Source organism: Mesoplodon mirus (assembly GCF_964341445.2).
Source record: "Mesoplodon mirus genome assembly, chromosome: 1".
NCBI classification, from domain to species: Eukaryota; Metazoa; Chordata; class Mammalia; order Artiodactyla; family Ziphiidae; genus Mesoplodon; species Mesoplodon mirus.
In genome coordinates, this window is record NC_138976.1 from 49,208,260 (window position 1) to 49,280,348 (window position 72,089).

Sequence of the window (72,089 nt, forward strand, 5' to 3'; positions counted from 1 at the left end):
TCGTATTCTATTTTATTTAAAAAATTGTTGCCTAACCCCCTAACTTGATCTCATGACCCACTACTCCATCATAACCCATAATGGGTCAGTTCACAGTTTGAAAAACACTGCTGTAAGGCTCCTAGGTTTCCATATTAAAAAGTAACGCTTGAGGGTCTAGATAAAAATACAGCTAGAGAGCTTCCCTGGTGGCACAGTGGTTGAGGCTTCGCCTGCCGACGCAGGGGACACGGGTTCGTGCCCCGGTCCAGGAGGATCCCACATGCCGCGGAGCGGCTGGGCCCATGAGCCATGGCCGCTGAGCCTGCGCGTCCGGAGCCTGTACTCCGCAATGGGAGAGGCCACAACAGTGAGAGGCCTGCGTACCGCAAAAAAAAAGAAAAAGAAAAGAAAAAAAAATACAGCTAAAAACTGCTATGACATAAGGAATTAGGTATATCTTAGTTGTGTTAAAGTTATAATTCCTAAAAAAGCAAAAAACAAAACCAACCAAACAAACAAAAAATACACAGGGAAAGAGGAGAAACCATTACCACAAAACAAAAGGCAGTCACACTATCCATTTATGTATCTGTCTGCCTATATATCTGTCTATGTGGAGAGAATTATATTCATCAATTTCAAGGAAAATTATGAAATCATTTTATAATATGGTGTATTAAAAATACCCAATAGATACATATTTTTCAAGTAGAGCTTTGTCTAATTCCAGTTCCTGAGCTATTCTATTGTTACCATATGTTTAATTTTATGTCTTAAATTCATTATCTTCTCAAACTCAAAAAGAAATAAAGATATGTGTGAATTAAAACCAATTTATTTTTACCACTAGTTTATTTCTTAATTTTATGCGTTTCTAAACACAGCAGTTTCATTCCCTTGTTTCAAAATAGAAGGAATCAAAAGCATGTAAGATGCAGAGTCAATCCTGTTTTCATTCATTCACCTTGCTACAAGGTATCAGGGCATACATGTTTGACAGAACTGCTGATTACATTTCTAGCTCATACCTGAAAATGGCACGAGATTATGCATCCTTGAAAGTGCCTTTGTATAATCTAATCCTGGGGCACTGCTAGTTTAAGACACAAATCACAAGACATAAGATTCAAAACTAGGTTAATATCACTCTCTTCATGTTTCTTTCTTTCTGTTAAATTCAAGGTATAAGCAGCACACTAGTGAGCAATTTTATCATTCCTGTATTCTAGTACTATATTCTATTTTAAGCAGAAATGTACAATGTATATTTTCTAAATTAATATACATATTTTCTGAAAATAAGGGCCTGGTCATATAAAAGCCTCAGAAACTTTGCATGCCAAACTCCTTTTGAATAATAACAGTGTTCAAAGATTATAAAAATTCCTGCAATCAATAAAACAAACTAATCTAGCATTTCCTAAAACATCTGGATATAGTCTCCCTCTTTTTTTGTAACAGCTCAATTAATATCATATACATATTACTTTAAACTAGAAATATAATTATTAATGTTTGAAGCCTCTGATTTTTGCTAAGTTTAATATCCTCACTAAGTATTGGTTTCCTCAGAGTTACTTCATAGTGATGATTAAACAGGAGTTCCTCTGTAAATTGTGTGGCAGGTAGCATTTTGTGACAAAGTGGATGGCCTATTTTTGTTATTGTTGTTGTTCTTTATCAGTGTATTTATTTATTATACAATTTTTAAAGGTTACATTCCATTTACAATTATTACATAATGTTGGTGATATTCCCCATGTTTTATAATATATCCTTGTAGTTTATTTTATATATAATAGTTTGTACCTCTTAATCTCCTACCCCTAAATTGCCCCTCCCCCTTCCCTCTCCTCACCGGTAACCACTAGTCTGTTCTCTATGTCTGTGAGTCTGCTTCTTTCGTTACATTCACTAGTTTGTTGTATTTTTTAGATTCCGCATACATAGTATTTGCCTTTCTATGTCTGACTTATTTCACTTCACATAATACCCTCCCAGTGCATCCATGAAGCTGCAAATGGCAAAATTGTATTCCTTTTTATGGCTGAGTAGTATTCCATTATAAAAATATGTGTGTGTGTGTGTGTGTGTGTGTGTGTATATCTCACATCTCCTTTATCCATTCGTCTGTTGAGGGATACTTAGGTTGCTTCCATATCTTGGCAATTGTAAATAATGCTTCTGTGAACATTGGAGTGCGTGTATCTTTTCAAATTAGTGTTTTTATTTTTTTCAGATGTATACCCAGGAGTGGAATTGCTGGGTAGTTCTCCTTTTAGTTTTTTGAGAAACCTCCATACTGTTTTCCATAGTGGCTGCACCAATTTACTTTCCCACCAGCAGTGTACAAGGGAGAAACCACATCTTGATTCTTCACATATTGATAATATTTTGGGCTTGAAGTCAGGTGGCTTGATGTCATCATCTGCCTCCAATTACCAGGTGTACTAACTTAAGGCTGGGGATATATCATCCCTAAGGTTAAGTTTCTTTACCTGAAGCTGTAGTTTTTAATAGTATCTATCTCAGAGAATTATTGTGAATATCTAATGGTGTGATATGTGAAAAGCACTTAGAAGTTTGCTAGCACAAAATGCAAGTTTAGTAAATGTTAGTTATCCTTATTATTTTCTTTCCCCTACCTCCTTGCTCCTCCTTCCATCCAAATAAGCTCCAGTAGTGAAGTATGTAGATATGTACCTCAGAGAATGACAGGAAAATAACATTAAATCTTACCCACTTATTTTCACACTTCACATCCAATTCTGTCAGCTCTCCTTTCACAATATATGCAGAATCTGAGGGCCGTGGTTCAAAAGGGTTATTGCAATGATCTTCTGACTGTTCTCCCTGCCTCCACCCTTGCCCCGCCATAATGAATTCTCAAAGCCAACAGCTGGGAGGTCTCACACAACCCTTCCTTGGTGGCCTCTCTGACTCAGCTCTTACTTCACTTCCCGCTGCCACTTCAGCTTATTATTCTTTGAATGTGACAAGACATGATTTTTGTCACAGGATTTACACTTGCCGTTACTTCTGCCTGGAAATTTCTTTACTCATGGTTCACAAACCCTTTGTTGTCAAGTCAGTGCTAAATATGATTTTATCAGAAAAGTCTTCCTCAAGAATATAATCAAAATACACCATCTTTCTCTCTTCCCATTACCTATCTTATTTTTCTTCTTTGAACTTATCACATCTGATAATTTCATTTTTGTCTCAGTAAAATGTAAGTTCCATGAAGAAAATAAGTAACTTTTTTTCCTCCCACTGATACATTCTTAGAACCTGCAAAAGTATTTGACACACATTGGTGCTTAATAAATATTTACTGAATGGATTCCTTTGTTGAAGCATAAGTGCTTAGATTTTGCCATTTTTTATCCATTGAAGAAGTTAGAGTGATATTTCTTAATGCTTTTAACTACCTTGCAATAAAAGAGCACAGATGGGCAGAAAAACTTAATACATGCATTGCCAGGCACTGTTATAGGCACAGAAAATGTCACACAATCTACTGAAGATAACACAGATGGAAAGGAAAAACAAAACAAATGTTCTTTTATTCAGAGAAGCCTATTTTTGCTTTATGAATGTGAACTCTTCTTGAATTTCTGACAATATAAACTAGATGTATATTTTTTCCATTTTCTATTTTCTTGAAAGTTGGTTTCTTTGTTTGGCCTTTCTGTTTTCCCTCTCTTCATTGTCCTCACATATCTAGTGATAATTCATTGTCTATTCATGTAAATAATAGTGATCAGTAATAATTAGTAATAATAAATTATCAGTATTAGAAACTAATGGGTTTCCTTATAGAGATCACTCTTTCTCTAGAAGGAAATGCAATTGCGAGTGGCAAAGCCCTGTTCTGATAAGTGGATAAGATATTTTTACAGTCTGCGAGCTGTATACACCACTTGGGAACAGACTAAAGTGACCCAAAATACCATCTTTTTTTTTTTTTTTTGTAACCCTATCCTACTTTCTAGGCGACTCCATACACAAATTCTTCATTTTGCTTTGAGTGCTGGTATTACTAGCTATACTAACCCTGTAAGCAAACCACAGTAGAGCTGGTTTTGTATGGGGGGGAAGAGGATCAGCCAATGAGTTACCATTTCAGACACCATACTGCAGACTTCAGCTAATGGCTTCTAGGAGCTGTCCAAGGCTACCTTGTTATATAAATATGCATTTCTTCAGCAGCCCTTCTATGTCTGCTGATTTCTCTGGCTATATTAGATGTGTTATTGATTTGAACAAAAGAGCTCTTTAATTTCCATAATTCTTTGATGCAACTGGTTGACTTTCCTGATTATTTGGGAGGCTATACATTTATTTAAATTTCATCTTTTCAGTATATCTTTTCAGTAAGAGTTTGGAACAAAAGCATTGCACCCCTTCCTTTCAATCAAATATGTGTTGGGTGTTTAGTAGTTTCTATGCATGTCCATGAATATAGGTGAAGGATTCATGGTTACTGGTCCAGGTTGTTCCAGCGGAGGAGACAGAAGAGATAACAGATAATGTAGTAGACTAAACACTACAGAAGTGGTAAATGTGAGATAACATATTTAGCAAACAGAAGGAGTACTAAAACCAGCCTGGGGATTTGAGATTGTTTTTAGAAGAGATGATGCTTATGCTGAGTACTGAAGAATAGGATTTAAACAGGCAGAGAGGGCTAAGGGAAAAAAGCCCAGAATCAAAAGCTTTAAAAAGAATATTCTAGGTGGGAGAATTCTAATATGATACAAAATAATACAATACAATGTAATAAAATAACCTGTAAAACATTTGCATCTTTAACACCTACTTGCTACAATTAGAATAAAATATTTCCTGGCAAAAGGAAATGGGAATTTACAAACTGGCTGCTAGACATTCTTACTTTCTTCCTCAATATTGTTTTTCATAATACAATATTTTTGTTTTCAATGAGGCAGATTGTTAGGCCAGAGTAATGCTATAATGTACCTAAAACATTTTAATGTCAATGTCCAAATAAACACAGATCCCCTGCTCTTTTGAAAGTCATTAGGCCTTACGATAATGAAAAATAGCAGCTGATTAATTTTTTGCAGTTATGTCTCTCATTTTATGACACCCCAGATGCTTCCTTTCCCTTCATTTAAACACTACACACAGTGCAAAGCATAAACATATTTGTTTTCCAATGTGCAATTAAAACTGCCCAAACTCTAGAGACCATAAGCAATATTATTTGACCTTGTGTGGTCTGTAGTTACAATATTCACTAGCCAAATGAAAATAAAACAAATAATAGGTTAATGAAATTGCTTTGCTTCTTTTAAATTTACAGTATAGTGCTAATTAAAAATGTTTGTTTCTACTTCTTTCTGTCTTTCTCATTCTGTCTCCATTTTGCCCTATATTTACATTGTCCTTCAAAGCTTCATCCAAAATTGTTTCAATTATTTTGCATTACTAACTTCCTTATATGTATATGTATATGTATGTGTTTGTTTTCTTCAAGTCTACTGCTTGTTTTTTTGTTTTTATTTTTTTGGGGTTTTTTTTTGCGATACACAGGCCTCTCATTGTTGTGGCCTCTCCCGTTGCGGAGCACAGGCTCCGGATGCGCAGGCTCAGCGGCTATGGCTCACGGGCCCAGCCGCTCCACGGCATGTGAGATCTTCCCAGACCGGGGCATGAACCCGTGTCCCCTGCATCAGCAGGCAGACTCTCAACCATTGCGCCACCAGGGAAGCCCTACTTCTTGTTTTTTGATTCTTTTTACAGTTCCTTTAAAAGAACAGATGGTTTTAATTTTAATAAAGTCCAGTTTATTAATTTGTTCTTTCATGGACTTTGTTTTTTGGTATCATATCTTAAAATGAGTTTATATAGCCCAAGGTCACAAAGGTTTTCCCTTATGCATTTTAATGGAAATTTTATAGTTAAAGGTTTTACATTGATCCATGATTCATTTTGAGTTAATTTTTATACATAGTATGAAATAAGAATCTAAGGGGTTTATTTTGTTTGTTTTACTTATAGCTGTTAAGTGTTGCAGCTACTGAAGTACTTTTTTCCCTTTTTTGTAAAAAATCCATTGCCTATATATGTACAAGAATAATTCTGGAATCTTTATTCTGTTTTGTTCCACTGATCTATTTAACGGTCTGTATGCCAATTCTGCACTGCCTTGATTATTGCGCCATTATAATAGGTATTGAAATCAGGTAGCCTTAGTCCTCCACCTTTGTTCATCTTTTACAAAATGTTTTGGCTATTCTAGGTTCTTTGCATTTCCTTGCTAATTTAAATGTAAGAATATGATTAATTTTTTAAATTAATTAATTAATGAGTAAAGATTAACTATACATAATGTTCATCTAATACCCCAGGTAAATGCTAAGTAGAAAATAAAATGTAAAGATAGGGGCTCCCCTACTTCACACTTCTTTTGAGTCACTTAAAATATTTCAAGTTAATTACAGCTAGTGAGTTGACAAAATAAATACACTGAATTGGTGCCTTGTATCTAAAATGTATATGGATTTTAAATAAATGAAGAATTCTCTTCTAGAGAGTTAGAATACCTCAGAGCTGGGAAGAATGATCTAGTTCAACTGCATCTTGAGCCTCAGGGAAGTCGGGAGGTTTGCAGAGGATTAAAACACTACTACTATGTATAGTAGGCAAAGTTAAGATTCATAGGAGGTGGGCCCTGATCAGTATATTTTATATTATGCTCATCTGTACTTTCCTCAGAGCTACTGAGAGGCTGTTTCCTGGGCTATCGTCCTCAATAAACTGAACCTCACTGCTAGCTAGCTGTAAGTAAATCTACATTCTTGAAGAAATAAATGAACCAGCCATTACTACTGCTATATTTTACTTTATGCAGTGTAACTATATCCATATCACTACTGTTAATATATAATGGAAATCTAATGCGCTTTGATCTTTGGCCATAAGGTGCATATTTCTTCATCTTCCACATCATCATCTTAATGAAGTTTATTTTACATTAAAATTCTGGTAGGCATTGCTCAGTGTCCTCTGATAGACTATCCAGCTCTGTGAATTTGGCCAAACCATTTTAGTAAATGTCTTAATTTCCCTATCTAAAAATGACAGCTTTATATATGAAGGTACATATTAGGACCCCAAATATTAAATTATATAGTATCTATTAGATATTTGAAAGCAATGGATGTGTAGAATCAGTCAGCATGTTAACAAATAGATGTATTGAAGACACAGAAACTCTGGTTCAGAAATAATTCAGGAGTGCCTGAGCAAGTGGAAGAGTAGATATGTCAAGGTGAGTGAGGATAGCTGTTATTCCTGAAATATTTGTAATTCCTATTTTAAGTTCTATATGCAAGAGAATAACACAGAGATAATGCTATTGAGTCTTCTGCATTAGGAACAAAATTGCCAACCTAGGATGCAACCAAATGATCAACCAGAGAAAGGACTGATTAAAATATACTTGCATTGGAGATTAGGTCTCATTCTCATTGCCAGTGTCTTGTTAACACTAGAATTCATTTTGTGTTCATTTGTGTTTATTAATCTTCATAGAAGGCCATTTTTTTTACAGAATATTTCAAGCATCCTATGAAAAAAGACAGTGTAAAATGTAATCATCCACTTTATACTATCTGGCTATGCTACCAACATTGGCAGGAGGTTAATGACATTCACTTCAACCTCCAAGCATCCTTAATCATTAACCCAATAATAACAAACATTGTCTCTGGTCCAAAGCTACTCTCCTGTAGCTGTCACCTTTCCTCCTAAACCCCTTCAAATGATCTTCAGGCAGTCCTGTGACAGCACTTCCCAAATTACTCTCTAACATGATTTCTAGGGTGCACTTGTCACATTGCTGAGAAATTTGGTAGCAAGAAATATATTTTTCTGAATAGCAAGCTCAGTAAGAATAAGATGGTTGCAGAACAACTCTCTAGATGATCATGTTTATGTTAACATGAGGAAAATTTGCTTTTTGCAAAATACTGTGATATTGTAATATAAATCTTGCTATGTTTTCATTGATATCACATAACAAGAAGTTAATAAAATAATATATATGATAATAAACAAATTTAGTTGCTACAACAATGGGTTTTCACCTTGTAAGTTGGTAATAACTCAAAACGTAAAAAAAATTTACATTCATGAGCAACTTTTCTGTTTTTTTCTTGACTGTTTTTATAATTCAACTATTTAAAAAAGTTTTCAGTTCCTCAGAAGAATAGGTCAGGATCATATCAAAGCTCTCTTTGAAATTTTGGAGTTCTTTACATATTGAGGCATAAAATGAATTGACTGCAACAATTCTTAAAATGTGTTATTTCACCTTTAGACTATTGTAACTTTGTCGCTAGCATCAACAGATTTTTAAAGACAGGTAAATCTAAATAATCCAGAGACCTCAGAATCATGAGTTGCTAGTTAAACGTGTTAATACTATTCAGAATAAAGCCTTGTTATCTGAAGAAAATGAAGTTAAAATTATGTTGTCTGCTGATTTTTTTCCCAAAAATTATACTGTAAATAGAAAATTTCAAATTTCCACATATACTTTGTAGTGATTGGACTCTGTCTGTTTGTAATTACCTTTACATGGGTAAATATCTATTTGAGTTACATAATTAAATCTTTTTTAAGAAAATGTATATTCACTTTATTCTTAAAGTTTCAGTAAATAATATTAAATTATACTACTGTTGTTTTAACTAAACATGGCCTTATTTAGTGTAGGCATTAAAATGTGCAAACCAGGAAGACCAAACTAAAGAACTGTTGAAACAAGAGATATAAATGCATCTTTAGACCCCTTCCCAGCATATTATATATAAAGTGATCAATACGTTTTTGTCAAGTGAAAGAATCATATGAACTGTGATGTGGGAATCTAAGTTGTCAGGATGATATTCTAGCTCTTTGTTCTGTCAGAGAGACAAAGATATTACAGAGCTCTGAAGTTCTTGGAATATTATTAAGTTTCATAAAGTTAGGTAGAAATATTAGAATATGTCATCAGATTATTTTCCTAATTTGTAAACATTCAGGTCTGAGTGATCTGAACGACTGCCTGTAACAATTAGGAGGACTTGGAAAAACAACTCAACATCTTCACACAGAAAAAAAATGAGTAAATGAGTAAATTATATCTATATATACCTGATCTAACTGCAAAGTAATAATGTCCCCCCAAATACCTACTGCTCTCAAACTCCTGCCTAGAAGTTGCCAGGGTTAACAGAGTTTTAAAAATCACTTCATCCTCAAAAACAAAAAAGAAAAAATATTCCTTCCAATTTACATTTCTCTTACTGAATTGTTTTTTTTTAACACGTTTATTGGAGTATAATTGCTTTACAATGGTGTGTTAGTTTCTGCTTATAACAAAGTGAATCAGTTATACATATACATATGTTCCCATATCTCTTCCCTCTTGCATCTCCCTCCCTCCCACCCTCCCTATCCCACCCCTCTAGGTGGTCACAGACCACCGAGCTGATCTCCCTGTGCTATGCGGCTGCTTTCCACTAGCTATCTGTTTTACCTTTGGTAGTGTATATATGTCCATGCCACTCTCTCACTTTGTCACAGCTTACCCTACCCCCTACCCATATCCTCAAGTCCATTCTCTAGTAGGTCTGTGTCTTTATTCCCATCTTACCCCTAGGTTCTTCATGACCTTTTTTTTTTTCTTAGATTCCGTCTATATGTTATTTGTTTTTCTATTTCTGACTTACTTCATTCTGTATGACAGACTCTAGGTCCATCCACCTCACTACAAATAACTCAATTTCGTTTCTTTTTATGGCTGAGTAATATTCCATTGTATATATGTGCCACATCTTCTTTATCCATTCATCTGTCCATGGACATTTAGGTTGCTTCCATGTCCTGGCTATTGTAAATAGAGCTGCAGTTTTATGTTAGTTTGGAATACATCAAATGGATTCTGTCCTTGGGCAAGTCACTCTGCCCCAAGGGGTGCTCCTTTGCTTACATTTGTGTTAAGGAGGAACATAAAGTAACTGATCTAAAATTATGGCAAGTATTTGGATCCAAGCAAATATACAGTTGCAAATGATTATAGTACATCACCAGGAAAGACTGATTGGCTATATTTTAGAATCTTCAAATTTCAAAGCAGACATCTTTATTTCATATGACCTGAAAGCTGTCAGTGCCATTTAGTATACCAAGAAGATTTCAACATCAAACAGAACTCTGTTTTTAATCCCAGGTCTGTCACTTGTTTAAAATAGTAACTTCTTATGCTAGAAAATTTTTCTTATTAACTTACTCTGGTATTTTATTTCATTTTATTATTTTATTTATTGTATTTTAATCTAAGTAATATAGCCTTAGTTTTGTAATGAAAAACAGGGAAAATATCAAAACTTGAGGTTGTTATGAAGATTAAACAATATAACTAATTAAATAATACAGTAGGATTAAATAATACAATATATAAATATAAGCAGTCTAATTCCTACCTCATTATGACCTTTGTATCCCCAGTACCTGCCTTACTAGTACCAAGAATCCAAAAATATGTATTCTTAGAAATTAACATATGAAGATGCAATAAAAATGGGAGCCTGGAGTTCCTTCCACCAAATATCCAGGGAGTCAGTCTAAAGAACACAATAAGAAAAAAGAGTGTAGGTTCTTACTATATATAAAATAGGTAGCTAATAAGGACCTACTATATAGCACAGGGAACTCTACTCAATACTCTGTAATGACCTATATAGGGAAAAGAATCTAAAAAAGAGTGTATATATGTATATGTGTAACTGATTCACTTTGCTGTACTATAGAAACTAACAAAACATTTGAAATCAACTATACTCCAATAAAAATTTTTTAAAATTTTGTAGGTTCTACTTTTTATTGAAGATTGACAGATTATTATTTAACCTTTTAGAGGAAACTTACTATATTTGTGGCCTTGAATTCCATCTTCAAAAAAATCAGAAAAGTAACTATCAAAAGAGATATATTATTAAGCTAAAAAGGGTTTTCCTTTTTTTCTATTTTTTTCTCAAACAGAATTTCATGAGATATCATGTGGATTATTACTGGGTTGTCTTTAATTTAACTGTCATATTGATTCAATATAGTATTATTTACAAACTATGAATTTAGGATCCAGGATTGGCATAAGACTAAAGAGTAATCAACATAAAAGCAAGAGGTTTCCTTTTCTTATGTTTACCATAATTTATTTTAAATACTTGTGCAGTGGTCTTTTTTTCCTGGGTAGTTTCTAAATATTTTTGAGATTAGCAATGAAATTTTTCTATTTATACTATTTGTCTGTGCCTAGTATAGTACATGACATGTAGAAAACACAAGAAATATACATTAAATTGAAAGATTAAAATGATCATAAGAGGACATAGAGGAGGTTGAGTTCCTCTTTCACATAAGGTAGTTGAATTCAGATCTATTTAAATTATGGTTGTAGAATTTGGAGTGCTTGTCAGGTATACAAGCTAATAAATTACCCTAAAAGAAGCTATACTGTGACTATCATAAGCTACACAGTAAAGTATAGCCTCATGATCTTGTCTACTAAAGAAGCCTCTAGCTTTCTTACTGCTTGAAATGGGTGGAGAAGAGAAAAATATTTCGCAACCTTACATGCTTTGGAACAAAAATTAAAATGACAAAATATTGTAATAACAACTATACTTCAGAGTTTCCAACTTGGGTAGAAACACAGCGAAGATACTTTGTAGTCATAGCCTTAGAGGTATTTGAGATATAACAGACTTTTACATTTGGTTGGACAACCAAATTTTTATGATTACCAACATGGCATATCACAATATTTTGCAGCTACCCCTCAGTATAAAGAAAAAAGGAAATGAGGGAACCACATGGCCACCTAATGATGGGTGAGTACCTTATATTCTGAGTAGAATGGATTTTTTTCTTCTGGTTTTATTGAAATATAATTGATATCCAACACTGTATAAGTTTAAGGTGTAGAGCATAATGTCTTGACTTACATATACTGTGAAACAATTACCACAATATGTTTAGTTAACATTCAACACCTCATATAGTTATAAAAAAGGTTTATTTTGTGTGTGTGTGTGATGAGAACTTTTAGGATTTACTTTCTTACCAACTTTCAAATGTACCATACAGCAGTGTTAATAGTCATCATGTTGTGTATTACATCCCCAGTACTTATTTATCCTATTTCTGGAAGTTTGTACCTTTTGACCACCTTCACCCAATTCCCCCACTCTCCACCCCTTGCCTCTGGAAACCACAAGTCTGATCTCTTTTTCTATGAGTTAAATTTCTTTAGATTCCATATCTAAAATTAAGATTATGCAGTATTTGTTTTTCTCTGTCTGACTTATTGCACTTATATAATGCTCTCAAAGCCCATCTATGTTGTCACAAAAGACAGGATGTCCTTCTTTTTAGTGGCTGAATAGCCACTATATGTACAGGTGACACTTAGACAACTCAGGGGTTGGAATGGCGAGCCTTTGCACATTTGAAAATCGATGTATAACATGTAGTCAGCCCTCCCTGTACTGGGTTTCTCATATCTGCACTCTGCATCTGTGGATTCAACCAAACTCGGATCATGTAATACATAGTATTTACTATTGAAAAAAACTCTGAGTATAGGTGGACGCATAATGTTCAGACATTTCTTGTTAAATGGTCAACTGAATATACCACAACTTCTTTATCTATTCATCTCATGACGGACACTTACATTGTCTTTGTCTTGACCATTGTAAATAATGCTGTAAGAACATTGGGTCCATATATCTTCTCAAGAAATTTTTTTTGTTTTGTTTTCTTTGGGGAAAAAACCCAGAAGTGGAATTACTGTATCATATGATAGTTCTGTTTTTAATTGTTTAAGGATCTTCTCTACTGTTTTCCATGGTAGCTATAACAGTTGACATTCACACCAACAGTACACAAACAAGGGTTCCTTTTTTTCCATATCCTTACCAGCATTTGTTATTTTTCTTTTCTTGATAATAGCCATTCTAACAGGCATGAGATGATATCTCATTGTGGTTTTGATTTTCATTTCCATGATGATTAGTGATGTTGGGCATCTTTTCATGTACTACTTGGCCATTTTAATGTATTTTTGGGAAAATGTCTATTCAGGTGCTTTGCTCATTTTTAAATTGGATGATTTGTTTATTTGCTATTCAGTTGTGTGAGTTCTTTATATATTTTGGATATTAACTCCTTATCAGGTATGTGGTTTGCAAATACATTTGCCTATTCAATAGACTGCCTTTTCACTTTGTTGATTGTTTTTCTTGCTTTGCAGGAGCTTTTTAGTTTGATGTAGTCTCATTTGTTTACTTTTATTTTGTTGCTTTTGCTTTAGGTGTCATAGCCAAAAAATTATTACCAAGACCCATGTCAAGAAACTTTTTATCTAAGTTTTCTTCTAGGAATTGCTTGGTTTCAGATCTTATATTTCCAAGTCTTTAATCAATTTCAAGTTAATTTTTGTGAGTGGTGAAACGTAGTGGTCTGTAGTCACTCTTTCACATGTGAATATCCTATTTTTCCAGAGCCATTTATTGAAGAGGCTGTCTTTTCTCCTTTGAGTATTCTTGACTCCTTTGTCAAATATTAGTTGGCCACATATGCAGGAATTTATTTACAGGCTCTCAATTCTCTTACATTGGTCTACGTGTCTGTTTGATGTCAGTACCATACTCTTTTGATTACTATAGCTCTGTAATATAGTTTAAATTTCAGGTATGGTGATGCTTCCAGCTATGTTCTTTATTCTCAATATTGCTTTGTCTAATCAGGGTCATTTGTGGTTCTACACAAATTCTAGGATTTTTTTTCTAGTTCTTTAAAAAAATGCTTTTGGAATCTTGATAGGGTTTTCAATAAATCTGCTGATGGCTTGAAAATAATGTCTTAAAAAGAAAGCCATTTCATGCAAATGTAAACTGGCAAATTTTAAGAATTTAAATGAAACTTTAATTTTCAAGTTTTTCAACTTGAGTACTAAGGAATCAGGATGCTAGGCACTAATAGAAGTATTCTTGTTATTTTGAAATATTATAATTCAAATAGAACACCTGTTGCATTTTCTGCAAATAGGATTGAGTTATACAAGAAACATTCATTTCTCTTCAGAAAAAAATGACTTTTCCAGAACAATGCTTTTAAGAATCAAGTCCACAGTGGTATAAATGGAAAATATTTAGATGTGTTCCCATGTACTTAAGGAGGTATATGTCTTTGAAGAAACAGACTTCATAATACTAAAGAAAAGGAAAATAATTCAGATTTCCTTTTTATATTTTCTTATTATCCCTAAATGAGTGAACTATTTCACTCTTTTGTTTCTATTAATTTTTTAAGCTTTTTGTTTTGGGATAGTTGTAGCATCACATGAGCTATAAGAAATAAGACAGAGAGGGCCCTATACTATAAATCACAATAAGAATATTGGCAGTTTAGAAATCCTTTGACCTTACTCAAGTCCACCAGTTTTACATGTGTTAATTGTGTGTGTTCATGTTTAGTGCTATGCTATTTTATTACATTTACATTAATGTGCCCAGCATGTAAGTCAAGATACAGAACAGTTACATCACAAGGATCACACATGTTTCTTTCTTATAATCACAGACGCCTGTCTCCACCACCACCTCCAACCCTCTTACCTCTATAATTTTGTCATTTCAAGAATGCTATATAAGCAGAATTAAATAGCATGTAACCTTTTGAAGACTGGCTTTTTATTCAGACTGAATCTACCCAGGCTGTTATGTGTATCAGTAGTCTCTCTTGATGAGTAGAATTTAAAGACATGGATGTACCACTGTTTATTTAACCATTCACCCTTTATTTTTTCTTAATTAATTAATAAATATATTTATTTTTGGCTGTGTTGGGTCTTCATTGCTGCACACGGGCTTTCTCTAGTTGCAGCAAGCGGAGGCTACTGTTCGTTGTGGTACATGGGCTTCTCATTGCGGTGGCTTCTCTTTGTTGTGGAGCACAAGCTCTAGGTGCACAGGCTTCAGTAGTTGTGGCACGTGGGCTCAGTAGTTGTAGCTCTCAGGCTCTAGAGCGCAGTCTCAGTAGTTGCAGCACATGGGTTTAGTTGCTCTGTGGCATTTGGGATCTTCCTGGACCAGGGCTCGAACTCATGTCCCCTGAATTGGCAGGCAGATTCTTAACCACTGTGACACCAAGGAAGTCCCCATTCACCATTTAAACATTGAAGTTTGTGATTCTTACAAATGGAGCTGCTATAAACATTTGTTGACACATTTTGTGTGAACATAATATTTCATTTGTTAGAAATAAATGCCCAGCAGTGCAATTGCTGGATCACATGGGAAGTGCATGTTTAGATTTTTTTTTTAAGAAACTGCAACCTGTATTTTAGAGTGGCTGGACCATTTTACATTCCTTGAAGCATTTCATGAATGATCAATTTTCTCCACATCTTTACCACCATGTAATATATCCACAATTTTTTTTCAATTTTATTTATTTTGGTAGGAGGTACTGATACCTAATTTTTGGTCTTAATTTGAATTTCCTTTATGGAAAATGATGTTGAACATATTTTTACGGGCTTATTTTCCAATCATGTAGCCTCTTCAGTGAAATGTTTGTTCATTTATTTTACCATTTTTTCATCATATTTTTGTTTTTGTTTTGTTTTGTTTTTACTGTTTTGAAAGTCTTTATACATTCTAGATGCAATTCCTTTGTCAAAATGTGCTTTGAAAATACTTTTTTCCAGTACTTAGTTTATCTTTTTATTTTCTTCACAGGGTCTTTAACAAGGCAAAATTTTTTTTTTTTTTTCATTTTGACGTAGTTTAATTTGTCAACTTTTCCTTTTTTGGATTGTGCTTTTAATTTCAATTCTAAGAACTTTTCACCTAGCCTTAGGTCCAAAAGGTTTTTCTCCAGTTTTTATTTAAACATTTTATAGGTCTACATTTTAGTTAAAATTGTTATTTAAATTATATACAGGCATGAAATTTAAGGTGAGACTAATTTAGACACCCAATTGCTTCAGCATCATTTGTTGAAAAGGTGCTCCTTCCCTTATTAAATTGCTTTGATACCCTTATAAAAAAAGTCAGTTGGACAAATATATGTTGGTCAACTTCTGGGTTCTCTATTTTTTTTCCTTTGGTCTTTTTGTCTGCTTCGTCAGTAGTACCACATTGTCTTGGTTGCTGTAGCTGTCTAATAAGCCTTGATGTTGGGTACAGAAATTTCTCCATTATATTCTTCTTTTTTCAAAATTATTTGAATAATTCTAGGACCTATACCTCTCACACAAATTTTAAAATAAGCTTGTCTGTGTCTAAAAATATATTGCTAAGATTCTGGAAGAAATTGCATTAAACATATGGATCAGCTTGGAAATAATTAAGATTATTAGTCTGTTAAATCTTCTAATCCATGAACACAGTGTTTCTCTCCATTGATTTAGAGCTTCTTTGATTTCTTTACATTTTGAAATGTTCATGTTACAGATGCTGTACCTGTTTTCTTAAATTTATACCCACGCCATTTTCTTCAGAGGATTTGTAGATATTTTTTTTTTTCTTTTTTTTCTTTTTTTTGCGGTATGCGGGCCTCTCACTGCTGTGGCCTCCCCTGTTGCGGAGCACAGGCTCCGGACGCGCAGGCCCAGCGGCCATGGCTCACGGGCCCAGCCGCTCCGCGGCATATGGGATCCTCCCAGACCGGGGCACGAACCCGTATCCCCTGCATCGGCAGGCGGACTCTCAACCACTGCGCCACCAGGGAGGCCCTGTAGATATTTTTAAATGTTTAATTTTGGTTTCCATGAGACTGTTATTAGTCTGTAGAAAGGCAATAAATTTTTGCATTTTGATAAATTGTCTGGAAAACTTGCCAAACTTACTTATTACTTTTAAGAATTTTTTTTGGTAGATTTTGGAATTTTCTAATGAGACAACAATATCACATACATGTGCAGATTAGTTTACTCAGTACTTTCCAATATATATGTCTTTTCTTTTACTTGCCCTAGTTCAGTAAATAGAACTTCCAGTATTATGTTGAATGTATTGTTGAGAGTAGATGTCCTAGAATGAGTCCAATCATAGAAAATGTTCAGCATCTCACCATTAAATATGATGTTCACTGTAGATAATCCTATTAACTTTGAGAAATTCTCCTTTATTCTTAGTTTGCTGAGGTTTTTTTAAATAAATGGGTATTGATTTTGTCAAATTATTTTTTTGTTTCCGTTAATTATGATTGCATGATTTTCTTCTATATCCTATTAATATTGTTGATTACACTGATCATATTTGAATATTGAACTAGCCTTGCATACCTGGAAGAAACTCCATTTATTCATAGTATATATATTTTTTATACATTACTGGATTTGATTTGGTAATATTGTCTTGAGGATTTTTGCATCTACGTTCCTGAGAGATATTGTTCTGTAGCTTTCCTTTTTGCACTATCTTTGTCTGATTATAGAATCAGGATAATAGTAATTTCATCAAATGAGTTGGGAAGAGTTTTCTACTGACCTATTTTCTGGGAAAGTTTTTGTAAAATTTATGGTTACTCTTCTTTAAATGTGTGCATGATTCTCTAGTGAAAGCATGTGAGCTGAGGTATATGTATCTGGAAGATTTTAAATTAGAAATTTAATTTCTTTGGAGATAATGAGTCTAGTCAGAATGTCTATTTCCTTTTGATTTTGTGAATTTGTGATTTTCAAGGAATGGAAATGGCTTAGGATCTGTTATTATATCCCCATTCCCTTCCTAATTTGAGAGTTATTACTTCATTCTTATGTTTGTTAGTCTTTCTAAAGGTTTATCAACTTTATTGATTTTTACTAAAGAACAAACCTTTGACACATTGATTTTTCTCTATTTCAGGTTTAATTTTTTGATTTCTTTTATTATTTCTTATCCCTACATTGCATTTATTTTGTTCTTCTTTTTCTAGTCTCTTGAAGTAGATTAGATTACCGATTTAAGATATTTCCTCTTTTTCTAACGTAAGTGGTATAAATTTCCCTCTCAGAAATGATATACCTGTGTCCTACATATATTGTTATCTTGTATTTTCACTCAGTTCTATGTATTTTTGTCACTAACTTTGCAACTCTTTCTTTGACTGGTAGATTATTTTAAAATGCATGATTTATTTTCCATGTGTTTGGAGATTTTCCTGCTGAATTTCTATTATTTTTTTCCCCTAATTTGATTTCACTGTGGTCAGAAATCAGGATCTATCTGATTGCAATTTATTGAAATTGGTTAAGGTTTGTTTTGTGATTAAGACATGCTCTATCTTGGATAAATTTTGAGAGGGGTGCTGAAGTCTCCAAGTATAATTCTTGATTCATCTATTTATCCTTTCAGTTTTATCTGTTTTTGCTTCGTGTATCTTTCAGTCTGTTGTTCAGTGCATATTCATTTAAAATTACTGTATCACTTTGGTAGATTGACTCATTCATCACTGTAAAATGTACCTCCCTATCCTTGGTAATTTTTTTTTTGTTATGAAGTAAATTTTACCTCATATTAACATAGCCACTCCTGCTTATTTTATTTATTTATTTTTGGCTGTGTTGGGTCTTCATTTCTGTGTGAGAGCTTTCTCTAGTTGAGGCGAGCAGGGACCACTCTTCATCGTGGTGTGCGGGCCTCTCACTGTTGAGGCCTCTCTTGTTGCGGAGCACAGGCTCCAGATGAGCAGGCTCAGTAGTTGTGGCTCACGGGCCTAGTTGCTCCATGGCATGTGGGATCTTCCCAAACCAGGGCTTGAACCCGTGTCCCCTGCATTGGCAGGCAGATTCTCAACCACTGCACCACCAGGGAAGCCCCGCTGCTTACTTTTGATTAATGATTTTATAGTATATTTTTGCCAGTATTTTCACCCTAATACCAATATCCTTAAAATGAGTTTCTTGTATAAAGTGTGTAATTAGGTCATGTGCTTTGTCCACCTGATCTCTATCTTTTAATCGATATATTTAAACAGTTTACATTTAATGTTATTATTGCTATGTTAAATTTTAATTCTGCTGTTTTTTGTTTTCTGCTTAGTATCTCTGTGTTTTTGTTGCTGTGTTTTCTATTTCCTGTTTCTCTAAAGGTCACTTAAATATTTTTTTGGATTTCATTTTTATTTATCTCCAGTATTCTTGAATATATCTCCTTACATAGCTTTGTAGTGCTTCTTCTAGTATTATGTTATATATAAATAACTTAGCACATCTACAATGTTGACATTTTACCAATTTGACTGAAGTATAGAAAACTTACCTTCTTTTATGCCTCTTTGCCCTCTTCATTTATAAAAAAAAAATGGCTTAAATATTTTCTGTACATATTTAGATAACATCAGATGGTATTATAATTTTTGCTTCAAACGTGATTTAAAAATCTCAAGAAAAGGAAAATGTAGTGTATTGCCCATATACATATTTTTTTTTCTATTTTCATTGCTATTTCTTCCTTCCTAACATTATGAAGTTTATTCTTTTATTATTTCCATTGTGTTTGTGGAACTCCTTTTAGAAATTTTTTAGGGCAGATCTGTTCACTCATACCCAAATGCTATTTTTCTAAGTATAAAATTTTGATTTGACAGTTTTCTTTCAGCACTTATAAAAATGTGTTTACTTCCTTCTGATATATATAATTTCTTTTTTTAAATTTATTTTATTGAAGTATAGTTGATTTACAGTGTTGTGTATTTTCTGCTCTACAGCAAAGTTATTCAAGTATACATATATATATATATTCTTTTTCATATTCTTTTCCATTATAGTTTATTATAGGATATTGAATGTAATCCCTGTGCTACACGGTAGGACCTTGTTGTTTCTGGTATCTATAATTTCTGATGTGAAATGAGGCCAGATCTGAATATTTTTCATCTTAATAAATAAATAGTTGTTTCTCTTTAGCTGCTTTCAAGAGATTTTGTCTTCAGTTTTCACAAGATTGGCTATGACATGTCTTGTAATTTATTTCTCTTGGTTTATCCTGTTCTAATTTTAGGTTTATGTCTTTTGCCAAATTATGGAAAATCAGCAGTTATTTCTTCAAATATTTTTTAGCCTACTCTTCTGTGACTCAGCTGCTATGATTGAGATAGACATAGATGTAGATATAGAGATTATAGTACCACAGGTCCCTGAAGCTCTTGTCATTTTTCTCTATTTTCTCTCTCTCATTCAGATTGTATAATTCTATTATTCTAGCTGCATGCTCATTGACTTTTTTATTCTTTCCATTTGCTCGTTAGTCCATCCATTTAGTAATTGTTGTTGCAGTTTTCACTACTAAAATCCAGTTTATTATTTTTTAAAAATTTCGAGTTAAATTCATATACCATAAAATCCACCATTTAACCATATTATATTGTGCAATTCAGTGATTTTAGTACATTCACATGTTGCGTGTTCATCAATGCTGATTCCTGAACATTTTCATGACCCTTTTGATAACTATAATTTATAGTAAGAAATATATATTTGATCTTTGTCCCCATCTGTGGCACACAGCTCCTAAAATGCTTGGAATTTTCTAAGTGATGAGAGTGATAAAGGTATCTTTGTTAGTTTAATGAGGTTATATTTGGAACACACCTATGGGGCTGATTGTCTTTGGAGCCAAGCATGTGGTTAGAGAGTTGGAACTTTCAGTTCCCCAAACCCTCCCACCCCACCTCAAGGGAAGGGAGAAAGGCTAGAGATTGAATCAACTGCCAATGGCCAATGATTTAATCAACCATGCCTGAGTAATTAAATCTCCTTTAAAATATAAAAGAACAAGGTTCAAAGACCTTCTGGATTGATGAACACATGGAGTTTCAGAGAGAGGGGCATACTTTGAGAGGGCATGGGAGCTCTATGCCCTTTCCCATACCTTGCCCTATGAATCTATTCCATCTGGCTTTTCCAGATGGAAACTGAAATGTTTCTCTGAGTTCTGTGAGTTGCTCTGGCAAATTAATCTTACTGACCAGGGGGTTGAAGGAACCTCTTACTTATAACCCATTGGTCAGAAACACAGGTTACAACTTGAACTTGCAACTGGTGTCTGAAATGAAGGAAGGCTTTTGTGGGACTGAGCCCTTAACCTGTGGAATTTGATGCTATGTCCAGGTAGATAGTGTCAGAATTGGCTCAAATTCTGGGATACTCAGCTGGTATAGAAGAGTTTTTGGTGGTGGTGAGAAGGCAAGTGGAAACCCCTCTAACACATTGGAATTGGGTCCAGAACCTAAATAGCCCCAAAAGAAAACCTACACCTCCCATTATCCCTTGAATAACCAATAATCTATTTTCTGTCTCCATGAATTTGTGTAATCTTGATATTTCAGCTAAACAGACTCATACAATATGCATCCTTTTCTTTCTAGCTTATTTCATTTGGCATAATGTTTTCTACATTCATTCATGTGGTAGCATGTATCCATACTCCACTCCTTTTTATGGTAGGATAATATTTCAGTGTATGGATATACCACATTTGTTTATCTGTTCATCAGCTGATGGACATTTGCATTTTTTCCACCTTTTGGCTATTATAAATAATGCTGTTATGAACATCAGTGTATAAATATTTGAGTGGTCATATATTTTAATTCTCTTGGGTAAAGACCTAGAAGCAGAATTGTTGGGTCTTATACTAATTCTGTGTTTTACTTTTGAGGAAATACCAAATCATTTGCTACACTGTTGAATCATTCTACATTCCTGCAAGCAATCTATGAGGGTTCTAACTTCTCTACATCTTTACAAACAATTGTTATCATTATTTTTATAGTCATCCTGAACAGAGTGAAATAGTGTCTAATTACAAATTTGATTTGGATTTTCCTATTAATTAATGATGATGAGCATCTTTTCCTGTGTTCACAGACAAGGGTTGGTGCTGACTCTTCTTTAAATGATTGATAGAATTCACTAGTGACACCATCTAGTCCTGGGCTTTTCTTTGATTGGAGGTATTTAATTAATAATTCAATCTCTTTTTATATATTCATATTATCTATGACTGTATGAATCAGTTTGGATATTTTGTGTGTCTCTAAGAATTTGTCCATTTCATTTAAGTTAGTGTGCTTGATGGTGCCCCACAGGTCTCTTAGAATGTGTTCACTTATCTTCGTTCATATTTTTTCTGTTCCTCATATCAGATATAATTTGAAATAATTTATCTTGAAATTCACTAAATCTTTATTCTGCCTGCTCATATCTTCTGTTGAACTCTGAGTGAATTTTTTATTCTAGCTATTGTACTTCCCAGCTCTATTTTATATATATGTATACTTATATTTGTATTCATGTAGGATCTCCTTTTTAGAATTTCTGTCTTCTTATTGATATTTTCTATTTGGGGAGACATTATTCTCTTGGTCTCTTTTAGTTGTTTAGACATGGTTTCCATTAATTCTTTGAAGACAGTTAAGTGTGTTTTAAATTTTTTACTAGTAAGCCTAATGTCTCAGCTTCGTCATAAATAGTTTCTATTGATTGTTTTATTTCCTGTATATATACCATGCAACAATAGAATCTCAGGGTTCTGTTGTTGCTGAAAATTGGACTTTTTGAATATTACAGTGTATAAACTCTGGTAATCATATTTTCCTTCCTCCTTTTCATAGTTTATTGTTACTGTTTGTTGGAGTTGTTGCTATTTGTTTGTTTAGTGGCTTTCCAGAACTAATTTTACAAAGTCTATATTTCTGTCATTTGTAACCTCTGGAGTTTCTATTTTATTAATCTTAGTGATCAGCTAATGAATAGGAAAAAGATTTTAAATTTCTGAGACCAAAATATCTCCCAGTCTTTTAATAAGAGTTCTATGTATTTGAGCACACTTTCAACACATAGTGAGGCAGTTTACAACTCTCTCTTAACCTTCACTTCCTCATTGTACAACGCCCCAAGTTCATTCAAGGAGATAGCAGCCAGCAATGATGCTAAAGCTGAGGATCTTACTAATGTGAAAGACGTCTATGAATACATATATCTAGGTGGATAGCATGTATAAATAAATACAGAATTAAGTTTTCTGCAAGGACAGGAACCAACTGTTAGTGATCATTTTCTCTGGGTGGTGTTGTGAGGTGACTTAAACTTTCTTTTTGGCTTTTTTATTGTTTAAATTTAACAAATTTAACAAAACAAATAAAATATTTAATAATGAATAATATATTCTTTTGAGACAAATAATTTTTAAATTATCTTTTCAATTTGTTTTCATCACTTAGACACCCTTCTCCACTCTGGTTATAAACCAATGAGTTTTAATGTTTTGTATGAGCAGATAATTCTTATAAGGATTTATCAGGGGATACATTGGTACATTGTGTTATGATGAGGGGAGAATACGATAAGTTACTTTGGTTTATAGGATAATTGGCTAAGCTTCTTCCAATCTAAAAACTCCAGTGAGTTTTGAAAAACTTTAAAAAAGGGTGTGAAGGAGTACCTGAGTTAAAGTGTAACATTTATATAATTTACCCAGTATTGCACATCACTAGTTAGAAGGCAGCTCTAAGGACAAATAAAAATATTTTGTATAAAACTACAAATTTTAATGGGTGGAATGCCTTCAGAATTATTTCCCTAAATCTAACTGTATTGTATATGTGTGCATCCAGAGAAGAAGATCTCTTTTGTTCCAAAGTCACACATAGTAATTTAACAGTCTACAATTGACATGATAAAACCACTTAGAATAGTCAAGAATATTGCATATAATGTAAATTCTCAGCATAATGAGTACTCACAATAAAATTATCCAAGCAAGCTATTGGTCAGATCTTACTAGGAGAACACCTATCTATTTAGAAATATATTTAAGTAGCAATACAGAGCATGTCACTGTTTCCCTACACTGACAACAACAAAGAAAGAAAGATCATCTTCCTTTTTTCTTGAGATTTTATTTTATTGGCATACAGTTGCTTTACAAAGTTGTGTTAGTTTCTGCTGGACAATGAAGTGAATCAGCTATATATATACATATATCCTCTCCCTCTTGGACCTCCCTCCCACTCCTCCCCCCATCCCACCCATCTAGGTCGTCACAGAGCACCAAGCTGAGCTCCCTGTGCTTTACAGCAGGTTCCCACTAGCTATATATTTTACACATGGTAGTGTATATATGTCAATCCTAATCTCCCCATTCATCCCACCCTCCCCTTCCCCCACTGTGTCCACATGTCTATGTAAAAGATATGGCTATGGAAAGTAAGAAGAAGACAACAGTGTACAACTTCTAAAAAACTGTTAGGAGTATAGATATACTTGATATTCTTCAGAATTGAAGTGTGTTGTGACAATCATGAATTTTATTCACCTGAAATAGACAATTCAAATAAGAATGTTAAATTATTTGAGCAAATGTTTTGGGGAAAGATTAGGAGCATGGGACATTGGAATCTATTTTCATCAAAACAAAAACAGGTATTTATACAATCTTCAAACTCTAGGAGATGTGTACCAGCTAACGGTTTAACTTAAACTTGCTATAGGAAACTATCTTGAAACTGAGTATGGGACTGATTTATGTTTCTTTTAGCTAAAATTATTTGATTCCAGGACAAAATAGAATGTTTATTTACTGATGAAAAATAGGCACCATCACAAACAAAATTCACCAGGTCTATGAACTCACTCATAGGCACATGAATACCTCCTGTGATTAATATAAAGCTGAAACATCTCTGAATGTACCTAGGAGGTCAAAATATGTAGCAGACGTGGTTGCCAAAGTGTTTCACTGTTAATTCATGTAAAATAATGTAATCATTCTGAGGGAGAAAAATAGTGGCCTATTGCTTTTGTCATGAAGGTCAAAGCAGACCACTTTCTACATAAAGAATAATGCTGGGACTTCCCTGGTAATGCAATGGTTAAGAATCCACCTGCCAGTGCAGGGGACACAGGTTTGAGCCCTGGTATGGGAAGATCCCACATGCCACAGAACAACTAAGCCCATGTGCCACAACTACTGAGCCTGTGCTCTAGAGTCTGCAAGCCACAACTACTGAACGCTTTTGCCACAACTACTGAAGCCCACACACCTAGAGCCCATGTGCTCTGCAGCAAGTGAAGCCACCGCAATGAGAAGCCCGCACATTGCAATGAAGAGTAGCCCCTGCTCGCCGCAACTAGAGAAAGTTCGTGCGCAGCAACAGAGACCCAACACATCCATAAAGAAATAAAGAGATTTATTTATTTAAAAAAGAATAATGCTAATCAATAATAGTGATGTAATTCTGACACAGACTGGGAGAAGAACTAAGAACTAGTTGAGGTTTTAACGGTTAATTAGAAGGATCACAACAAAAGCTGAACATCTGCACAGTGGTTTTTTGTACAGTTTTATTGAGATAATTGACATACAGCACTGTATAAGGTATACAGCATAATGACTTAACATATGTATACCGCAAATGACTATCATAAGTTTAGTTAACATACATCACCTTACATAGTTACAAAACAGGTTTTTCCCTGTGGTGAGAACTTTTAGGATTTACTCTCAGAAACTTTAAATATACAACAGTGTTAATTATAGTCCTCAGTTTGTACATCCCATCCGCAGTACTTATTTATCTTATAACGGGAAGTTTGTATGTTTTGACCACCTTCACCAAATTTCCCCACAACCCCCACTCCCAGGCTTTGGCAAACAGATGTATCTCTTTTATTATAAACTTGATTGTTTTAGATTCCACATCTAAGTGAGATCATACAGTATTTGTCTTCCTCTGTCTTACTTGTTTCACTTATATAATGCCCTCAAGGTCTAGTCATGTTGTCACAAATAGCAGGATTTCCTTATTACTGCTGCAATGAACATGGAAATGTAGATATCTCTATGAGATCTTTATTTCAGTATCTTTGGATATATATCCGGAAGTGGGACTGCTGGATCATATGTTAGTTCTATTGTTAATTTCTATTGTTAATTATGGAACCTCCATACTGTTTTCCATAACGGTTGAACCAATTGACATTCCTACCAGTGGTGCATGGGAGTTCCCTTTTCTCCATATTCTCACCAATATTTGTAACCTCTCATGTTTTAATGATAGCAATTCTAACAGACATGAAGTAATATCTTATTGTGGTTTTCATTTGTATTTCACTAATGATCAGTGATGTTGAGTAATTTTTTCATGTACCTGTTGGCCATTTTTGTCTTCTTTGGAACAATGTCTATTCAGGTCCCTTGCCCATTTTTTTCTTTAGATTATTTGTCTTTTGCTATTCATTTCTATGAGTTTCATAATATAGTTTGGCTATTAATCCCTCATCAGATATGATTTGCAAATATTTTCTTTTATTCCATAGGTTGCTTTTCTTTTTAATTTTTTTATTTCTTTTTCTTCTTTCTTAAAAGGAAGTAAAATTGCTTTACAATGTTGTGCTAGTTTCTGCTGTACAATGAAGTGAATCAGCTATATGTATATCTATATTCCCTCTCTCCTGGACCTCCCTCCCACCACCTCATCCCACCAATCTAGGTCGTAACAGAGCACCGAGCTGAGCTCCCTTTGCTATCAGCAGGTTCCCACCAGCTATCTATTTTACACATGGCAGTGTGTTCATGTCAAACCTAATCCCCCAATTCATCCCACCCTCCCATTCCCTGACTGTGTCCACATGTCCATTATCTACATCTACGTCTCTGTTTCTGCCCTGGAACTAGGTTCATCTGTACCATTTCTCTAGATTCCACATATATGTGTTAATGTATGATATTTGTTTTTCTCTTTCTGGATTACTTCACTCTGTATGAGAGACTCTAGGTCCATCCACATCTCTACAAATGACCCAATTTCGTTCCTTTTTATGGCTGAGTAATATTCCATTGTATATATGTACCACATCTTCTTTATCCATTCATCTATCATTGGACATTTAGGTTGTTTCCATGTCCTGGCTGTTGTAAATAGTGCTGCAATGAACATTGTGGTATATGTGTACTTTTGAATTATGGCTTTCTCAGGGTATATACCCAGCAGTGGGATTGCTGGGTCATATGGTAGTTCTATTTTTAGTTTTTTTTGGAACCTCCATACTGTTCTCCATAGTGTCTGTATCAATTTACATTCCCACCAACAGTTCAAGAGGGTTCCCTTTTCTCCACACCCTCTACAGCATTTATCGTTTGTAGATTGTTTGATGATGGCCATTCTTCTGGGTGTGTGGTGATACCTCATTGTAGTTTTGATTTGCATTTCTCTAATAATTAGTGATGTTGAGCATCTTTTCAGGTGCCTCTTGGCCATCTGTACATCTTCTTTGGAGAAATGTCTATTTAGGTCTTCCATCCATTTTTTAATTGGGGTTTGTTTTTTTATTTGATATTGAGCTCCATGAGCTGGTTGTATATTTTGGAGATTGATCCTTTGTCCGTTGCTTCATTTGCAACTATTTTCTCCCATTCTGATGGTTGTCTTTTCATCTTGTTTATGGTTTCCTTTGCTGTGCAAAAGCTTTTAAATTTCATTAGGTCCCATTTGTTTATTTTTGTTTTTATTTCCATTTCTCTAGGAGGTGGGTCAAAAAAGATCTTTCTGTGGTTTATGTCAAAGAGTGTTTATTCTATGTTTTCCTCTAAGAGTTTATAGTGTCTGGTCTTACATTTAGGTCTTTAATCCATTTTGAGTTTATTTTTGTGTGTGGTGTTAGGTATTGTTCTAGATTCATTCTTTTATATGTAGCTGGCCAGTTCCCAGCACCATTTATTGAAGAGACTGTCTTTTCTGCATTGTATGTTCTTGCCTCCTTTGTCATAAATTAGGTGACCGTATGTGTGTGGGTTTATCTCTGGGCTTTCTATACTGTACCATTGATCTATATTTCCGTATTTGTGCCAGTACCATATTTTCTTGATTACTGTAGCTTTGTAGTATAGTTTGAAGTTGGGGAGCCTGATTCCTCCAACTCCCGTTTTCTTTCTCAAGATTGCTTTGGCTATTTGGGGTCTTTTGTATTTCCATACAAATTGTAAAATTTTTGTTCTAAATCTGTGAAGAATGCCATTGATAATTCGATAGGAATTTCAGTGAATCTGTAGATTGCTTTGGGTAGTATAGTCATTTTCACTATATTGATTCTTCCAATCCAAGAACATGGAATATCTCTCCATCTGTTTTTGTCATCTTTGATTTCTTTCCTTGGTGTTTAATGGTTTTCTGAGTACAAGTCTTTTGCCTCCTTAGGTAGGTTTATTCCTAGGTATTTTATTATTTTTGTTGTGATGGTAAATGGGATTGTTTCCTTAATTTCCGTTTCTGATTTTCCATTGTTAGTGTGCAGGAATGCTGAAGATTTCTGTGCATTAATTTTGTATCCTGCAACCTTACCAAATTCATTGATTAGCTCTAGTAGTTTTCTGGTAGCATCTTTAGGATTCTCTATGTATAGTACCATGTCATCTGCAAACAGTGACAGTTTTACTTCTTCTTTTCCAACTTGGATTCCTTTTATTTCTTTTTCTTCTCTGATTGCCATGAGTGGACATCCTTGTCTTGTTCCTGATCATGGTGGAAATGCTTTCAGTTTCTCACCACTGAGAATGATGTTTGCTGTAGGTTTGTCATATATGGCCTTCATTATGTTGAGGTAGTTTCCCTCTATTCCCATTTTCTGGAGAGTTTTTATCATAAATCAGTATTGAATTTTGTCAAAAGCTTTTTTGGCATCTGTTGAGATGATCATATGGATTTTATTCCTTAATTTGGTAATATGGTATATCACATTGATTGATTTGCATACATTGAAGAATCCTTGCATTCCTGGGATAAACTCCACTTGATCATGGTGTATGATCCTTTTAATGTGTTGTTGGATTCTCTTTGCTACAATTTTGTTCAGGATTTTTGCATCTATTTTCATCAGTGATTTTGGTCTGTAATTTTCGTTTTTGTGATATCTTTGTCTGGTTTTGGTATCAGGGTGATGGTGGCCTCGTCAAATGAATTTGGGAATGTTCCTCCCTGTGCAATTTTTTGGGAAAGTTTGAGAGGGATAGGTGTTTCCTCTTCTCTAAATTGTTGATAGAATTCACCTGTGAAGTCATCTGTTCCTGGGCTTTTGTTTTCTCGAAGATTTTTAATCACAGTTTCAATTTCATTACTTGTGGTATGTTTGTTTATATTTTCTAATTCTTCCTGGTCCAGTCTTGGAAAATTTTACCTTTCCAAGAATTTTTTCATTTCTTTGTGGTTGTCCATTTTATTGGCATATAGTTGTTTGTAGTAATCTTTTAAAATCCTTTGTATTTCTGTGGTGTCTGTAGTGATTTCTCCTTTTTCACGTCTAATTTTATTGATTTGCATCCTCTCCCTTTTTTTCTTGATGAGTCTGGTTAAAGGTTTATCAATTTTGTTTATCTTCTCAAAAAACCAACTTTTAGTTTTATTGATCTTTGCTATTGTTTTCTTCATTTCTATTTCATTTATTTCTGCTCTGATCTTTATGATTTCTCTCCTTCCACTGACTTTGGGTTTTCTTTGTTCTTATTTCTGTAGTTGCTTTTAGTGTAAGGTTAGATTGTTTATGTGAGATGTTTCTTGTTTCTTGAGGCAGGATTGTATTGCTATAAACTTCCCTCTTAGAACTACTTTGCAGCACCCCATATGTTTTGGGTCCTCGTGTTTTCATTGTCATTTGTTTCTCTGTATTTTTTAATCTCTTCTTTGATTTCTTCAGTGATCTCTTGATTACTTAGTAACACACTGTTTAGCCTCCATGTATTTGTGGGGTATTTTTTACAGTTTTTTTCCTATAATTGATTTCCAGTCTCTGAGTGCTGTTGTCAGAAAAGATGCTTGATATGATTTCAATTTTCTTAGATTTTCTGAGGCTTGAATTGTGACCCAAGATTTGTAATCTATCCTGGAGAATGTTCCATGTGCACTTGAGAAGGAAGTGTAAAGAAAGTGTATTCTGCCACTTTTGGTGGAATATCCTATGAATATCAATTAAATCCATCTGGTGTATTGTGTCATTTAAAACTTGTGTTTCCATATTTATTTTCTGTTTTGATGGTCTGTCCATTGGTGTAAGTGGGGTGTCAAAGTCCCCTACTATTATTGTGTTACTGTTGATTTCCCCTTTTATGGTTGTTAGCATTTGCCTTATGTATTGAGGTGCTCCTATGTTGGGTGCATATATATTTATAATTGTTATATCTTCTTCTTGAATTGATCCCTTCATCATTATGTAGTGTCCTTCCTTATTTCTTGCAACATTCTTTATTTTAAAGTCTATTTTATCTGATATGAGTATTGCTACTCCAGCTTTCTTTTGATTTCCATTTGCATGGAATATTTTTTTCCATCCCTTCACTTTCAGTCTGTATGTGTCCCTAAGTTTGAAGTGGGTCTCTTGTAGACAGCATAAATATGGGTCTTGCTTTTGTATCCATTCAGCTAGCCTGTGTCTTTTGTTTGGAGCATTTAATCCATTTACATTCAAGGTTATTATTGATATGTATGTTCCTATTACGATTTTCTTAATTGTTTTGGGTTTGTTTTTGTGGGTCTTTTTTTTCTCTTGTGTTTCCCTCCTTTAGCGTTGTTGTTAAGCTGATTTGGTGGTGCTGAATTCTCTTAGCTTTTGCTTGTCTGAAAAGCTTTTGAGTTCTCCATCGAATCTGAATGAGCTCTTTGCAGGGTCGAGTAATCTTGGTTGTAGGTTTTTCTCTTTCATCACTTTAAGTATATCCTGCCACTCCCTTCTGGCCTGCAGAGTTTCTGCTGAAAAATCAGAGGAAAACCTTATGGGTATTCCTTTATATGTTATTTTTTCTTTTCCCTTGTTGCTTTTAATATTTTTTCTTTGAATTTAATTTTTTGTTAATTTGATTAATATGTGTCTTGATGTGTTTCTCCTAGGGTTTATCCTGTATGGAACTCTCTGTACTTCCTGGACTTGGGTGACTATTTCCTTTCCCATGTTAGGGAAGTTTTCCACCATAATATCTTCAAATATTTTCTCTGACCCTTTCTTTTTCTCTTCTTCTCCTGGGACCCCTATAATTCGAATATTGGTGTGTTTAGTGTTGTCCCAGAAGTCTCTGAGATTGTCTTCAATTCTTTTCAATCTTTTTTCTTTATTCTGCTCCTTGACAGTTATTTCCACCATTCTGTCTTCTGGCCCACTTATTCATTCTTCTGACTCAGTTATTCTGTTACTGATTCCTTATAGTGTATTTTATTGTTCATCTCTGTTTGTTTGTTCTTTCGTTCTTCTAGATCTTTGTTAAACATTTCTTGTATTTTCTCAATCCACGCCACCATTCTATTTCCACGATTCTGGGTCATCTTTACTATCGTTACTCTGAATTCTTTTTCAGGTAGATTGCCTATTTCCTCTTCATTTATTGGGTCTTGTAGGTTTTTACCTTTCTACTTCATTTTTCTTTGACATATTTTTTTATCATCTCGTTTTTTTTTTTTTTGATGTGTGGGATTGTGTTCCTGCCTTATGGGTTGTTTGGCATGACACTTCCTGCACTGGAGTTTGTAGGCTGTTAGGTAGAGCTGGGTCTTGGTGCTTAGATGAGGACCTCCAAGAGACCTCACTCAGATGAATATTCCCTGGTGTCTGCAGATCTTTGTTAGTCCCATGGTTCAGACTTGGAGCTCCCACCACTGGAGCTCTGGCCCAACCCCTGGCTCATGAACCAAGATCCTGCAAGCCATGCAGAGCAACAAAAAAAAAAAAAAAAAAAAAAAAAAAAAGAAAAAAGAAAAAAAGGGACAGAACAATAACCAAGAGTAAAAATAAGATTAGAAAACAAACAGATATGTTAGAAAGAATAAAAAAATAAAAATATAGATGAAACAACAACTGGAAGGTAAAACAGAACCACAATAGTAAAAAACGAGGAGAATTGTAAAAAAGCAATAGTATAGAATCACAAAAGTAAAAAAGCAGGGGGTGGGTGGTGGTGGTCAGATGAATTGGGAGATTGGGATTGACATATATACAGTAATATGTATAAAATAGATAATTAATAAGAACCTGCTGTATAAAAATAAATAAATAAAATGTTTTAAAAAATTGGAAAACCCCTTGGCTGTGGGGCGGGGCTTAGGCAGGGCTGGGGTTTAGGCAGTGGGTGGGGCCTATGCTTAGGACCCACAGGGCCAGAAAAGGCCCTGGGTGTGTGAGGCTTAGGCTCAACACAGCAGGAGAGCCCCAGGAGTGCCTCAGGCCTTGGAGGTCAGAGGACCAGGTCCAGGACCCCAGCCGGCTCACGACCTGAGTGGGTGGGGGAAATGCTGGGCACATTCCCCCCATCCTTCAGTCCCAGAGGGCCCCTCCCCACTGGCCTCTCTTCTCCTTCCCCCTGCCTCCCTCCTGTGCCCTGAGGAGCCACTCTGCTGGAGGGGCCCCAGAAGCCAGGGGACTAGACCCTGAAGCCCAACAGGCTTCCCGGGGTGAGTGGGTAGGCAAAACGCCCTTCACACCTCCCCTGATCCTCTGATCCCAAAGGGCCCCTCCCTGTCTGCCTCTCCTCCTTCCCCCCCTCCCTCTTACACCCCGAGGACCCCTGCAACCAGAGGGGTCTTTTCAGAATGGAGGACCATGCCCAGGAGCCCAGCAGGCTTTCCAGGGCCTGAGTGGGTGGGGGAAATGCCCTCCACGCCTCCCCTGATCCTCCAGTCCTGGAGGGTTCCTCCTGCACCATCCACCTCACCTCCTCTTCACTCCTCCTCTCTCCCTCCCATGTCCCTAGTACCTACAAGGCCAGAGGGGGGCCCAGAAAATTGAGGACCAGGACCAGGAGCCCTGCAGGCTTCCTGAGGCCCGAGTTGACAGGGGACATGACCTCTGCACCTCCCCTGATCCTCCGATTCTGGAGGGCCCCTCCTGTCCACTTCTCTTCTCCTCCCCTGCCTCCCTCCTACTCCCCTAGGACCACTGCAACCCAGAGGGGGCCTTGGAGGGTAGAGGACCCAGCCCAGAAGCCCTGCAGGCTTCCCAGGGCCCGACTGGGCAGGGGAAATGCTAGGTGTGCTCCCTCCTGATCCTCTGAGCCCCTGGGGGTCCCTCTCCCCCTCCCAGCCACCCCTCAGGGGTGTGGGTCCTGTCCTGCCTCCTCTTCTCCTTCCCCCTAACTCCCCCCACATCCTACCTTGTCACTCAGGGGTTCCTCCCATCTTCTTGAGCGTCAAGTTCCCCCACCAGCATCCAGCAGACACCCTAGTTCCTTAGGTTGCTTTTCGATTTTGTTGATTCTTTCTTTTGCTGGACAGAATCATTTTAGCTTGATGTATTCCCACTTGTTGATTTTAGATTTTGTTGCTGGTGCTTTAGGTGTTGTGTTAAAAAATTTTTTTCCAAGACCCCAGTCAAGAAATTTTTCTATATGTTTTTTCCTAGGAGTTTTATGGTTTCAGGTCTTAAATTTTGAGTTAATTTTGTGAGTGGTGAAAGACAGGGTCCAGTTTCATTCTTTTACAAGTGAATATCCAATTTTACCAGCACCATTTATTGAAGAGACTGTGTTTTCTCATTTGGTATTCTTGACTCTTTTGTCAAATAGTAGTTGACTGTATATGTATGGATTTATTTCTGGGCTCTTGATTCTGTTATACTGGTCTAGGTGTCTATTTTTATACAGTACCATACTGCTTACTATAGCTTTGTAATACAGTTTGAAATCAGGAAGTATAATACCTTCTGCTTTGTTCTTCTTTGTTCTTACTTTGGTTATTTGGAATCTTTTGTGGTTTCATTTAAATTTTAAGATTGTTTTTTCTACTTCTGTAAAAAATGACATTGGAATTTAGATTCAGTGTAATCTCTATCAATAGATGGCTCTGTATAGTATAGACATCCTAACAATATTAATTCTTCTAATCCATGACACAAGATATCTTTGCATTTTTTGTGTGTGTTCTTCTATGTCATTTATCAATGTCTTATAGTTTTCAGTGTAGAGGTCTTTACCTACTTGGTTTAGTTAATTTTTAAGTATTTATTCCCTTGTTGCTATTGTAAATGAGATCATTTTATTTATTTCTTATTCAGAAAGTTTGTTTAATGTATAGGAATGTTACTGATTTTTGTATGTTGGTTTTATACACTACAACTTTACTAAATTTGTTGACTAGTTCTAGCAATTTTTTTGGTGGAATCTTTGGAATTTTCTCTATATAAAATCACACCATCTGCAGATAGACACAATTTTACTTCTTTCTTTCCAATTCTGAAGCCTAACTAGTACTATATTGAATAAGTGTGGTAAGAGTAGACATTCGTGTCTTGTTTCTGACCTTAGAAAGACGACTTCCTACCTTTTACTGGTGAGTATTATGTTAGCTGTGGACTTGTCTTCTATGGCCTTCTTTATGTTGAGGTATGTTTCTTCTGTATCTAATTGGTTGAGAGTTCTTATCATGAATGGATATTGAATTTTGTGAAATGCTTTTTCTGCATACATTGAGATGATCATATAAATTTTATCTTTCCTTCTATCAATGTGGTGAATCACATTGATTGATTTGCTTATGTTGAACTATCCTTGCCTCCCAAGCATGAATCCCACTTTAATATGGTGTATGATGCTTTTGACGTGCTGCTGAATTCAGTACACTAAAACTTTGTTGCGAATTTCTGTACCTATATTCATGAAGAATATTGGCCTGTAGTTTTCTTTCCTTGTAATGTCTTATCTGACATTGGTATCAGGGTAATGCTGGCCTTCTAAAATGAGTTTTGGAATGTACCCTCCTCTTTGAATTTCTGGGAGAGTTTGAGAAAGATTGGTATTAATTATTCTTCTTTAAATGTTTGGTAGAATTCACTAGCAAAACCATCTGTTCCTGGGTGTTTTTGTTTTTGGAGGTTTGTGATTCCTGATTTGGTCTCCTTACTAGTAATTGATCTATTCAGACTTTCTATTTCTGCCTGACTCAGTCTTGGCAGTTTGTACGTTTCTATGAATTTCTAAGAATTTCTAGGTTGTCCAGTTTGTTGGCATAGGCTCTATTATCCTTTGCATGTCAGTTATATCAGTTTTTATGTCTCTTCTTTCATTTATAATGTTGTTGATTTGGGTCCTCTCTTTTTTTCTTGGTTTGTCTAACTGAAGATTTGCCAATTTTGTTTATCTTTTCAAATAATCAACTCTTGGTTTTTTAATCTTTTCTATTGTTTTCCTGTTCTCTATATCACTTTTTCCTGCTGTTATGTTTAACATTTTTCCATCTCTTAACTTTCAACTTTAATTTGTTCTTTTGTTTCTCATTCCATGAGGTGTAAAGTTAGGTTGTTTGAGGTATTTCTGTTTTTTTTTTGTTTTTTTTTTTGTTTTTTTTTTTATGTTTGCACTGGTGGTTATAAACATCCCTCTTAAAACTGCTCTTGCTTCATCCCATAAGTTTTGGTATGTTGTATTTCCATTTTCATTTGTCTTAAGTATTTTTGAAATTTCCCTTTAATTTCTTTTGTTGTCCATTGGTTGTTCAACAGAGTGTTGTTTAATTTTCATGTATTCATGAGTTTTCCAGTTTTCCTCCTGTTACCGATTTCTTGTTTCATACCATTGTGGTCAGAGAAGATACTTGGTATGATTTTAATCTTAAATTTGCAAAGACATATTTTGTGGCCTAACATATGATCTATCCTAACAAATGTTCCATGTGGGCTTAAAAATCCTGTGTATCCTGCTATTGTTAGGTAATATTCTGTATATGTTTGTTAGGTTCATTTGGTTTATAGTGTTATTCAAATCTGTGAGGGTTTTCTTTTATTCTCTGTCTGGATAATCTATCCATTTTTGAGAATGAAGTGTTAAATTACCCAACTATTGTTGTATTGATGTTAATTTCTCTTGTTAGTTCTGTTAGTATCTGCTTTATATATTTAGGTGCTCCTAAATTAAAAAAAAAAGTTAATGGGCTTTCTCCAATCAAAAGAAAGAGTGACTGAATGAATAAAAATAAACCAAGGTCTAATAATATGTTGCCTATAAGAAACTAACTTTTTAAAAAAAATTTATTTTTATATTGGAGCATAATTGATTAACAATATTGTGTTTGTTTCAGGTGTACAGCAAAGTGATTCAGTTATACGAGTACAAGTGTCTATTCTTTTTCAAATTCTTTTCCCATTTAGGTTATTACAGAATACTGAGCAGCATTCCCTGTGCTATACAGTAGGTCCTTGTTGGTTATCTGTTTTAAATATAACAGTGTGTACATGTCAATCCCATACTCCTATCCCTCCTCCCACCCTTTCCCCATGGTAACCACAAGTTCATTCTCTAAGTCTGTGAGTCTGTTTCTGTTTTGTAAATAAGTTCATTTGTGTATTTTTTTAGATTCTGTATATAAGTGATATCATATGATATTTGTCTTTCTCTGTCCAACTTACTTCACTTAGTATGATAATCTCCAGGTCCAATCACATTGCTGCAAATGGTATTATTTCATTCTTTTTAATGGCTGAGTTATATTCCATATGTACCACATCTTCTTTATCCATTCATCTGTCAATTGACATTTAGATTGCTTCCATGTCTTGGCTATTGAGAACAACACTGCAATGAACATTGGGGTGCATGTATCCTTTTGAACCATGTTTTTAAAGTAATTATTGATAGTTACAGACTTACTATTGCCATTTTGTAAATTGTTCTCTGTTTTGTAAATCGATTGTTCCTTGCTTCTTACCCCGCTATCCTCTTTCATAATTTGATGACTTTTGATATCAGTATGCTTTGGCCTCTTTATCAGGTTCTTTTTATGACTCCTTTGGGTTTTTCATTTGTAATTACCATGTGGCTTACATAAAATATATTTAAATTATAACACCTTAATTTAAACTGGTAACATCTTAAATAGTATTTCTAAACTTTACACTTTTACTACTCTACCCCCTTACACTTCACATTATTATTACAGTTTATATATTATGTACCCAATAACAAATTATTGCAGTTATAATTATTTTTAATACACTTTTTTAAACTTTTAAACTAGAGTTGTAAGTGAATTATGTACCATAATTATTATATTAGAGATCTGATTTTGATTATATATCCATTACCAGTGAATTCTACTCTACCTTCATAGGTTTTTATAATGTTAATTAATGTCCTTTTATTTCTACTTGAAGTACTCCCTTCAGCATTTCTTGCAAGGCAGATCTAGAGTTGATTAACTCCCTCACCTTTTGTTACAGTCTTATCTTTCCTTCATTTCTGAAGGACAGCTTTGCTGGGTATAGTATCCTTGGTTGGCATTTTTTGTTTTAGTTTTAATATTTTGAATATATCATCTATTCTGTCCTGGCCTGGTTCCTTGCCCAAGTAAGGTCACAGAATAGGATCCACAGTTGCCTGGACTTTCTGGTCAGGCTTCTTCAGTGGTCAGGACTGGGTACTATGCTCACCAGAAGATGGGGTATGAGTTAGCTTTCCTGCCTGGATAGAGAGGCAAACCAAGGTCCAAGGCTAGCAAGGTTCTTGGTTTGGCATCCAAAATCAGGCAGACCTATATCCCATCAAGTTCTCTGGTCAGTACACCACTGTCTTGGTTCTTCAGATGAGCAAAGCTGCTGGTAGGATTTCTACTTGGGAGTTGTTATGTACTGTAAACCACACCCCTCTTCTCAATCACATTGATTCACAGTGGTCAAGCCCTTCAGATTTCCCTGTGATCCCTGTGAGGTACAACTAGAGCAGACCCCCTGGAAAGCAACATGTAATGCTGAGGGAATTGTACGTCCACCCTGGGCTCTCTTTTTCCCACTGGAGAAATGACAGTCTTGGGGTGGTGGGGGCCCTCTCAGTGCAATATGCACTGGTCTAGACCTTCTTTAAAAAAAACAACTGTCATTTTACTTGAATTTTTCTTTTGTCTTTTTATTGTAAAATTATATACAGATACAGAAATCTACACAGAAATGAATAGTTTAGTGAAACATTATTAAATGGACACATGTAATCATTACTCAGCCCAGGAACATTGTCAGGAAACCCAGAAGCCCTTGTTCACGCAAATATCAATCACACATTCTTCAATTGCTCAAAAGTAACTACTATCCTGACTTAACTAGTAACCACTTCCTGGCATTTCTTTTTGAATTCATCACCTAAGTATATATTTCTAGGTATTATAGCTTTGTCTTGCCTCTTTACTATCTTGGTAATTTGTTTCTTTTAACCTAAAGATTTCTAGTCCTTTATTTTCCTTATCATTTTTATCTGTTTAAGGTATTAGGCCATTTAATCTAGAATTTCTCACAGTCTGGATTGTGCTTATTCTGTGTTCATGGTGCATGTTAGCAATTTATTCACTCATCTTTAGTTACTTCAAATTGGCAATGGACCCCAATGGCATGACCAGAATCAAGTACAGTCTCTTTGGCAAGGATATAGATTCACTTGTGCTCCTCCCTTAGGAGGCACGTGTTTGGATGGATTTTCACTCTCTTTGGATGTTAAAATGCATAGGGGCTCAATGTCTAGATCCACTAATGCAAGAAGTTTTCAAGATGGCTCTATTTTCATTGTTATTTTTTTAAATTACTAACTAAAATATTTTATAAGGTGACATTCTTCCTCATTTATAATTTGAATATCCACAACGTAGAAAAAGACACCTAAAAATGTTTGATTCTTACATTTCATTTACCTGGTTTATATGAAAATTGATTTCTGTCATCCTCAAAAGCTGACCAATTATGTTTTGTTTTTTTTTTAATATGGTTATAAACTGAGATTTAAACATATTTGGTGGGGCTCCATCCATAGCAATTCTTATTCATGACACTCAAAATATCCCCTCTTTGGACAGTGGTACTCTTCCAAAATTGCTTCCTATGGCCTTTTGGTTCTTTAGACAGGGCATTAACATTTGTTGATAGCTACCTTATAATCTGGTATGAGAAGTTGATCTGGGCTCATCTTAACACATGGAATCAGCCAATTCTATATTAGCCCTGGATTCCTTTAAAGGGAAATGGTAATTTAAGAAAACAATATGGATGCTCATTGCTACTTCCTTTAAAGATAATGTACAGGATATATATGTGCATATAATGTATATGTATATACAATCATCAGAAAATATATATATCTCCTATATGTGGAAGAGAGGAATAGAGAGACGCAGAGAAAAAGACTTTTAAAAGATAGATGTATAAATATAGGTAAAAGGAACAAAACTTCATGAGTTCCTACTCACACTACTAATACATTCTAATACAGTTCTAATTCATAACTAATTGTAGGGTTTTCACTTAATCTTTTCTATATTATATTCATATTGTATCTGTACATATCCTCTTTCTTCCACACAGAGATCTTAGTTCTAAAGAATACAGAAGGTGGTAGAATTAGAATATTCCATGATTACTCATTTTGCTTTATAGCATATTACATGTGAACAGATTGAGAATAATGATTAATGTCAATATCAATGATGGTTACTGAAAACAGTTTAAACATTTTTTTGCATATGATTTCTTCACATTCTCTCCACACTTCCATGTTTACACTGTGTCTACAATAGCAGATAATACGGCCATTACGTGCTATAAATTCTTTCTTTCAAGACAAGACTTCACTTTAGTTCTGTAAGTAACTATGTATATAACTCCTACCACCAGTCCTTAGGTCAGTATCTTTCTAGTTTTTATCATTGCCCAAATCTCTTTCACTAAGAGATAATTGAGGAAAGTCTCATGACAACAATATATTATTAATACTTGTACATTAATAACAGTTGATAGCCTTTCAAAAATGAAGATCAGTTTTGCTCAGTAAGAAATCCTTGTCTCACATTTTCTTTTTTTTAAGTACTGTAAAAATGTTATCCCATTTTACTGTAGTATAAGGTGTAGCAGTCTTAATATCTCATGATAATTTACTTTCTTGTGTAAACCTTGTGCTTTGTTGCTTGAATGGCCCAAGTTTTCTCTTTTCTTTTTCTATTAAGTTCAATCATTTTACAAAAACTTGTTGGTCATTCTGGGTTAATAGTTTCAGATATTTTGTTTTCTCTTTTAAAAAGGACAATTGAAACTTTTTTGTTTTAGTTTTTTGAATTAGAGTTTTAATATATTTTTATGTATTCTATGTCCTTGATGAGACATTCTTCTTCAGTTACTACTGTTATCCATATGTTAGATTTTCTTTGTTTGTTCTTGCCTTCATTAGATGTTATTTTTTCTCAAATTTTTTACCTCTTTTTAATCTATTAAATTTCCTTATTTTGTACTGTCAGTTGCTATTGAGGTATTATGTTCTGTTTATTTGCTCCTGTACTGCTTTTACAGTATCCTTATGATTTTTAAAAAATTTATAATTCTTAACTCCTATCATCTTATTTCTACATTTTTATTTATAATATAATTTCATGCCTGCATAAATATCTAACCTACTCAGCTTATCTTGAAATATACATTAGATTCTTAATGTTTTCTGGGAATGCTTTTCTGGGATGCATAGTTTTTCTGAAAGACTATTATTCTGCTCCTTAGTCTATTTTTTGTTTTCTTATACTTGTAGCTTATATGTTATCTGGTCTTAATATTTTTGTGTTGCTTATATTTACATGAATTGAGTTTTCCAAACTTTTACAAGAAAGTATGTTTTAAGATAGTTTTTATAATTTACAAAGCTCCCTTTATTCTTGTTTTTGTATTTTGTTTAAAAATATGGCAGCTTGCTTTCTGAGATTTCCTGGCTATATTTTTTTCTCCACTTTTATCTAGAATTTTTCTCTCTATTGTCTCTGTTCTACTCAATTTTGATTCCATTCCCAGAAATTTTTCCTCAGTGTGGAGCCCTTCCCTGAAGAGATGGCCTCATGGGTCAGTTTTGAGATTCCACAGGCTTTTCTAGCCCAATTAAGACTGACATAGGTATTTGACATGCAATGAAGAATGCGGTAGGCAAAAACCATACGGTTTCAGCTGATGATCAGTGTTGATGAGTAGGAAATCCTTGGTTCTCATTTTCTTTTGAGTACCTTACATATGTTACTCCATTTTGTTGTTACATAAAGTGTAGCTGTCTTAAATATCTCATTATAATCTAACTTACTTAACCATATAAATCTTGTGTTTTGCTGCTGTGCTTTCCGAGGAGTAACTGTTGGATTTTAAGGATTCTTCTTTTCTTAGGCTTTTCAAATGTCCTGTTAGCTCCTGCTGATATTTTCCACACAGCCATTGTTACACACAGGTCTTAAAAGTCTTTAATAATTTGTCTCTAGGGGCTTGTATGGATACTTATTATCCACAGATTTTTGGTTTTTCTATCCAGTTCTGTTTGTTTTTATGTGAGGATTCTTAAAAAATTCAAAAACTAGCCTTCCATTGCATTATCATCATCTTCTTCCCTATAATTTTAACAAAAAATATTCCTGACATTTATTTACTGAAGGTTGATCACACTGAACTTAAACATGGAGATATTTCTTATTTCTTGTAGCCCTCATATTAAGTAGATATAGTTGATGTTTGAGTTGCATGGGTCCCCTTATACACAGATATTTTTTTCAATAAATATATTGAAAAAGTGTGTATGTAGAGATTAGTCTGTCTTTACATAGTCAAAAAGTGAGTGATATTTAATGTAAAATTATTAATGTGCTAGTTTTCTTACTGTATTATAGCTTTGCTTTCAAAGAATTACACTATTGGACAGTATGCCTCTATCTCTCCTAATTGGAGAAACTGCATATCAGCCTATCATCACAGGTAAACAGTATTTTTTTAAAATGTTAACAGTTTCCAAAACTGTATTATGAATATGACTGTAATACTGTATGCCATATAAATTTTACAATGATTCATTCATTAATGTAGAGGCTAGGTTACTGTGAAGCAATCATATTGATTATACTAGGCTCCCATAAAGCAATCATATTACTGCTTCTTTGTTATCAATTCATGAATTGTTATATCTATAGATAAATATGAATTTCTTTTTTATATCTTTTCATTTTTGATGTCTAGTGTTAGTAATATAGGTAACATCTGTAGTGTTTTGTATCATACAAGACAATATTGATGTAGGTACTGACAAGTGATTCATCTTGTAAACAGAGAACATAAACTTACAGTACAGTAAATATACTTTCTCTTCCTTACAATTTTCTTAATAACATTTTCTCTAGCTTACTTTGTTGTAAGAATACAGTATTTAATATTACAAAACAAAATATGTGTTAATCAACTTCTTATGTTATCTGTAAGTCTTCTGGTCAACAATAGGGCTATTAGTAGTTAAGTTTTACGGGAATCAAAAGTTCCACATGGATTTTCAACTGTGTAGGGGTCAGCACTCCTAACCCCCACATTGTTCAAGGGTCAACTGAATAGTCAACAATGTTGCCTCATGCAACTATCCATTTACTAAAGCTGTAACTTTCAGAATCTGGTGCTTTTTGCCCATGCATCTAGAGGTATAATTGTAGGTCCTATATAACTTCCAAGGGAGGATAGCCAAGAAAAATTCATTAGATGATTGACACTGCCTTTTTGTAATCATGATGTACAATTTCTTCTACATATTTTGATAAGACTATTCTTATTACAGCACTAAAAGGTTCAGCTAAATGTTAAATATAACAAGCTGATGAATTTACTTAAATATCAGCAGCACAGTTGAATAAATTTAGATTGCAATATACTCTGGAAGTAGAAAGCATTTAGAATTTTACCTTTTCTTTAAAATGCAAAATATTTTTTTTAAGCAACAAGTCCTGAGAACCCAAGGGAGCTCCAAGTCCCTGTATTAAATCCTGAAGTAGCTTATGAATTGTTTAATATTTGAACATCTACAAAGTGCTCACATCAATTCATCTTCTCTGAAGTAGATACATCTCTAAGAGGGTGCACAACAGCAGCTTGGCTGCAAAAAGTGAAACTGTCATGTTTAATCACTTCCGTTCCTGAGAAGAAAGATTTAAGCATGTGAAAATGGAATCACTCAAGTCAGAATTAGGCCAACTGCTGTGACTAATATCTCCATGATGAAACAAGCTTGTTCATCTTGTATTCCAAGCAACTAGGTAAAAGAAGCACAGTGTATAAAACATAATATATACCAAAATTTTTTCTTGAAAGAATGAATGAATCAGTGATTGGAAGGACAGTTTTTTTAATTTGTTTTTGAAAGAATGAGTCAATGAGTGAAAAGACAATTATATATTTATGAAGAGGTAGATAACCATTAAAATGTTTAACAGGGAGGTAGGTCATAGATAGGAAAGAGTAGAAATTTTTAATCAGATAAAGTCTTTGAATTTAATTATTGTGTGACCTTGAGAAAATGTCTTAGTCATACCTTTCATATCTGTAAATTTTTTAAAATATTATATACCTCACTAGATTTTAACCAAAAATGTTTGTACACAGGACTTGACTACTATTAGCCACTCAATAAGAATTTCTTCCCTTCCCTTTCCTTAGAGCTAGATAAACTCTAAAAATAAGATAATGAAACATTATTAATTACTAAGAAAAACTATGAAAGTTTTCATTTTGTGATACTTTTTTCCCTGTTTTGATGCAATATATTTGATATATAACATTGTATAAGTTTAAGGTGTAAAACATAATGATTTTTTATATATATATATCTCAAAATGATTACCACAGTAGGATTAATTAACATCCATCACCTCACATAGCTACATTTTTTTTCCTTCCTTGTGATGAGAACTTTTAAGATTTACTCTTAGCAACTTTCAAGTATAAAATATTGTTTACTATAGACATGCAATGTTGTACATGACATCCCCAGAAATTATTTATCTTATAACTGGAATTTTAGCCACCTTTACTTCACTCTCTCACCCCCAAATCCCACATTTGCCAAATACAAATCTGATCTGTTTCAATGAGTGGCTTTTTTAGGTTCCACATTTAATGAAATCACATAGTATTTGTCTTTCTTTGTCTGACTCATTTCATTTAACACAGATGGACCTTGAGGGCATTATGCTATCACAAATGGCAAGATTGCCTTCTTTTCTATGGCTGAATAGTATTCTATTTTGTGTACCACAATTTCTACATTCATCTCTCTGACACTCAGTGTATTTCCGTGTCTTGTCACAGGTCTATTGTAAGTAATGCTGCAATTAACATAGGAGTAGAGATACTTCTATGAGACTGTGATTTCTACCTCTTTGTATATATATACTCAGAAGTAGGATTGCTGGATCATAGGGTAATTCTATTTTTTAACTTATTTTTTTAAAATTTTATTGAAATATAGTTGATTTACAATGTTTTGTTAATTTCAGATATAACTGCAAAGTGATGCAATTATACATATATATAAATACGTATATATATTTTTTATATTCTCTTCCATTATAGGTTATTACAAGATATTGAGTAGAGTTCCATGTGCTATATAGTGAGTCATTGTTGATTATCTATTTTATATATAGTAGTATGTATATGTTAATCCTAAACTCCTAATTTATTCCTCCAAACTTTCCCCTTAGTTAACCATATGTTTGCTTTCTATGTCTGTCAGTCTATTTCTCTTAATTTTTATTTATTTTATTTATTTATTTTTTTTGCGGTACGCGGGCCTCTCACCGTTGTGGCCTCTCCCGTTGCGGAGCACAGGCTCCGGACGCGCAGGCTCAGTGGCCATGGCTCACGGGCCCAGCCACTCCGCGGCATGTGGGATCTTCCCAGACTGGGGCACGAACCCGTGTCCCCTGCATCGGCAGGCAGACTCTCAACCACTGTGCCATCAGGGAAGCCCTGTCAGTCTATTTCTGTTTTGTTAGTAAGTTGATTTGTATAATTTTTTTAGATTCCACATATAAGAGATATCATGTGATATTTGTCTTTCTCCGTCTGGCTTACTTCACTTAGTATCATAATCTCTAGGTCCTACCATGTTGCTGCAAATGGCATTATTTCATTCTCTTTTATGGCTGAGTAATATTCCATCATGAATGTATACCACATCTTTATCCATTCATCTGTTGATGGACACTTAGGTTGCTTCCATGTCTTAGCTATTGTGAATAGTGCTGCTGTGAACAGTGGGGTGCATGTATCTTTTTGAATTCTGGTTTTCTCTGGATATATGCCCAGAAGTGGGAATGCAGGATCATATGGTAGCTCTATTTTTAGTTTTTTAATGAACATCCATACTATTCTCCATAGTGGCTGTATCAATTTACATTTCCACCAACAGTGTAGGAGGGTTTGTTTTTCTCCACACCCTCTCCAGCATTTATTATTTGCAGACTTTTTGATGATAGCCATTCTGATGGTGTGAGGTGATACCTCATTGTAGTTTTGATTTCCATTTCTCTAATAATTAGTGATGTTAGTATCTCTTTATGTGCCTCTTAGCTATCTGTATGTCTTCTTTGGAGAAATGTCTATTTAGATCTTCTACCCTTTCTTTGATTGGGTTGTCTGTTTTTTTGTTATTGAGCTCTATGAGCTGTTTTTGTATGTTGCAGATTAATCCCTTGTCCATCACATCATTTAAAAACATTTTCTCCCATTCTATAAGTATGTTGTCTTTTTGTTTTGGTTATGGTTTCCTCTGCTTTGCAAAAGGTTTCAAATTTAAATAGGTCCCATTTGTTTATTTTTGTTTTTCTTTTTATTACCCTAGGAGGTGAATCAAAAAAGATATTGCTGCAGTAAGTGTGTTCTGCTTATGTTTTCCTCTAAGAGATTTATGGTCTTATATTTAGGTCTTTAATGCATTTTGAGTTTATTTCTGTGTATGGTGTTAGTGTTCTAATTTCATTCTTTTACATGTAGCTGTCCAGTTTTCCCAGCACCATTTATTGAAGAGACTGTCTTTTCTCCATGGTATATTCTTGCCTCCTTTGTTGTAGATTAATTGACCATAGGTGTGTGGGTTTATTTCTGAGCTTTCTAGCCTGTTCCATTGACCTATATTTCTGGTTTTGTGCCAGTACCTTACTGTTTTGATGAATCTAGCTTTGTAGCATAGTCTGAAGTCAGGGAGCCTGATTCCTCCAGCTCTGTTTTTCTTTCTCAGGAATGCTTTGGCTATCAGGGTCTTTTGTGTTTCCACACAAATTTAAAATTTTTTTGTTCTAGTTCTGTGAAAAATGCCATTGGAAATTTGATAGGAATTGCATTGAATCTGTAGATTGCCTTGTGTAGTATAGTCATTTTGACAGTATTGATTTTAACAATCCAAGAACATGGTATAGCTTTCCATCTGTTTGTGTCATCCTTATTTTCTTTCACCGGCATCTTATAGTTTTCAGAGTACAGGTCTTTTGCCTCCTTAGATAGGTTTAGATATTTTATTTTTTTAGATGCTATGGTAAGGGGGATTGTTTTCTTAATTTCTTTCTGATTTTTCATTGCTAGTGTATAGAAATGCAACAGATTTCTGCATATTTATTTTGTATCCTGCAACTTTACTGAATTCATTGATGAGCTCTAGTCATTTTCTGGTAGCATCTTTGGGATTTTCTGTGTATAGTATCATGTCATCTGCAAACAGTTACAGTTTTAGTTCTTCTTTTCTGATTTGGATTCCTTTTATTTCTTTCTCTTCTCTGATTGCTATGGCTAGGACTTCCAAAACTAGGTTGAATAAAAGTGGCAAGAGTGGACATCCTTGTCTTGTTCCTGATCTCAGACGAAATGCTTTCAGCTTTTCCCCATTGAGTATGATGTTAGCTGTGGGTTTGTCATTAATAGCCTTTATTATGTTGAGGTAGGTTCTGTCTGTGCCCACTTTCTGGAGAGTTTTTATCATAAATGGATGTTGAACTTTGTCAAAAGCTTTTTCTGCATCTACTGAGATGATCGTATGGTTTTTATTCTTCAATTTGTTAATGTTATGTGTCACACTGATTTATTTGCAGATATTGGAAAATCTTTGAATCCCTGGGACATATCCCACTTGATCATGGTGTATGATCCTTTTAATGTATTTTTGGATTTGGTTTGCTATTATTTTGTTGAGGATTTCTGCATCTATGTTCATCAGTGATATTGACCTGTAATTTTCTTTTTTGTGTGATGTCTGGATTTGATATCAGAGTGATAGTGGCCTCTTAGAATGAGTTTTAAGTGTTCCTTGCTCTGAAATTTTTTGGAATAGTTTCAGAAGGATAGGTGTTACCCCTTCTCTAAATGTTTGATAGAATTCACCTGTGAAGTTGTCTGTCCTAGACTTTTATTTATTGGGAGTTTTAAAATCGAAGATTCAATTTCAGTGCTTGTAATTCGTCTGTTCATATTTTCTATTCTTGCTTCAAGTCTTGGGAGATTGTACCTTTCTAAGAATTTGTCCATTTCTTCTAGGTTGTCCATTTTATTGACATATAATTGCTTGTCTCTTATGGCCCTTTGTATTTCTGTGGTAGCAGTTGTAACTTCTCTGTTTTCATTTCTAATTTTATTGATTTGAGCACTTTCCCTTTTTTTCTTGATGAGTCTGGCTTAAGGTTTATCAATTATATTTCAAAGAACCACCTTTTAGTTTCATTGATCTTTATTGTTTTCCTCATCTCTATTTCATTTATTTCTGCTGTGATCTTCATGATTTCTTTCCTTTTACTAACGTTGGGTTTTGTTTCTTCATCTTTCTCTAGTTGCTTTAGGTGTAAGGTTAGGTTGTTTATATGAGATTTTTCTTGTTTCCTGAGGTAAGCTTGTATTGCTATAAACTTCCTTCCTAGAACTGCTTCTGCTGCATCACACAGGTTTTGGATCATCGTGTTTTCATTTGTAGTTGATTTCTAATCTCATATTGTTGTGGTCAGAAAAGATGCTTGATAAGATTTCAGTTTTCGAAAATTTACTGAGGCTTGCTTTGCGGCCCAGCATGTGATCTATCCTGGAGAATGTTCCATGCACACTTGAAAAGAATGTGCATTCTGCTGCTTTTGGATGGAATGCTCTATAAATATAAATTAAGTCCATATGATCTAATGTATCATCTAAAGCCTGTGTTTATTGATTTTCTATCTGGATGATCTGTCCTTTGATGAAAGTGGAGTGTTAAAGTTCCCCACTATTTTCTTACCATTGATTTCTCCTTTTGTGGCTGTGAGCATCTGCCTTATATATTGAGGTGCTCTTATGTTGGGTGTGTATACATCTACAATCATTATATCTTCTTGGACTGATCCCTTGATAATTATATAGTGTCCTTCTTTTTCTCTTGTAACAATATTTTAAAGTCTATTTTGTCTGATATGAGAATTGCTACTCCAGCTTTTTTTTTTTTTGATTTCCATTTGCATGGAATTTCTTTTTCCATCCCTTCATTTTCAGTCTGAATGTGTCTCTAGGTCTGCAGTGGGTCTCAATTAGACATCATATATATGGGTCTTGTTTTGGTATTCATTCAGCCAGTCTGGTTGGAGCATTTAACAGTTTTACATGTAGGGTAATTATCAGTATGTATGTTCTTATTGCCATTTTATTAATTGTTTTGGATTTGTTTTTGTAGCTCCTTTTTCTTCTGATTTGATGAGTTTCTTTAGTGTTGTATTTGGATTCCTTTTTCTTTTTTGTGTGTGTATCTATCATAGAACTTAGGTTTGTGGTGACCGTGAGGTTTTGATATAGCAGTCTATATATACAGGATTGATTTAAGTTGCTGATCTCTTAATTTCAAATGCATTTCAGATATCCTGCATTTGTATTCTCCTTCCCTCTCAATTCCTGGTTTAGATATCATATTTGTGTGTGGATGATTTCCTATCTTTATGGTATGTTTGCCTTTACCAGTGAGCTTTCTCATTTTGTAATTTTCTTGTTTCTGGTTTTGCCCTTTTCTTTTCTGCCTAGAGAAGTTCCTTTAGCATTCGTTGTAAACCAGTTTAGTGGTGCTGAATTCTTTTAGCTTTCACATGTCTGTAAAGCTTTAGGTTTCCCCATCGGATCTGAACAAGAGCCTTGCTGGGTAGAGTATTTTTGGTTGTAGGTTTTTCCCTTTCATCACTTTAAATATATCAATCATGCCACTCTCTCTCTTCTGGCCTGCAGAGTTTCTGCTGAGAAATCAGCTGATAAAATACAAAGAATGCCCCCCATAAGGTTGGTTGTTGCTTTTCCCTCATTGCTTTCTATATTTTCTCTTTAATTTCTGTCAATTTGATTACTATGTGTTTTGGCATATTCCTCCTTGGGTTAATCCTGTATGGGTCACTCTGCACTTCCTGGAGTTGGATGACTGTTTCCTTTCCCATGTTAGGGACGATTTCAGCTATTATCTCTTCAAATATTTTCTTAGGCCCTTTCTCCTGGACCCCCTCAAATCGAATGTCGGTGCTTCCAACATTGTCCTAGTCGTCTCTTAAACTGTCCTCATTTCTTTGCATTCTTTTTTCTTCATTCTGTTCCAGGGCATTGATTTCTGCCACTCTGTTTTCCAGCTTACTTACCTATATGTTCTTCTGCCTCATTTATTCTGAGATTGATTCCTTCTACTGTATTTTTCATTTCAGTTCTTCAACTCTGGTTGTTCTTTATATTTTCTAACTCGTTGTTAAAAACTTCTTGTAACTTGTAACTTCTCACTCTGTGCATCCATTCTTTTCCTGAGTTATAAGATCATCTTTATCATTACTCTGAACTCTTTCTTAGATAGATTGCCTATCTCCATGTCACTTAGTTGTTGTTCTGGGTTTTTATCTTGTTCCTTCCTCTGGAGCATATTCCTCTTCTGTCTCACTTCGTCTGAATTTCTATTTGTATTTTTATATATGTGGAAGGTTAGTTATCTTTCTCGACCTTGGAGAAGTGGCCCTCTGTAGGAGATGTCCTATGTGTCCTAGCAGTACACTCCCCTCTCATCACCCAAGCACCAGGGACCAGCTGGTCCCAGGGTAGTTTCTGACCAGTGTGTGCAGACTCAGTTCCACAGGCTGTGGGATTTTAGTTTTCTTGCTTCTGATGTCTGCCTCCTGGTGGGTGAGGCTGGTCTAGAGGCCTGTGCAGGCTTTCCAGTGGGAGGTGCCAGCACCTGCCCACTGGTCAGTGAAGCTATGTCTTGGCCCTCTGGTGGGCAGGGCCATGTCTAAGGGCATGTCTAGAGGTGGCTGAGGAAATCTTTAGGGAGCCTGTCTCTTGATAGATGGGGCTGTATTCCTGCCCTGTTTGTTGTTTGGCCTGAGGTGTCCCAGCACTGGAGCCTAGAGGCTGTTGGGTAGGGCCAGGTCTTGGTGCTAATGAACCAAGCAAGATGTCAGTCTGCAGATGAGTACTCCTGGATGTGTTCACCACCAACCCTTATGTCCCAGAGAAAGCCACCACCCCCTCTCCACAAGACCCTCCAAGACCAGCAGGTAGGCCTGGCCCAGGCTTCTGTGAAGTCACTGCTTTTGCCCTGGGTCCCAGTACACATGAGACCTTCTCTGTGCCCTGTAAGAGTGGAGTCTCTGTTTCTTCCAGTCCTGTGGAGCTCCTACAATCAAACCCTGCTGGACTTCAAAGCCAAATGCTCTGGGGGCTCCTCCTTCTGATGCCAGACCCCCATGCTGGGGAGGCTGACATGGGGTTGAGAGCTCTCACTCCCATGGGAAAACGTCTGCAGTATAATTATTCTCCAGTTTGTGGGTTGCCCACTGTGGGGTATGGGATTTGATTATATTGCAAGTGCACTTTTCTTACAATCTCACTATGATTTCTTCTTTGTCTTTGGATGTAGAATATCTTTTTTGGTAGGTTCCAGTCTTTTTTTATTGTTGGTTGTTCATTAGTTAGTTGTGATTTCTGATGGAAGGAGGTGAGGTCAAGGTCCTTTTCCTTAAGATCCAGGCCACCTCCACAGGTGTTGAAAGAGGCCAGTGAGCTGGAGTGCTGCAACACAGCCCAGGTTAGAAGCAGGCAGCATGGGGTGACTGCTGTTCCACTGTGAAGCACGTGGTCAGGGTCTGGCCTTCTCTCCAGAGCAGCAGGTACAGGTCTTAGAAGGTCTTTTTTAATTTATTGAAGAAAATCCATTCTGTTTTGCCTAGTGGCTGTACCAATTTATAGTCCCACCAAGGGTATACAAGGTTTCCCTTCCTCTGTGCATCCTTACTAATGCTTGCTATCTCTTATCTTTTCAGTGACAGCTATTCTGAAAGGCATGAGGTGATATCTCATTTTGATTTGTGTTTCCCTAATTACTGATGTTGAGCACACTTTTGTGTCCCTGTTGGCCATTTGAATATCTTTTGTCTATTTCAGCTCCTTTGCCCCATTTTTAAACTGTATTATTTGTTCTTTGCTATTGAGTTGTATGTCTCATATATTTATTTTGGATAGTAACCCCTTATCAGATGTGTGTTTTGCAAATATTCTCTCCAAGTCCATTGGTTGTCTCTCTTTTCATTTTGTTGGTTGTTTCTTTTGCTGTGTAGAACCATTTTAATGTGATGTAGTCCCATTTGGTGCTTGTGCTTTAGATGTCATATCCAAAAATCATTGCCAAGATACACGTGAAGAAGCTTTTTTGAAAATTCTTTGAAAAATTGTGACATAGGAGATCCCAGCTTCCCTATCCTGACAGAAAGATTGAGCAATGATTAGACAGCTCCATGAGACCTCTACACTCCACTTACTAAGTTTTAGCAATACCATGGGAAAAAAAATGCTAAAAATAATCACATGAAGAAAGACAGCTTAATTTTGCCTGTATAATCACATCCCCTAAGCCAGCATTGTTCAGCTATGCTGAACTTCCCAACTAGTAAGACTTCCTCTCACCAGAAAACGTGGGGTGAGCAACTAACTTTCTAGCCTCTCCCAGCACCATGTGAAGGTCCAGCTTTGGTACTGCCTACCCAGAATGGCATGAATAGCTAGCTAGGAAAAAGGAAGAAAAGCAGAAACTATTATCAGCAAACATAGTGGGAGCAATTGCAGTTCACAGAGACTTGGCTCTAAAGACAAATTCAGCAGCTTCTGCCACCGAGGACGTCACCAGCAGGCTGCATAGATCTCACCAGGTACCCCAAAGGTATTTATGTTCACTAATATGCACCTCACATCCTCCCTGAGCATTATGCACCCACACCATGTTGGAGCCCAGACCCACACTGGTAGCCTTCTAAGCTCTCTGCAGCTGTAGATATATAAGCTGCCTGTATCCCTCACCAGGCCAGGCTCCTGCAGCTGCACAATGATTGATAGTGTGCCTGTGCTCAGCCATCCAGCTGTGCACCTGCATGCCATCAGCCTGATGCATATCATTGGCTTCCACTGCAGCATACCTGGAAGGTATTATGAAGCCCTGGGTGAACACACTGACAGCCAGGGACCCCACAGCTACTTATGGGTAGGGATCAAGCTCTGCTTTCTACTATTGGCTGGCAATGTCATATAAACTTATAGAGAACCCCTCCAGCTTTGCTCCAGGATGTCCCCAGCCTAACTCCCATTACTGGTTCTTACTACAGTGTACCCAGGGGAAAGAGTATGTGGCCACAGAAGAGTACACTGGCATCCTGGACTCCAACAGCTGCTTGCAGGTCTGGATCAGACTCTACCTTCTGTCAATGGCCAGCAACACTGTGCCTATTTATAGCTAGACCTTCAAGCTATAGACCTGCATGATCCCCAGTTCAGTATGACTACCTAGGGATAGAGAGTAAATCCATAGGAGAGCACACTAATACCCAGGCCTTCTGCAGATGCAAAGGAGCCCATAGACGGCCCTTGTTCTTACTTACGGGAGCCAGGGCAGGTAGCATGAGTATGTCTACATGTGACCACTGCCACTGCATACATGCCTGCCCTGGTCCCTAGCTACTGGTCCTGGAGGTGACACTTAGGAGCCCAACAGCCCTTACAGGCACTGTAGTCTCCCTGTGGTGCTCACCAAGAAGTATAACCCTATCAGTGCTGTAAACCACAGTGGCCTAAACTGAAGAAACATCAAAACCCCCTTCAGACAGTGCCACAATGTGCCCCACATTTGTCATCCTGTACCATTTGAGTCATGATCATAGCACAATCCAGTTGTGCTCCCCATCTACCAGTGAAAGGCTTCCTTTAACAAAACACATCCATGAAGCCTGGAAGACGTGACTGCTCTTTCAAATGCAGACACCTACAGAAGGTTCTAGGGATCACAAAGAATCAGGGAAACATGTCTCCACCAAGACAGTACAGTAAAACTCCAGTAACTGGCCCCAAAGAAATAGATATCCAGAAATTGGCCAACAAATAATTCAAAATAATTGTTCTACAAATACTTAGAGGGGTATAAGAACACAGAAAAACACTTTAAAGATATTAGAGAAACAATATAAGATCAAAATTAGAAGCTCAACAACGAGGTATTAAAAGGACCAAACAGAAATTTTGGACATGAAGAATACAATGACTGAACTGAAGACTTCAATAGGTAGCTTAGACTTCAACAAGCAGGAAAGAGAATCAGTGAGCTAGAAAACAAATCAATTGAAATGATACAATTCCAAGAGCAAAAAGAAAAAGAATGAAAAGGAATAAAGAAAGCCTAAAGGGGTTATGAGAGACCACCAAAAGAAATAATGTATGCATTATTGGAGTCCCAGAGGGAGAAAGAATTGGAAAGTTTATCTAAAGAAATAATGGCTGAGAATTCCCAAATATAGGGAGAAATTTGAACATCCAATTTCATGAACCTCATAGGTCACCTCAAAATTTCACTCCAAAATGTTTTTTCTCCAAGACACATAATTATAAAATTGTCTAAAACCAAAAAATGATTTTTAAAGCAGCAAGAGAAAAAATATTCTCTCATGTAAGGGAACCCTCATAAAGCTCTGAGATTTTTCAGCAGACACCTTTTAAACCAGGAGAGAATGGGATGATATATTCAACATGCTAAAAGAAAGACACTGCCAACAAAGAATACTTGTTCCTCAGAATTGAAGATGAGATCAAATCTTTCCATAATAAACAAAAGCTGAGGGAATTCACCATCACTAACGCTGAATTATAAGAAAGCTAACAGGAGTTCCTCAAGCTGAAACAAAAGGACACTAATGGGCAAATTAAAAACATACAAGGCACTGGTAAAAGTAAGCATATAGCCACATTCAGAATACCCTAATACTGTAACAAACACAGTGATGTGTTAACTACTTAACTCTAGAATAAAATGAAAGAAACAGATTATTAAAACATAGCTATAGCTTCAGTATTCATTAATTAATACACATTATTGTTTTACAAATGTAAAAGGGGAGAGTAAAAAGATAGAATTTTTGTATTCAAAATTAAATTATCAGCATATGATAGACCAATATATCTATAAGATGTTTTATGTAAATCTCATGGGAACCACAAATCAAAAATCTACAATAGATACACAAAGGTAAAGGGAAAGAAATCCAAGTATACAACTATATAAAAAATCGTCTAGTTCCAAAGACAGGCAGCAAGAAAGAAAGAAAAGAAAAATGGAACCACAAATCAAACAGAAAACAATAAGATGGCATTAATAAGTCCTTACCCATTAAATATGGTTTGGAAGCCAGTTCCTTCTGAGAAAGAAAGAAAAATGGAACTGCAAATCAAACAGAAAACAGTAAGATGGGATTAGTAAGTCCTTACTTATTAAAATGGTTCTGAACCCATTTCCAATATGAGTGTGGGGGTTTTCTCCCCATACCACCAAGCGATGCTTGGAACACTATCTGGGTGTCCTAAAATTTAACTTAATTCTGACACTATCTACCCAGATATAGCATCAGATGCCATAATTTAAGGCTTCAGTCCCACAAGATTCTAAGTGTGCCACTGTTCCCAAATCTTCAAATGTACACCAACCCTGAAGCTCTCTGACCCCAGTCCTTTTGGGGTTTTATGGAGGCTTTATTGATTAAATCATTGGATAAAGATTCAACCTCCAGCCCCTCTCCCCTCCCTGGAAATCAGGGGGTGGGACTGAAAGTTCCATCTCTCTTAACCCTGGCAACCAGCCCCCATCCTTAGGTGCTTTCCAGAACTCACCTCATTGATATAAACCCAGTTGTGGCAGAAGAGGCTTCTGATGAATAACAAAACACCCATTTCTCCTTTATGGTTCTGAAGTGATTTCAGAAACCTAGGACAAAAGACCAAATATTATGAAAAAAGACGCTCCCATTACAAGCATACCTCAGAGATATTGAAGGTTCAGTTCAGGACCACTGCAATAAAGTGAATATTGCAATAAAGCAGTCACACAAATTTTTTGGTTTCCCAGTGCATATTAAAGTTATGTTTACACTAGCCTGTTGTCTATTAAGTGTGCAATAGCACTGTGTCTAAAAAAACAATGTACATACTTTAATTAAAACATACTTTGTTGATAAACAGTGTTAACCATCATCTGAAACTTCAGTGAATTGTAATATTTTCGCTGGTGCAGGATTTGAAATATTGGGAGAATTACCCAAATATGTGACACAGAGACACGAAGTGAGCAAATACTGTTGAAAACAAAATGATGCCAATAGATTTGCTTGACACAGTGTTGCCAAAAACCTTCAATTTGTAAAAAAAAAAAAAAAAAACAACCACACACAATAAAATGAAGCACAATCAATTGAAGTATGCCTGTACTCTTATCACAGGAAATTCCAAGGGTTTTGTGAGCTGTGAGCCAAGAAAGGGGATGAAGGCCAAATATCACACCTATCAGTAATTACTCTAAATGTTAATAAGTTAAATTTTCCAATCAAAAGGTATATAGTGGCTGGATAGATAAAACAATAAAAGCCAACTATATGTTGCCTACAAAAGACTCACCTCATCTTTAAGGACAAATACATTCAAAGTGAAGGGATGGCAAAAGATATTCTATGTAAGTGGAAACCAAAAGAGAGCAGGCGTAGCTGTGTTTATATCATACAAAACAGAATTTAAGCCAAAAAATTGGTAACAAGAGATAGAGATAATTATGTAATGATAAGGGGTTCAATTCATCAAGAACATATAAAAATCATAAATATAATTACACCAATTATCAGGGCACTTAAAAGTATTAAGCAAATGCTAACAGATTTGAAAAGAGAAAGAGACAACACAATAAAATAGGGGATTTCAATAGTGCACTTTCAAAACTGAATAGATCATCCAGACAGAAGATGAATAAAGAAATGTTAGACTTAAGTCCATCTGGTCTAATATATAACTTAACAGATATATACAGACATTCCATCCAACAGCAGCAGAATGCACATTCTTCTCAAGTGTACATGAAAAATTCTCCAGGATAGGTCACAAAACAAACCTTCACTAATTTAACAAGATAAAATCATACCAAATATCTTTTTGGTGAAAATTGTATGAAACTAGAAATCAATAACAAGAGGGAAGCTGGAAAGTTCACAAATATGTGGAGAATAATCAACATACCACTGAATAACCGATGAGTCAAAGAAGAAATCAAGAGGGAAATAAAAAATTTTGAAACAAATTAAAATGGAAGTACAACATATGAAAACTTATGGGATGCTGCAAATCTGTATTAAGAGAATATATAACAATAAACACCTACATTACTAAACAAGAAATTTCTCAAATAAAAGCCTAACTTTATGCATTAAGTAACTAGAAAAAGAAAAAACTAAGTCCAAAGTTAGCAGAAGAAAGGAAATAACAAAGATTGGAGCAGAAATAAATGTAATAGAGACCAGAAAAACAGTAGTAAAGATTTAATGAACCTAAGAGCTCGGGTTTTTTTTTAAAGATAAACTACATGGACATTTAGCTAGACTAACTCAGAAAAATGGAGAGAAGATTCAAATAAAATCAGAAATGAAGAGGAGACATTACAATTGATACCACAGAAATACAAAGGATCATGAGAGTATCATGAACAATTATATGTAAACAAACTGGATAACCTAGAAGAAGTGGATAAACTCCTAGAAATATAAAATCTACCAAGATTGAATTGTAAAGAAATAGAGAAAAACCTAAAAAGAACAATATTGACTAAATATATTAAATAAGTTAATCAAAAACTCCCCAAACAGAAAAACTAGAACCAGATGGTTTCATTGGTGAATTCTACCAGAATTTAAAAATAATTAATGTCAATTATTCTTCAACACTTCCAAAAAAATTGTAGAGGGAACACTCCCAAACTCATTTTACAAGGCCAGCATTACCCTGGTACCTGATACCAATGTCAGATAAGATATTACAAGAAAATTACAGACCAGTAGTCCTGATGAATAAATATGGATGCAAAATTTCTCACTGAAATATTAGCACACTGAATTCAACACCAAATTAAAAGGATCATTCACCATGACCAAGCTGGATTTATCTCTGGGATTCAGGGTTGGTTCAACACACACAAATCAATAAATGTGATTCACTACATTAAAAGAATGGGAAAAGTCATATGATCATCTCAAGAGATGCAAAAAAGCACTTGACAAGGTGCATCGTTTCATGATAAGAAATGCTCAACACATTGAGTATAGAAGGTACATACAAGAAAATAACCTCAAAAAAATAAAGCCATATATGACACAACCACAGCCACCTCATCCTCAATGGTGAAAGGTTGAAAGCTTTTCCTCTAAGATCAGGACAAGACAAGGGCGCCCACTCACAGCAGTCCTATTCAGCATAGTACTATAAATCCTATATTGTTTTTGATGCTGTTGTAAATGAGATTCTTTCATTTCTTTACTTTTTATATATTTTGCTGTTAGTGTATAGAAATATTATTTAAATCATTGAAGTTGGCATTGAGGTTGCTGGGAAAGAGAGGAATTTGTAAAGTTGAGCATATAGGTATAATTTTAATGGCTTTTTCTCAGAATAATCATTATGGCAAGTGGTAAATAATCAGTGGATTGGTGAAATACAAAATAATTAATTTGTAGAAAGAATCTCATTTACAACAGCATCAAAAACAATAAAATACTTAGTAGTAAATCTAACCAAGGTGATGAAACATCTCTACACTGAAAATTATAAGACAGTGATGAAAGAAATTGAAGACGACACAAATAAATGGAAAGATATCACATGTTCATGGATCAGAAGAATGAATATCATTAAAATGTCTGTAGTAGCCAAAGCCAGCTATAGATTCAATACAATCCCTGTCAATATTCCAACAGCAATTTTTACAGAAGTAGAACTAATCAATTCTAAAATTTTTATGAAGTCATAGGAACACCTGGGAAAGACTTGGAATAGCCAGAGCAATCCTGAGAAGAACAAAACTGGAGGCATTACACTTGTTCCAGAGGAACAAGACACTGGAGTAGAAGAAATATTTCCCAAATCGATTTGGACTAATAAATGTTAGGAGTGTCAGGAGTGAGTATCAGGAGTAAAAAGGTGCAGCCAAATAGATATCAAATACTCCCTTTCATCTTTGTTTCCTTCCTTCCTTCTTTTCTTCTACCTTTCCATATCTTTTTGCCACCCTCCTTTTCAGATAACATTAGAAGTAGCATTTTTATTGAAGTAGCATAGGTTTCAAATTCTTCACTTAACTTCCTGAGAACAACAAATATAGGAAGATGGGGCCAGTCATATTATTGTTAGAAAGAGAGTAACTCACAATTTTCAGTGAAAGCAAAGATATTTGTGACACCAATCTCTAAAACAGTTTTGCTTTGTGGGCCTTCACAAAAGAAAAACTGAAGAATATCATGAACAGTTTCCTGAATAACATTCTATGGCTAATACAGTAATGGGTTTTGCATGGCTGCTCCTTACAGTGCCCTTGGATAAGAGCCACATTTTAATATTAAACTGCAATTTAGGAAACATGGTTCTTTCAGTAGGCCAAGTATAAGGTATAATAGTGGACTGCCTTGAAAAAGTATAGGTCACAGAAAACACTAACCGACAATGGATGAACCATATATTTCAAATATTTCCTATAAATAGAATGTCTCTAAACTAAATGTGTCGTAAGAGCAGACAGGTGCATTCTGTGACAAGGCCTGGAGTGTTTATACTTGGACTTACAAAAAGTAAAGTCATGATAGTGAACAAATTGAGAGGTTGATATACTTTTGTAAACATTAAGAAGTCTAGCCAGCATTCTGCCTTAGTTGGAGGCTTAATCACATAATGCCTTGTGACATCTGGCATATAATTGCTTTATTCTGTTATTTAATTTTTCATATGTGAGTATCAAAGGCACAATGAGAAGAAAACTTCCTGGAGGGCACATGCCAAAAATGTTATATATTAAATTTACCCACAGTTTCTTCGTATATAATGTTTGATAAATGATACATGATTAAACCAAAGAAAGAAGCTCCATCCTAGTCAATTAGCTAGGATCACTAGACATAAAAGAATGTTGGCTTATTGGTGCCAGACCTCATAATTTTAAAGTAGTTGTGACATACACATTATAGCTGTTATGGACTCTAAGTGATTCAGAAAATGAAAATGGCCACATTTACAATTGGCCAAGAGTCCTAAAGATGGGTCAGGGGCTGTACCCCTCATATCACTCTGCCCAAGCTATTGTGCTATCACAACACATTCCAGAAATCAAACCTATAGCTGCCTTTTGTGTCCATTTGGTTTACAAGTTCAAAGAAATGAAAAAAAAAAAAAAAGAAAGTGTGAACATAGCTAGACTCTCACCCACAAAAAGAGAACTAAGTTTTTGTCCCTATAAGAGTTGATAGCCAATCTTAATCTATGTATTTGTTCTAGCCTGGTGTTCATTCCATAACCCAAGCATATGCACACATACTATGAAAATAAACGAAGACCAACCAAATTTCAGGCCAAGGGAAAGGTCAACTGTCCAAGATCAGTTGTAAATAGGGACTTAGTTGAGATCTAAGTATAGATTTCTGGATCTGAAAGAATAATTAATCCAAAGGCACAAAACAGAATCTCAGCACTGAAATAAGAGAGTACACGAGAGAAAAAAAAAATTATCCAGCTTGTCTTGAAAGGAGGTATCATAATATGATGTGGGATAGCAAAGATGACATCTTAATTTATTAGGATTGGTAATAGAATGGAACCAAGTGGTAAATATGCCTGGGGTATTTTACTGAAAATACAAGGAGGGATCCTTTCCTTTGGCTCTTGACATCAAATAAGGGATGGACGGTGAACACATCACGGATGTTCATAAAGAGGCTGCTGTCTAAATGCTTTCAGACATAGTCAAACATAAAGAAGATCTTCCTATGTGCAAGCTACATGAGGAATTTTAGGGAATAGGGTGCATAGATCATACAGGTATAAACAGACAATGAAATGAATAGCAGCAGACTCTTAAATTAGTGTTTGCAAGCCCTGCAATAAAGCTAAATAAAGGGTCATAGCATTGCTTTATTTGACATACATATTCAGATTACTATTCAGTGCTTTTTGTTGTTGCTATTTAGCAGGTGTTTTATTTATTTGTGTGTTTTTCTCTAATAGCTACATATTTATGTGGAAGGAGCAATCTAATAATCTCAATCAATCAATCTCTCAATTTATCACTCCACTAAAGGGGAAAGAGAGAGGTAAACTTATGAAGATGAATCAACATATTCTTAATATTCTTACTGTTATCCAAGGTTGTAGAATATTGTAGAACTTTTTAGATCAGATGGCTGAAGAGCAGAGTAAACAATGAGATGTGGAAGCTTTGATGAAAGATGTAAGGGACTGAATAAGAGGACTGCGTTTGTGTGTATTTTAAGTACAACGTGCAAGTTTAAAAATATGTCCCACTTTAATGGGACATAAAGTGTTTAATTTCAGTCCATCCAATGAAGACACTTATTTTTCTCAATGTTAAACCATAAGACCTATTTTTAAAAATGAGGCTGCTTGGCTGGGGATAATCTTAATCCAGTCCCTTATCTCTGGGCAAGTTTTCATTAAGACCTTTCTGGTCTTAAATAAAAGATGTCTGCCTTATAAACAGATAAAATCAGTGAATGCTTTGTGATATATAATCACAAAGAACATCTTTGTATATATTACTTGGTTTTTCTATCTTGAAAGATAGAGCAAAAATCAGAATACTAATCACAGTCTCATCTGATTTAAAGTACTACACAAGAAGTAAAATTTTATGACATGTCTCAGAAATGTCTTCTTCATGAGAAAATCTAGAAATTTTATTACATTCATTTTTCTTCGGTGAAATTTAGTCAACAGAATGGTCAGTATGACTAGTGCATTGATTCTGCTTATTCTAACATAATGGCAACAAGTGTTACTGACACAAGGAGAAGTTAGTAAGAATGGAACTGCCCAAATATCTTACTTTAGACAGTGGATTCATCAGTAAAAATGATGACATTCTATAGTGTAAAGAATATGAATTTGCAATCAGAAATACTGGGTTTAAACTCTGTTTCTGACACTAACTAGCTTAATGATGTTGGTCAAGTCAACTGAACCCTTTTGCTCAACTCATAAAATGTTAGCGTTAATCTAACACAATCAGGTTTCTTTTCCACCCTTAATATTGAAATTGTAGGGCTTTTATTAAAATTAGACATTTATATTGTAAAATGTTTTGTTCTAATTCTGTGAAAACTGCTATTGGTAATTTGATACAGATTGAATTGAATCTGTAGAATACTTTGGGTAGTATAGTCATTTTGACAATATTGATTCTTTGAATTCAAGAACGTGGTATATCTCACTATCTGTGTGTGCCATCTTTGATTTCTGAAATAGCCAAAGCAATCTTGAAGTTGAAAAACAGAGCTGGACAATCAGGTTCCCTGACTTCAGACTATACTACAAAGCTACAGTAATCAAAAGAGTATGGTACTGGCACAAAAACAGAAATGTAGATCAATGGAACAGGCTAGAAAGTCAGGAGATAAAACTATGCACCTATGGTCACCTAATCTATGACAAAGGAGGGAAGGATATACAATGGAGAAAAGACAGTCTCTTCAGTAAGTGGTGCTGCAGTAAGTGGTGCTGGGAAAACTGGACAGCTACATGTAAAAGAATGAAATTAGAACACTCCCTAAAACCGTACACAAAAATAAACTCAAAATGGATTAAAGACCTAAATGTAAGACTGGATTCTATAAAACTCCTAGAGGAAAACATAGAACACTCTCTAACATAAACCACAGCAAGATCTTTTTTGATCCACCTCCTAGAGTAATGAAAATAAAAACAAAAGTAAACAAATGGTACTAATTAAACTTAAAACCTTTTTTGCACAGTAAAGGAAACCATAAACAAAATGAAAAGATAACCTACAGAATGGAGAAAATATTTGCAAATGAAGCAACTGACAAGGAATTAATCTTCAAAATATACAAACCAAAAAAAAAACACAACCTAATTAAAAAATGGGCAGAAGACCTAAATAGACATTTCTCCAAAGAAGACATACAGATGGCCAAGAGGCACATGAAAAGGAGCTCAGCATTACTAATTATTAGAGAATGCAAATCAAAACTATAATGAGGTATCACCTCACACCAGTCAGAATGGCCATCATCAAAAAATCTACAAACAATAAATGCTGGATAGTGTGTGGAGAAAAGGGAACCCCCCTGCACTGTTGGTGGGAATGTAAATTGGTACAGCCACTATAGAGAACAGTATGGGGGTTCCTTAAAAACTAAAAATTGAGCTACCATATGATCCAGCAACCCCACTCCTGGGTACATATCCAGAGAAAACCAGAATTCAAAAAGACACATGTACCCCAGTGTTCACTGCAGCACTATTTACCATAGTCAGGACATTGAAGCAACCTAGATGTCTATCAATGGAGGAATGGATAATGAAGATGTGGTACATATATACAATGGAATATTACTCAGCCATAAAAAAGAATGAAATAATGCCATTTGCAGTGACATGGATGGACTTAGAGATTGTCATACCAAGTGAAGTAAGTCAGACAGAGAAATACAAATATCATATCACTTATATGTGAAATCTAAAATAAATGGTACAAATGAACCTGTTTACAAAACAGAAATAGAGTCACAGATGTAGAAAACAAACTTATAGTTACCAAGGGGGAAAGGGGGAGGGCAGGGATAACCTGGGAGATTGGGATTGACATATTCACACTACTATATATAGAATAGATAACTAATAAGAACCTACTGTATAGTACAGGGAACTCTACTCAATACTCTGTAATGACCTACATGGGAACAGAATCTAAAAAAGAGTGGATATATGTATATGTATAACTTATTCACTTTGCTGTACAGGAGAAACTAACAAACCCTTGTAAATCAACTATACTCCAATAAAAGTTAATTAAAAAAATTAGACATTAAAACCCAAAATTGCTCCAAAAGAGGGTTGAACTGAGTTGAACATTCAAATGAGTCATATTAAAAGGCACTACCACCTCGTGAGTTCAAACATGTTACAGATTTTTTCATCACACAACTATTGCAAGAGTAAAAGGCAATAAACAATTGGTAAGTTCCTAATCTGTATCAAGAACTTGGTAAAAACTCTTATTTTCATTCTTATAAATTCTATATGACAATCAAATGAGAGTGCTATCAATATCCACATATCAAGTATAGGAAAACTGAGGAACAGAGTGTTTAAATAATTTTCTGTCATATAAATATTTATGAAGAATATAATAGTGATACAACTTATTCTTTTATGAATATTGCAATAGTAGCAACAACTACTAAGTTTCCATAATCTGCCCTAAGGAACCAGCCCAGCCTTGGTGGATTTTACCTCTACTTTGTCAGTTTTACATTCCTATATTTCTATGGACTCTCCATCTCACCTCTTCCTATACCTTTCTATATTTTGTGACTTGAATTCCTATGGTCTCCACAAGGAAAATTCAAGTTATTCCCACCAAGATAACTACAACATATAACAAAGTTCAGGTTAAGCATTTAGCCAATTAAGTTATTTTTGTTTCAGCAGACTAAATCATGTTGCTAAGTATCTTGCATATGATAGTCATTTAATAAACTTTTTTGTATAACTGGAGGAATAAATATGACAGGATGCAGTTATAGACCTCACTGGTACACTTCATTGTTCTTTAACTACACTGAAACCAGAATTCAACTCTAAAATTTATCATTTAAATCTGTGTCTATAATAAATAATTAAGAGTGCTAGAAGACAGAACACTTCTGTAGTTCAGCTAGGTTACACAGGCGACTGATCAAAAATAAAGCTGTTTCTAAAATAAAGCAGACAAACCCACATTCCTATAATTGGAAGATTGTTCTTTTTTCTTTTTAAATAAATTATCTAGATAACTGCCTCAGCATTACTTTCTTTCTTTGTAAAAATGCAAACTAAATGTAAGTCTGACTCACCACTCCTATTTTCAGTTAATCTGCATAATACTTCTACACATTATTCTTCCTAAGTAATTTTCACCTTAAAATACTACCTATTTGTTACTATTATTTAGGAAGTTGTGTTGTGTAATTATAGCATTGCATTGGAAAGAAAGTCTACAAAGCTTAGTTCATAAAATATTGTTTACAATGACACAAAATATGTCTATCTAGATTTTTGAATTTTTAAAAATTTTCCCCATTTTCTGAAATTTCACTAGTATCTCATTTTTTTCCAGTAGATTTCACCTGATTTGGCATAATTCTGACCTCAGAGAGCAAGTACAAGATTACATTATAAAAAAGATCATTACAATAAAGGTCTGCTGGTACTTGATTTGAGTCAAGGCTAAGCTGCCCAAAATATATTTCATAATATTACAGATTTAAGTGTATTCACAAATATTTCAAATTTTCAAGAATTATAATTTGAGGCTATAATAAAAGGAAATGTCTCTGCAAATTGAAATATATTTAAATATTCATGTTCATTTGTTCAACAATTATTTCTTGGTCATCAATAGCACATCATCTCCACTAAAATGGTGATATAGAACCCAGCCTCAATCTCCCTACAAAAATCAAGAACACTTTACCCAGCAAAGTTGTCCATCATCAATGAATGTAAACAAGACTTTCTTAACAAACAAAAGCTGAGGGAGTTAACCACTAAGCGTACCTTATAAAATATGCTGAAAGGAGTTCTTCAAGGTGAAATGAATAGAAGCTAATTAGTAACATGTGAAATGAATAGAAGCTAATTAAGTAACATGAAAATATACAGCACACTGGTAAAGGTAAGCACATAGTCAGATTCAGAATACACTAATACTGTAATATAGGGTTGTGTTAACTACTTTAGTATAAATATTAAAGAACAGAAGTATTATATATAGCTATAGCTGCAATAATTTGTTAAGGAATGCACAATATTAAATGATGTAAATTGTGACACCAGAAATGTAAAAGGGCAGGGAAGTAAAAGAGAGGAGTAGATTCATACAAGATAAAGAGAAGGGAATCAAAGCCTACTACTATAGAAAATCATCAATTCAGAAAGGAAGGCATCAAGAGAGAATAAAAGGAACAGTGAACTAACTTCCAGCCAGAAAACAAATAATAAGATGGCAGTAGTAAGTCCTTACCAATTAATAATTACTCTGAATGTAAATAGATTGAATTATCTAATCAAAATATATAGAGTGGCTAGGTAGATTAAAAAACCATGAACCAACTACATGCAGACTCACATAAGTTTTAAGAATACATGTTGGCTCAAAGTGAAGAGATGGAATAAAGATACACATAAGAAAGTAGAAACCAAAAAATAAAAAGGGGTAGCTGTATTTACATCAGAAAAAATGGACTTTAAGCCTAAAAAAGGAAACAGGAGACAAGGAAGGTCATTATATAATGATAAGGAGGTCAGTTTATCAAGAAGATACAACAATTATAAAAATATGCACCCAATATTAAAGCACCTAATTATATTAGGCAAAAGGTAAAAGATCTGAAGGGAGAAGCAGACAATAAAATAACAGTAGGAAACTTCAATTATCTACTTTCGATAGTGAATAGAGCAGACAGGAAATCAACAAGGTAAAATTGGACTTGAATCATACTTTAGATCAAATTGACCTAACACACAAACAGAAAACATTCCACCTGACAGCAGCAGAATACACATTCTTTCAAGTGCACACAGAACATTCTCCAGGATAGATCATATGACAGGTCACAAAACAGGTCTACACAAATTTAAGTAGATTGAAATCATACCATGTATCTTTTCCAACCATGATGGTATGAAACGAGAAATCATTAACAGGAGGAAAGCTGGAAAATTCACGAATAAGTAAAAGTTAAACAACATAGTCCTGAACAATCATTGACTCAAAAGGGGGAAATCAAAAATATGAAATAAAAAATGGAAGCAGAACATACCAAAACCTATGGAATGCTGCAAAAACAGTTCTAAGAGAAAAGCTTATACTGATAAACAATTACATTAGGAAAAAAGAAATCTCGAGCAACTTAACTTTATACCTCAAGTAACTAAAGAAAAAAACCCCAACAAACTAAACCCATAGCTAGTAGAAGGAAGAAAATAACAAAAATCAGAGCAGAAATAAATAGAGACAAAAAAAAATAATAGAAAAGATCAGTGAAACTAAGAAGTGGTATTTTGAAAAGATAAACAAAGTTGACAAACTTTTAGCTAGACTAAGAAAAAAAGAGAAGATGCAAAAGTTAAAATCAGAAATAAGAGAAGACATTATAACTGATACCACAGAAATACACAGACGACAATGGACTATATACCAATATATACCAATTTATATACCAATAAATTGGATAACTTAGAAAAATTGATAAATTCCTAGAAAAATACAACCTATTAAAACTGAACCATGACAAAATAGAAAATCTGAACAAACCAATAAGGAGTAAAGAGATTGAAACAGTAATCAAAACCTCCCAATGCAGAAAAGTTCAGGACAAGATGGTTTCACTGGTGAATTCTACCCCTTTAAGAAAAATTATTGCTAGCCCTTCTTAAAATCTTCCAAGATTTGAATACTTCCAAACTCATTTTATGAGGCGAACATTACCCTAATACAAAAGCCAAATAAGGAAACTCAAGAAAGGAAAACTACAGACCAATATCAGTGATCCCTGATGAATATAGATGCAAAAATCTCAACAAACTATTAAGATACCGAATTCAATAGCACATCAAATGTATAATATACCATAAACAATTGGGATATATCCCTGGAATGCAAGGATGGTTCAACATATAAAATCAACTAATGTGATAGACCATATTAATAGAATTTTAAAAATCATATGATCAGGCTTCCCTGGTGGTGCAGTGGTTGAGAGTCCACCTGCCGATGCGGGGGACACAGGTTCGTGCCCCGGTCCGGGAAGATCCCACATGCCATGGAGCGGCTGGGCCCGTGAGCCATGGCCACTGAGCCTGCGCGTCTGGAGCCTGTGCTCTGCAGTAGGAGAGGCCACAACACTGAGAGGCCCGCGTACCGCAAAAAAAAAAAAAAAAATCATATGATCATATCAAAAGGTGACAAAAACACATTTGACAAAATACAAAATCATTTCTTGATAACAATGCTCAACATATTGGTTATAGAAGGAACATACCCCAAGACAATAAAAGACAAACCCACAGCCAACATCATACTGAACAGTGAAAGGTTAAAAACTTTTCCTTTAAGATCTGGAATATGACAAGGGTGCCCACTCTTACTACACCTACTTAACATAGTACTGGAAGTCTTAGCTACAGGAATCAGCCAAGAAAATGAAATAAGAATCCTCCAAATAGTAAAGGAAGAGTAAAATTGTCTTTGTTTGCTGATGATATGATCTTATCTGTAGAAAATCATAACGACTCCACAAAATACTTGCTAGAATAAATTAACAAATCCAGTAAAGTTGCAGAATACAAAATCAACAAATCAATCATGATCCTATACACTAACAACAAATCATTCGAAATAGAAATAAAGAAAACTACCCCATTCACAACAGCATCAAAAAGAGTAAAGTATTTGGGAATAAATTTAACCAAGGAGGTAAAAATCTATATGATGAAACCTACAAGACTTTGATGAAACAAATTGAAGAAGACACAAACAAATGGAAAGATATTATGTGTTCATGAATGAGAGGAATTAATATGATTAAAATATCTGTAGTATCCAAAACCATCTATAGATTCCATGTAATCCTTTTCAAAATTACAATGCCACTTTTCACAGAAATATAAAAATTTAACCTAAAATGTGTATGGAAACACAGAAGACTCCAAATATCCCAAGCACTGCTGAGAAAAAGACTGAAAGTGGAGGCATCACACTTTCTCTTTTCAAACTATACTACAATGCCATGGTAATCAACACAGTATGGCACTGGCATAAAAATACACACATACACCAAGGAAACAAAATAGAGAGCCCAGAAATAAACCCTCATATATATTGTCAACTAATATTTGACAAGGGAACCAAGAATACTTAACAGAGAAAATATAATTATTTCCATTAATGATTGGAAAATTGGATAACCACATGCAGAAGAATGAAACTGGACCCTTACTTTAAACCATACACAAAAATCAATTCAAAATGGCTTAAAGACAAACATAAGAACTGAAACCCTAAATCTCCTGGAAGAAAACATAGAAGAAAATATCTTTTACATTGGTCTTAGCAATGATTTTTTTGGATATAACATCAAAAGTACAAACAATAACAACAAAAATAAATAAATGGGGCTACATCAAACTGAAAAGGCTCTACACAGCAAAATAAACAATCATCAAAATAAAAAGGTAACCTACAGAATGGGAGAAAATATTTACAAATCATATATCTGATAAAGGGTTAATATCCAAAACATATAAAGAACTCATATAATTCAATAGCAAAAAAAAAACACCAAAAAACAAACAAAAAAAACACCAAAAAACAAAAAAACACCCAAAAGATCCAATTATAAATGTCCAGAGTAACTAAATAGGTATTTTTCCAAAGAATACATACAAATGACCAACAGGTACATGGAAATGTGCTCAAAATACTAATCATCAGGGAATGCAAATCAAAACCACAATGAAACATCATCTTATACAAATTAGAATGGCTATCACAAAAAAGATAAGAGACAAGTATTGGTGAGGATGTGTGGGATGTGGAGAAAAAGTATCCCTTGTGCTCTATTGGTGGGAACGTTAACTGGTACATTCATTATGGAAAACAGTATCAAGTTTTCTCAAGAAGTCAAAAATAGAACTACCATATGATCCAGGAACTCTAATTCTAGTGATAATCTATAGTTAACAGAATCACTGTCTTGAAGAGATATCCGTTCTATGTTCACGGCAGTATTATTATTCAATAGGCAAGGTCTGGATACTACCTATGAGCCCATTGATGGATACATAAAGAAAACAAGGTGTGTGTGTGTGTGTGTGTATATATATATATATATATATATATATATATATATATATACACACACACACACATATATATGTGTGTGTATATATACATATGTGTATATATATATACACACACACACATATACACACGCAATGAAATATTAGTCAGCCTTGTAAAACAAGGAAATCCTATTATTTGTGAAAATATGGATGAATATGGAAGGCATTATACTAAATGAAACAAACCAGACAGAGAAGGAGAAATGCATGGTATAACTTATATGTGAAATCTAAAAGAGCCAAACTCATAGAAACGGAGAGTATACTGATGGTTAGCAAGGGCTTCAAGGTGGGGGAAAGGGGAAGATATTGGTGAAAGGGTACAAACTTCCAAGTATAAGATGAATAAGTTCTGAGGCTTTAATGTACAGCATGGTGATTATAGTTAATTGTACTGTATTATATACTTGAAAGTTGCTAAGAGAATAGATCTTAAATATTCTCACCACACACAAAAAGAGGTAATTATGTGATGTGATGGAGGTGTTAGCTAATGCTATGGTGGTAATTATTTTGCAATATATAAAAGTATCAAATCAACACATACACCTTAAACTTACACAGGGTTATATGTCACTGATATATAAATAAAGCTTGAAAAAAACCTTGAACCAGAAATTATATATTATGGCATGCCCTCTGTGATATGCACTGAGTTCCTAAAGATCAAAGACTTTTCTTTCCTTGAAGAATCCCATATTATATTCAGGCCAGCCGAATGGTAACCAATTTTTAAATAACAAATTGAAGTGTGGGCAGTGTATTACAGTTCATACAGGGATCTTGGATCTCATTGTTAGTTTGTAAATTACTTGTGTGTGACTTGGGCATAAACTAGTAGAGAATGATTTCATCAAGGTCTCCAAATGTCTGTTAACTTTGTAACCATCTTGAATGGACTTATGTTAAATCATCAACATATCAGTAAATTACCCTTTTTGACTCCAAATGGCAAATGTTGAAGTAATGAAACAAGAATTTTTCTCTTGCAGATACAACATAATATGTTCATCTCCCTAGTGTCTATATTAATGTAGCAATGATAAATTATGGTTTTAATTAGTGGGTGGTCATTGCTGTAAAATTCAAAAAGTCAGAGGGGTTGAATAAAGCAAGCCATTTTAGAAATCTTCACCATGCAAGGTATATTTTACCTGTATTTAAAATTAACTTACAATAGATTGTGGGTCCCTTTGCTATGGTATCCGTGCTTAGACAGTTAGCAACCTATTAAAATGTCTTAAATCTGTATGTCTCACCCATTTTACCATGAAAAGTAGTGAGAAAGGATAAATTAATTTTAAAAGGTTTTCTAGTTAGGTTATTTTTAAAGTCATGCACCTTATGCAAGTTTGGGAAAATTTCACCCAGCTGGAATGTTCCAGGAAATAAATGTTCCGTTTAATACACTTGTCTGGAAAAGAACATGCATTCATTAACTAAGTTAAAAAAAAAAAAAACCTTCAAAAATAACTGCAGAAAATCTTTCTAAAATATTAGTCACCAGTATTTGAAATATATTTTCATATTACTTGATAACTCTGTATGTTGACTTTCTTCAGGTGCATCTTTCTCACCATTAAGTCTCATTCTAGAAAGACAGTTTCAGGCAGTTTAATAGACAAGAGTGAATGAACTTATGGTTAGCAGAGGGTAAGGATGGGGGTGGAGAGATAGTTAGGGAGTTTGGAATTGACAGGTACACACTGCTATATTTAAAATGGATAACCAACAAGGGCCTACTGTATAGCACAGGGAACTCTGCTCAATATTATGTAACAACCTAACTGGGAAAAGAATTTGAAAAAGAATAGATACATGTATATGTATAACTGAATCACTTTGTTGTACATCTGAAACTAACACAACATTGTTAATCAACTATACTCCAATATAAAATAAAAAGTCTAGAAAAAAAGGGTGAATGAGCAAAAATTTGAGGTTAATCCCTAGAGGATGCCTAACATAACTTAAATTGCCTACAGTAGTATGCTTTTGCATGACTCCTTTTTTCCAAAGTGAACGAATATTTTTAATGTATATAAATTTTATAATCAATCATATCCCATATAATTTTCATATTTTTTATATTTTAAGTATTCTATATCAGAAACAAATGTATAACATTTTCATAAATTTTCCATAATTTTTTATCAAAAGTGTACTTTTTTGTTGATAATTATAGATTAATTGTACTTAAATAATTAGCTCTAGAGATAATACTAAATATTTTATTCTAAAGAACTTTCAATTTTCAGATGAGAGCTAGAAATCAGCAATACGTCTCCTAAGTGTAAGGTTAATATACTTTTCATAAAGCTTTATTGCATCTACTACATTAAATTATTCAGAAATAATAACCTAAAAAGAATATTTGAGGCAAGGAATAAAAAGTGTTTTAAGTCATTTTTACTGTTTAGGTACACAGCATAAAATTAGAAAAATAAAGAAGTGTATAAAGACATACATACACAACAATTTCCCAGGATCCCACCCTCTAGCCATAACCACTCACAGCTTCCTCGGAGTATCCACTGTTTTTCTCTTCATTCATATACATGTATGTACCTTCATAATGAAGGTCATGTTGCATGTAAACCTGATTTTACTCAATATTAAATTAACTAAATATCAGAATTTCACTCAATTTTGTATATTTATTGCCTTATGATATGAACATTTCTTAAATTGACTGCATTAATGGGTATATAATATTCTACATATAGATGTGTCATAATTCACTTAGTTCAAGTGATGAATATTTGTTTCACATTTT